Below are 72,089 nucleotides of genomic sequence, written 5' to 3' on the forward strand. Positions count from 1 at the left end.
ATGATTCTATCACATATTGAATACTGTTTTACATGTTGGTCCTTGGCAGGTGAAAATACGAGCAAAACCATAGAATCACTTTATAAAAAATCCCTTAAGGTCTTATATAGAAAACCAATGTCATTCCATGTCTGTAATATCTTGAAAAAGTACATGTTCTTAAGCTTTGAGAATTTTAAAAATTTTTAATTTGCTTGTTTGATGTACAAGGTGTTACATGGACTTGCTCCGCCTCCCATGTCTGACTTTTTTAAAAAAAGGGCTCACAGCGCTCTCAGGACTAGGGCCTCATCTCGGGGGGACTGTGAAGTTCCATACAGAAAAACAGCCTTTGGACAAAACGCTCTCCCTGTAAAGGCCAGTAAACTCTGGAACAGTCTTCCACTGTACGTCAGGGAGGGTCAAACATTACAGACCTTCAAAACACAGCTCAAGCAGTGGCTGAAAGCAAACCAGTCCTGTAGCCACTGACTTTTAACTCTCATTATGTACCACCTTCTTGTGTTCTTATTGTATCTGTGATTCTGTCTTTTGTTTTGTCCTGTTTTATGTTTCCTCCCTAGGGACTATGGATGCAAATTAGCATCATTGCTATAATCCAGCATGTTTACGCCTATCATTGTTTGGTAGATGTTCATTAATGTGCACTGTCCCTATTAAATAAAGCTTAAATAAAATAAATAAATCAGAAAACAGCAGATATAGAAGACTAAATAAACAGAAATGTATAACTGGTTTATTTACTTATTGATTTTTTTTATTTACGTATTTTATTTTATTTGTATGAGTGTTATATAAGTAAATTTAGTACAGAAAACAGTTAATAATAGAGCATAGTGTAGTATATGTTCCCCGCGCTCTTACGTCTCAGGAACCAATCACAATTGGCTAGATAGAGGGACCTACAAATGAACCAATAAACATAATCATAGAGGGAAATAAGCTAAACTAGATTGCCCCTTTTTTCTTCTTCTTGTCCCTATACTATTTAACAAAATGATATAAACCCAAACCCTATTATTTACTCGAAATAATGGTTCTATGAATACCAGAAAAATAATCTTCTACTTTATTTATTTATTTATTTTATTTTTTTAAATTACCACCGGGCGACACATAAAAAAGAGTTTTGAGCAGACATTAAAAGAGGCTAGTATTTTTAACCCTCGTGCTATCTTAGATGACCCCACCCTTACATTGACGTGTTCTCCCTACCATGAGAAAGGTGCATAAAGGTGGAACGATTTCATGTAATCCATGGACACCAGTGAGGTTCACAAATAATTTAAGAAAAAGGTTCAGCGCACTGTCTAGTGGGTCTAGATGACCCAAATCCCAATGTTAAATTGCCTAGGATAGCACAAGGGTTAAAAAGTATAACCTGCACTGCCCCTTCCTGGATATGGAGTCCATGTTTGCCGACAGTTCAAATAGTTATTTGTCCTAGGTATTTGTAGTTGTCAACTACCTCCACCTCTACTGCATCAATGATGATGGGTTGCAAAATGTGTAATTACACTGTTTCCATTAAATTATTCATCCAAATCAACACAAACCAACTCACGTGATGAGTCATTCAAAAAACATGGATGGGAACAATATGTGGCAAGTGGAGTGCCACTTTGTAAATTGATTCCTCCTGTACGCACTAGCGCACTTGCAGAGGGTTGATAAAGGTGGCTTTCCTCTGTCAAAGTCAGAGTTCAGAGTCAGCCTGCTGCTCCCAGGTTGAGCCTCAGGCTTCCTGTAACCTGAGTTCAACCGCAAATGCTACTCAGCACAGGTTTTTATTGCTGAGGGTAGCGTCAAATGCTACTCAGCAATGGTGAGGAGTGCCCTGATTGCAGCATCAGACGCTGGAGGGCTGTGTTTTGGCCCTAATCGTAGGCTGGACCACAGGCCCTTATGCTGCTTATGCGACTCCCGCCGGTCGTCCCTGTAAGTTGCAGGAGCAGAAATATGTCTACTTTGTTAATATAATTTGTGTGCTACATTTATTTGCCGCTGTTTTTTCATTATTTCTTGCTTGACGCTGTTGTTTTGGCACAACTAATTTGCATGCTGCCTGCAGTGTGGTGTAAGGGCCCATTTGGACTTTGGAGCCACCTCATCGTGTCTCCTCCATCACCGTGTCTCCTCCATTGTCTCCCTGACTCGCCTGATGCCACAGGAGTCTAGAGTTTCTCACAAATTTTTTGTCTGTGTATATCTCATTGAAATTCATGGAAGACACAGAGGATGTTTAGATATTGAATTTATTTATTGTAACCCTTGTGCTATCCTAGGCATTTTAACGTTGGGAGTTGAGTCATCTAGACCCACTAGACAGTGCGCTGAACCCTTTTTCTTCAATGATTTGTGATCTTCACTGGTGTCCATGGATGACATGAAATCTTTCCACCTTTATTCACCTTTTTCATGGTAGGGAGAAAGCATCGGTATTCAGGTCTCCATGTCTGGGTTCATGAGATAATTCAGTCTCTCCCAGTATAGTGAGCCTCACTCTTGCTGCAATTAAGCCGCGTTCCGTCACTACTTCCTTGTCTCTGTGACCCACTTTAGTTTGAGAGGGGGAAATAAAATCAAGAGTCAAACCAGGGGATGTCTGTATTATTGTCTTGATGAAATGAAGAAAAATATAAGATTTAGGAGACCAGGGCTGGCTGCCTCCCCATCCCGCAGCAATGCTCTTTCTGCTGGCCAGCCCGCTGCCCGGGTGCTGGCATAGTAAGCAAACAAGCCCATGATGGCGAACAGCGGCTCTCTGTCCAGGCAGCTGCCCAGGGGCCACCCAGCATAGCAAGTGCGATCACTCCAGCCCCATGGGCCCTGCAACAGGCTGGCGGCCTGTCCAGGGTTTGCCCATCCTTTGCCAAACAGTAGCCGGGACAGTCTCTGGCAACCCTGATGCCCCAGCGGGTTAAGATAATTGATGCAAACTGGCTACCTGTGCTGAGTTGTTGGTCATGTGACTCATTAAATTAGAAAAAAAATTTCCATTGCAGTTTTGCAAAATATGTCAATTTTGATACGCTGCAAATTTTATTTATATTGCTTTAATCTTTGTGTCTTATTTACAGCAAATATGTTGTAGCGCCTTAATGCTAAGAAAATAGACAACCCAGAAACAACTCAGAACAAGGTAGTTACTGAAGATTTGTGAAAGGACTTGGATGGAAGGCGTAGAATCCTTTTCTTCCTGAAGGGGGCAGTGGCAGCCATGCAAGTAGGGAGCATCTGTAATCCCTGCAGGAAGTTGGGTAAACTTGTAGTTAAACGGAAAATTTTGTAGTCTTAACAGGACACACAGCAGAGATGCACAGGATATCACAGAACGGGAAGAGACTTGGACAGCGTAGGAACTCTTGAACACATTGACAGGATGAATATTTAGGGCCATAACAGGAGCTTGGTTAAGGTTGGAAAAAACAGGGACACTCACAGGAACTTATTCAAAACAAAAGTTACAGAGGACTAGGGAGAGACATGGTCGGGTGCATAGCTGGGTCAATACTAGTAACCCTTGTGCTATCCTAGGCACTTTAACATTGGGAGTTGGGTCATCTAGACCCACTAGAGAGTGCGCTGAACCCTTTTTCTTCAATGATTTGTGATCTTCAATGGTGTCCATGAATAACATGAAATCTTTCCACCTTTATCCACCTTTGTCATGGTAGGGAGAACACATCAATGTAAGGGTGGGGTCATCTAAGATAGCACAGGGCTAAATTGGCAAAACCTGAAGAGTGCTGTAATGAGTAAACAGACTACTATGAACTGGCAACGAGAGACAGTGAGAGAATCATATATGCAGCAGAACACGGGTGAGTTGAATGAACTTGATTAGGATGAGGCACGGCAGTGGACAGTTTCTCTGTGCGACTTATGACGCTCCAGACATGATAGGTTTACTTTACTAAAACATAAAAATGGCCAAGTGTCAAACCAGGCAACATGCATGTAATGGTTACAAAAAATTTAAGCCATCATTATAATCCAATGTGTTTAAACACCTTGAATTTTGCAAAGTCATAAGACCAAACAGAATGGTATAATGTTCCAATTTTCCGTTAGGATTATTTTGATATGGAAAAAAAACGGTGGGATGAATATGAAACTGAAATGTGAATGGATTTGTCATCAATTCTTGTTTACTTGTTTGTTAAAATAATAATGGATTAGATTTATCTGCGTCTTCCAGACGCTTAAAGCGCTTACAATGTGTCCATTATTCATTCACTCTTCATGTATACTTGGTGATGGTAGAGGCGTGGCTGCCAGTTCACGCCCATGGTCCCCTCTGACCATCACCGGGACATTCACACACCAGTGGAGCCACACTGGTGGAGCCACACTGGTGTGTGAATCGTTCACATATTTAATTTACACTTACTTATCTTGCAAGAAATAAAAGGAATCTGGAAAACGTCACCTTCCCCTGTGCATTGTTTGCATACTTTTTTAACACATAATCTACAAAGTCATCAAAACAATACATTCATTGTTACCCCCCTACATCCTGATACACCCTCTCTATATCCAGGTGACGTGCTGGAGAAGGGACAAGCACATCCCACTTAACTGCTTCATTTTGACCACTGGAATGCTTGTCTCCTTGGTCATGTGCTATAAGTTCCACCTACTTTCTGATAAGGTACAAGACGATGTCAAAAGTCCCGTCCACCCACCCCACCCCGTTAATCCATTTCCAGTTAATGTGCACGCAACATGCATGCGTGTGCACGTCACATTCACATGGAAAGCTGCCCCTTCTATAATTCTCATGCATATGCACAGAGAAAAGCGCACACTCCGTAAAGCACACACAACTACGAACACAGAAACAAGCACACCATGAAAAATACACACATGCATAGGCATACAGAAACACACAATTGCATTTAGAAACACTCAGATGGGTACACAGAAAAATGCACACTCCATAAAACACATGCATACATGCACAGAAACAGACAAAAAAACAAGCATAGTTCATTAGACACACGCGTATGCACACCCAAACTCCATAAAACACTCATACGCAAACACACGCAAACTTGCTAATGAAAGCACAAGTGAATACACAACAAATAACATTAATGTATTTATGCACTATGCCCAAAAGCAATGCCATTTTTTTGTATATCTGTGAATGTCAAAGGGTTTTCAAAGGGATTCATTCATTGAGTCTTTAAAGCTCCTGATCTTGTTTTTGAAGTTTCCAGAGCCTTTGATCTGATGACTTGATCACCTGTGCATCTCCAATCCTGCTTCTTGAGTGCAGTCCAAGTCCCCATGCCGACACAAAGCCCTGAAAAGGGGTCTGGTCCCCTGACTCCCCAGGGCTCTTTGTTCAAAGTTGGACTTCGATGCTTCTGCTGTTTGAGAAGGACTTTTCAGCTAGGCCGTAAGGTGATCCTGGGCCTTTCCTGCCCTGGGTGTGCCCTGGTGTCTCTGATTTACCTGCGGGACCTGCACGGGTGGGGCTGTCCTCACTGGGAGTAGTGGGGAAGAAAAAAAGCAGCTGGTCAGTGGAAGTGGAAGAGAGACAGAAAGCCAAGTTGCAGGGATTGATGTAAGGTGAGAACTCTGAGAAAGGACAAATAAACAAAGGTGGTGATGAGGGTCTGATGTGAATTAATTGTATCAAGCTCTCTTTTAAGTTCCAGTCTCTAGAGACAGCAGCACAGGGAACAGAAGACAACAGAAACACCCCTGGAGAGCCGACTGCTTTCTAACAGTCAGTACCTCTCAAATCTTTGCAGCACAAGGGGAAATGCATCATTTTTCACTTTCAGCATTGGTGATCTCTGATTTAACCAATTTACTGTTACTTCAACAATGCCATGAGCAAGAAACAGTCGTGGTAGCATTTTATCATTTTTCATCTGTTCTCAAACAGAACGTGAGAATTTATGTTTCTTGAATCATTTACGTGTCAATATTTATTAGTTGATTGAACTGTTTCAGAAACGTAATAATATTCAAGTTATTTTTTCACTGTTAAAAGCTCCACTGCAAAGTAAAGATCTCAAACGTTGGACATTGACTCTGGCAAAATTTGAGATGTCAGATACTCTTTGCTTCAGTTTTTTTTTTCTAAATATGAGTGTTAAATCTTCTAAACAAATGGATACAATTAAAACATAAACAAAAAAAGAAAATAGAAGTGTAGTTTCCTTTAAAGTTTTAGTTTAAAAAAAATTCAAAGTAAAAACAAAAAAAACACTTTTTCAAATGTCTTACAGTAATAAACATTGCTTTGCCATGATACATTAACGAATTAAAAATGTATCCTTAAACTATGTGGCTTAAGTCTTTCTTCCTAACTTTTTAAAACACTTCATAAAACACAGACACACACGTAGAGTATATTACCTTTGTCATGGTTTGGCAAGCAGGAGGAAACCCAGATCCAGGAAGCACCACAAGCACATTAGTAGCAAAGTCCAGGTATTTTAATTTACAAAATACATATTCAAGGAATAATCAGGCCTCAGCAAACTAGTCAGGAGCCAGAATAAGCCAACACTAAAGGCTCCAGCAGAGTTCCTTTAATACACTGAGACTAATTACAAAAATGCAGACAGCTGTGACTGATTAACAGGTTCCACAGGAGAATGGACACATGAGTCACAGCCAGAAGGAAGCCAAAGAAAACGACTGAAAAACAAAACAAGCAGAACATGACATAACCCCTCCCCTATTTCCAGCTCCCAGACCGATGAGGTTGGTCAGAATGGTTCCAATGAAAGCGGGTGATCAGGTCCTTGATGAGGATGTGGCGCTCTAGCGCCCACTGGTAATCTGCTGGCCCGTAACCCTCCAATTCGACCAGATACTGGATAACTTAAACAACCATCTTGGAGGCAGGAATGGTGAAGACTGGACCACTATCCATGAGACAAGGTACAGGAGGGGATTTTGAAGGAGGTTGGAGAGGAGAGTCTCTTCCAGGTTTTAACTTACTGATGTAGAAAACTGGATGGATCCTGACGATGGAAGGGATATCCAGCTCAACTGCCACAGAGTTGATGATCTTTGTGATGGAGAAGGGACCAATGTGGCAAGGATGTTGTTTTTTGGAACCCTCTCTTAGTGTTACAGTGGAAGAAAGCCACACTGTCTCCCACCTTATACTCTGGAGCAGCAACCTGTCTGCGATTAGCCATGGTGGTTAGCCTTTCCTGGTTCCTCAGTATTCTTTCTCGAAACACCCTCCAAGTGCGCTGGCAGTGGCTAACAAAAGCTGTTGGACCTGATGATGAGGCCAGATGTTCTTGGTGGGGGAAGAGGGGTGGCTGGTACCCCAGGGTGTTTGGAAGGGGGTGAAGCCTGATGAGTTGACAAGAGCATTTTAGGAGTACTCTGCCCACGTCAGTTGAGAGGACCACCTGTTGGGGTTCTTTGTGTACATGGCTCGCAGAGTAGTCCCCAGATCCTGGTTGTAGCCCTTTAACTGGCAATTAGTCTGTTGATGGAACCCAGAGCTCAAACTGACCTTGATCCCAAGGAGTCTGCAGAACTCCTTCCAAAAAGTTGCCACAAACTGAAGACTTCTGTCGGAGGTGATCTTTACGGGAAGTTTTGTAGACGAAACACATGCTGGGAGTTTATTACTGCTAACTCTTTGGCAGATGGAAGCTTTGGCAATGGAATGATATGAACCAACTTAGAAAATATGTTTGAAATTGTCAGAATAACAGTTTTACCTTTGGATCTAGGAAGTCCCGTTATAAGGTCCATAGCAAAATAGGACCAAGGTCTGGAGGGCACAGGTAGAGGCTACAGGAGTCCAGCAGGGGGGGTTCCAAGGAACCTTAACACTCGCACATACACACCCACACAAACACAACAAGATGACACAAAAGCGCTTACCAGTATGTCAGAAGACATAGTTGGCCACCAAAAGCGTTGCACCACTAGAAAGGCAGTCCGAGTAAATTCAGGGTGACAAGCCAAACGAGAAGAGTGTCCCCACTTTAGCACATGAGGAGCAGGAATAGTAGACGGATCAGGGATGGAAGATTTAACCTTACACTCAAGAGTCCACCGAGTTATTCACAGCACAATGTTGTGAGGCAAGATTGTGGCCTCACCCTCAAAATCCTCGATTTCCACTTCCCTCTGGTGCTCAAGATAAAGGGCACTCTCCATGTTCTTGCTTCCAGGTCGGCAGGAGAGTGAAGTGAAACCTGTCGAAGAACAAAGCCCAGCGTGCTTGACAGCACAGATGTATTCCAGATTTTTGTGGTCGGCCCACACCATGAACGGCTGTTTCACACCATCCAACCAATGCCACCACTCCTGGAGAGCTTGCTTGACTGCCAGGAGCTCCCAGTTCTCTAAGTCGTAATTTCTTTCCGAAGGACTGAGGTTGTGGGAGAAACATGTGAAGGGATGGATTTTGTTATCAGACACCCTGAAAATACAGGCCCTACTCCAGTGTCAGACGCATCCACCTCAACAATGAAGGGTTTTGGTGTTTGCCTGGACTAGAATAGGAGCTAAAGAGAAACTCCTTGAGTTAAAAAAAAACTTTGCTGGCCCCCTCATCCCAGACAAAGTGAACCTTAGCTGAAGTTCATTTATGCAGAAGTGCAGCCCCACCACTAAAGCCCCTATCAAACCGCTGAAGACGCTTAAAAATGCAGTAGTTGTTTTTTAAACAGCTTCACATTGTGTAACTGAAACTGAGTGCTAAAGAGGAAGGAAGAGGGTGCAGAGTTTGCTGTTTTGTGTGAGCAAGGGCAGGCATGTGAATTCACTTCTTTAAATCAAGAAAAGGTTTCAGACATGCACAACATTTTCAAAGACCCATTTCGATGAACATCGTGTTTGGTGTTCCTGGGGCATTTTTTTGATGATGGATGAAAAATATAAAGAAAATTAAGCTCAAAGTTGCATTCCTCAGTATTTCTTTATTCAAATTATTGTTGGTCAGGATCAGATGAAAAAAATAATTTGAAAATGATTGTATCTCTAATGTAGAAATTACACTGGGCAGGCCACAAGCTCCCTGCTCCACTCCATTCTGATGCTTTCACTGGTAGATGACTAGATCCATGTAGGTCTTTCTTTGCCTTGTCTGAGCTAGCATCTGGCTCAAAACTTTATGGCTGGATAGCTCCAATGTTGCTTGTCATTTTTGTAGCATCGAATTTTGTGAGGTTGGTATAAGGTAGTGAAAGAGCATGAAACAGATTGGTGACAGGAAGAACAGTTGGGGCTGCTCTGTGCTAATAGTCAGAGGAATAATTTCTAATGAACTACTGTTGCTCTGCAGAAACTATGCAAACGACCCAGTTTTTAAAAAAAATGGCATAATCATAATTTAAAGGCCACTGGGAATGCTTTTACGATACATCTAAAGATGATTGGATTCGAACTTTGGATCTTGTTGCTAACTTGACAAGAGTTAAGTTGCTTCTCAAGCATTTTTGAAAATGTATTTCCATTTTTAAACATGACATTTTGCAAAATGTTGTAAAACTTAAGATCTTCAACCGGAAGCATCGAGTTTATTTTGAAAGTTCAACAGGAAATAAGTGAGCGTTTTTTTCTTCTTACAGAACGTGCTGGTTTCTTACTTGCTGATATTGACAGGCACTTCGAGCAGAGCGCTGAAGTTAGCTGAGTTTGAGGTAGTGGCTTTAAAATTGAGTAAAAAAGAGAAAGTGAATGCTGTGTTAATTCATTCACATTCAATCTTTTTTTAAGTTGCTATTTGTGATATTTTATGTCATGAAGAAATTTCTGTAAAACACAACGGTTAATTGTAGTCCTGACAGAAGAAGCAGAAAGGATGCACCGCTACTAAAAGAGACGGAACTAAGCAAAATCATGCCGATGATTTCCAGTGAGGAAGCCTCCGGTGTCATTTTAAAGCCTTCGGGGATTTAATTAGTCAACTTTTGCTTTATGATGAACAAAAGATGGTTTCGTCGGAGGCTGCTTGTCTTGCTTTTCACTTGTTTCATCATTGTTTTTGCGGACTTTCAATTACGGACGAGCAGCTTTGTCAAAGTCAGCCTGCTGCAGCATCCGTCCTCCGGCGCGCGCCCCAGCTCCGCGCGGGAGGACGCGCGAAGTGCGGCGCTTAACAGCAGCGGGGGCATATCCCAGCACCAGGATCAGAGTGCGGGAAACCCGCACATCGAAGGCACTCTAGAGAAGCTGCAGCTGCGGGACATCTTCATTGCAGTGAAAACCACCGGCAGGTTCCATAAGACGCGTCTTGCGCTTCTTTTGGAGACTTGGATCTCCAGAACCAAGGCGCATGTAAGTGTCATTTAATTTCCCTCAAATCAGAACTAAACGTTATTTCCAGCCACATATCAATATCAAATAAAGATTGTGACATATATAAAAACAATTCAAAGTAAAGTTTACTGAATCTTTTTTTGTTATAGATATTCTTTTTAGTTTTGTATATTTATTTAGTATACCACATAGGTATGCTTGTAGTTCACATCAAAGAATTCAGTTTAAAATAACGCCTACAATCTCAAGTTTGTATCTTATTTCTATCTTTTAGTATCTTGTAATCGGCAACAACATTTATTGACATTATTTTTGTAGCAAGTTTTTTGAAAGTGATTGAGTTTCTTTTATTGGTTGTTTACAATTGCTCCATGTCTTGACGCCTTAACTTGAAACATTTTTGCTTTGTTTTTGTTCTGAATTTTGGCAATGAGATAATCTCACATTCTTTTAAACTATAAGTACCTTGCCCTTTTTTAAATCTTCTGGTGTGGCAGACAATTCTGACGTGATTCATGCATTAATTTTAAAATACTTTAATCGACTAAATCTTTAAATGTTAATACTTTTAATTTACTGAATAATGAATTGGATGGATAATTACTGCCAGAGATAATACTCTTTGCCTTTTTTTGTTGAAACAAATTGAACTTAAACATGTTTTACATGTGTTTCCCCAAATTTCAACACAGTAATTTAGATATGGAACAATCTAGGAGTCATAGGAGTCATTTCCTAATCATTAAGTTGGTTCTCACTGAATTATGTTGGAAAACATGATCAAATAACATATACAGTTTGAGCTGTTTGACTTTAGTAGGGACCTAATAACTTATTTAAAGTCATGTAGAAATGAGCCAGTGATCCATAAAAACTTATGTAGACCAACCAAACTTTTAAAGATGAAATACAAATTCAAAAGCCCTTTAAAAATTAGACTCTACTAGCATGAAGTTAAACGTCTACGTTTTGTGAAAGTGTGCGCATTTTGAAAGGTGCAAAATCCAGTTCTCTAGGAAATTTGATAAACAGAAATCCTTTACTCCAGAAATTCTTAATTTACTGACAGATGCAGAATAACATGAATGGCGTATACTTATACTTCACTCCCATAAATTGGACCCTTTTTTCCTTTTTTATATCATTGTTGCTTTATATTTGTCAAGGGCTCATCTGTTGCTATATTCTTACTGTGTTTACATCACCTGACCACCAGCTACAGTGACCGTTTTGGTTCAGTTGTTCTGCTGCAAGGACAGATTGTATTCAGATTGAGAAATCAGAGCGAATCGAAGCTCTTTCCGATTAAAAACTAACTGAGACCACATTGAAAGATGGGTCAGAGAGCAGTTCCTGGTCCCAGAAGAGGTTTGGCTCGGGTGTATTCAGACTGAAATTTTCTTTCCTATCATCGGTGAAAACAAACTCTGGTTCAATTTAAGTGGACAAAATGTGTCCAGTCTGAATACACCCTAAAATGTGCATCAATGCTATGTGGCTCAAAAGAAGGAGGTTGCTCCATGAGGAACCTTTAATTCTAAAATAGCATTAATTATTTTTTACAATTAATATAATTAATTTATTAATTATTTTATTATTTTAATAGTAATTAAAATAGAAACAAATTAAACAAAAAAAATCAAATAAAAGAATAAAAGCATTTCACTTTGTGAAAAATCCTACAAAATATTTGTCATTATTAGAGCAATTTTTGTTCTGGAAACTATCATTTTTTATTGTTGTTATGTTATACAAAACAAAACCATGACCCAAAAGTTGAGGTTCAAACGGAATCAAGAAGAAAGTGTATCGTTGCATTCCCAGTCTTTACTTATGACCAGAAAGTGTTTTTTTGAGGGATTGAATGTTGTTGTTCACCTTTCGGCTATACCTATAGAGATCGCCACAGCGAAGCAGCTTTCACTGATTCGCACAAGTGGTTTGCAGAGAGTTTTTAAGCCGGATGCCCTTTCTGACACAACCCTGCATTATCAAGGTACAGGGAGACCCAGATAGGCAGCAGCACGAAGGGTCTTGCTTAAGGACCCCCATTGGATTTTAGCTCATTGCACGCCCTGGGAATCGAAACGGATTGAAAGAACTGCAAACAGCAGCGGTCACAGAATAAAACACTGTAGAGTTAATGCTTTGACAATAACTTCAGCAAAGTAGAGTTCTTGCTTCTATCAGCTCGGTTCTGATGCAGTTCTGGTTTTCAGCTTCTCAGATTCTATTCGATCACATCCACACAAGGTTAACTTTGCTTCAGTTGCCTGCTGGAGCGTGTGAGTACTGGCCGTCCACACTCAAACTGCACCAGGAAAATGCGAGATACGTTTTTGCGGGCAGTATTGGGTTTTGCTAAACACTCTATTTTATTGTTGCTGTTGTTCAAGTGAGTCAATTAACCCCATGTAGCCCACTTCATCAAGAAATTGAAAGAAATGTCAAAAATTTGGGAATCAAGATGTTTTTTTAAATACTTTAATGAAATTAACAAAACATCTATTTTTTTTACAGGAGATATAGATAGTATTAGTTTAATATATACGACTTTGTAAGTTTTTGCTCACAACAATGTTAGTTTAAGATGCAAAGATACTGACATGAGTGTTCAGGGAAAAAAGCACATTAATTACCCACTGTCTTAAATTTGACCCACAGGTTTTAAACAGGTTGTATTCTTTTTTTAACTTGTCCTGTCCAACAGCTGAGCAAGCAGATCAGAGCTGAAGGCCTCTTGTGTTGGACAGATTTTACTGTTACAACAGTGGTTCATAAAACTTCAGACAAACAGTGTATATTTGTATAAACCCCTTTTGTATTTGAGGGTACTGTAACTGTATCATAAAGAACTGATTAGCAACAAATTTTGAATTATTTCAATCCAGCAAGCAATGGAATCAGCCATTTTGAAATGAGAAGGAAAAGTCCTTCTAGTGCCTGAAGTGGAATGATGATGAAATACAGGACAGAAAACATGGACCAAGTTATGTACAATGCGCTTTTAAAGAAGGTTTGGATCATGCTAATGAGTTAAGTGTCTCAGAAATCATCATCATCATCATCATCATCAGCAGCCTGTCACGCCACTGCTGGCGGGTGGCCTCCACATCTTACTCCACTCATCACGGTTTTGGGCACTCTGGGTCCACGTGCTGCCTGCCTTCTGCTCGATGTCATCTCTCCATCTTTTCTTCGGTCTTCCCCTTCCTCTCTTCCTGTCCCACGGAGTCCAGTCTGTTGTTTTCTTAGCCCATTCGTGGTTCTTCATTCGGGCTACGTGTCCTGCCCACTTGCATTTGGCTTCAATCACTTTCTCGATGACATCCTTCACCCCTGTTCTTGATCTTAAGTCTTCGTTCCTGACTTTAGCTCTCCTCGTAACACCCAGCATTGATCGTTCCATGCTCCTCTGGGTGATTGCCAGTTTCTCTCTTTGGCGGTTGGTAAGTGACCATGTCTCAGCTCCATACGTCATTGATGGCAGTATGACAGTGTTCATGATCTTCCTCTTGAGACACATGGGCATTTTTTGATCTCTCAGAAATGTGCTGTACTGTCCGAATCTTTTCCAAGCGGATGTTACACTCTCGTCTGTTTCTTTCGTCATCTCATTTCCTGGTGTTAGCAGTCTTCCCAAATACTTATACTCATCCACCTCCTCCGTCTCAGAAATGTGTGTTTTAAATATGAATGATTATATAGGGTTAAAGAAAACTGATGATGACCTGGCAAAGATACAGCACAAAAACAAGCCATAAAATGTTAATATACAACTATCTTAACATTAAAACAGTTAGAACAGTAACATATAGGATATGCAAATATAAATAGTTAAAAAATGTGTACAAGGCTTGCCCCAAAAACCCCTAAAAACAAAAACTTTTTTGAAGAAACTCAGGTTTAATGTCCTTTGCTCAACACTTACAGTCAAAAACAGCAAGTTACGAGGAAACGTTGGATTCAAACGGCTTAATGATAAAACTGAAACAAAGTGTGCTACTGCGTATGTAAATATTCATCAACGTGTGCAGATAAGGTAATATTTTTCCAATCAGGGTTTATGAAACTTGCTTAAGAAATCCGTGGGGGCGGTTGAACTGTAACTTCAAGGTTTTAGTAAAATGTGTGTCTTTTGTTTAGTGTTTTTGAGAAGCTATGGAAACAGCAGACCTCACAGTCACAATACCACGACACCAGCAAACTCCAGCAGATTGACAGGAAGCTGCGCAGGCTGGTCGTCTTGACTGAGGGGAAGCAGCCGCTATGCTGTGACTCTTTTGCAACAATGCTGAAACGGATGCTGGTGGCTGAACAGGAAGCAGGGGCGCCAATTGCAGAACTGAGTGCGCCTTAATCGTTCTTGCTAACACATATGCTGTATGGAAAGCTGCTGTTTGTTTACTGCCAGTGAACAGTGTGATGGCAGAGAGCATTGTGGAGCAGTAAATATACTTTTAATCACAGTGATCTAGGCCTTGATCTAGCTCCTTCTACAAGCCCCTCTGAATCATTTTTAGTTGCTCATTTAGAAAAATGTCATGTAGCTCTGCAATTCACTGTTATAAGTTACATATTCATGAAAATCTTCTACCATATTTTCTGGAGTGCCTTATATATGAATTAATTCTATTCTGCAGCAGTCCTGGACTCTAAGGACCATATTGTTTTTTTCAATTCTTTTTTTTACTCTGCCTTTAAGCAAAAATTCGACCCTCACTAGAATGTGGACTCACCTGAATTTTGGGCATAGTGAATGACCCACACACCAAAAAATGATGATATCCCAGCAGGCAAATTGCCAAAATAATGAATAGGGAGAACGTCTTTCATTGGCTCAAAAAAACAATTCAATTTTCAATTTTGAACAGGGTGCGCGTGGCAACCTCGCAAAAGTGGCGTTCTCCTAATATGAACATATTATGAATGTGGATATTCTTATATATAATATGCATATTAGTTAGGAAATAACTGTTATTTGCTAACTAACTCAATTGCTAAGGAATTCCAAAAGTTTGCTTTTGCTGATTCTTCTGAAACTTACATAGATCATTTTAAGATCTCCAGGTGGCCAAAAAATAAAAATGTTGCTATAGTGATAAAAACCCATCAGAGAAGCTACAATTTTGCGCTTTAGCAGCAGCCCAGCCAGTGAGCACAGCGATTTTGAGAGGTACACGGCGCTCTGTCAAAATGTTTTGCTGAGTGGTATTGTGAGTATGCTAACACAGCTAACATGAAGCGGTGTTGGACTGTTTTATTTATTTTTATTTTTACCAAAAAATTTTGGGAGTTAGCATTGTAATGTTTGTTTTTGCTTTATTTTGCAAACAAAGTTAAGACGTAAAAGGTTCTAACGTTCTAAGGCTTCTGACAAAAACAAATTCTGGAGTTACTGGCAGATCTTATCTCTCACTCTTTTCTCACTTAATGTGCCTTAAAGTTTGACATGGCTGCAACTTCCAGCCAACTGAGCCATCCAGACACTTAATCGGATGCACCCTATATTGCGGAAAAAAGTTTTAGCTGCCCTGAGGCCCCTCAGTATTCCCCAGAGACCTGAACAGTCTCATGATGGATTTGTAAGCCTGATTCTCCACTCAGCTAAAGGGTTGGATATCGATCCGACCAATTGTATTCATTTGCCATTGCAAGGCAGTACAAATGTCTCTCTATAGTCATTTAAGGAGCATCTTAGAGGATCTATGCATTACCCGCTTGACTGCAATGCAAACTCTGTTTACAATTGGGTGATATTTCCTAGATATTCCTAAGGCTGAATCAGGTCGCTACAGTTGTTTTAGATTGACTTTTGAGCACGGGAGATGAAACTTGTCATAGCAGCCTTTTTTTTCAGAGGGATTTATTTGGCTGTGTAGGTGGTGGTGGTTGTCTTGGCGATGGTGGACGGGAGGATTGATCCACATATCTCATTACTTTTTTCTTACACCGGTGGAGGAATCAGAGAGAGGGATGGAGAAGGGGAATAAAAAAGCCCTCTGGGACATTAAGTGAAAGAGAGAAGAGCACCAGCTTTATTAAAACTACCATATTGAAGATTGAAAGTTAGACTAATGTCACTGAGAGCAAGAGAGAGAGCTGAGATGTAAACTAGATTAACTTGAGTCATGCAGCATAATGTTTTACTAAAATGCAGATGCAGCTTCTGTGTTTCTTGTTGGGAATGCATGTGTTGTGATTAACAGTGTCATGCAGGTTTATTAGTTCAAAGAAACAGTTTTTGCCATTTTTCATACTTTTATTTTTGAGAATAAGGCTGTAATTTGCCACATAAACTTTAGTTTTAACTCTCTAAATTATAGATATTGGTTCACTTTAGGATTACATCCACTATTACATCCAAACTTCGCTCCTTTCTGGTGCTTTTGTTTAACAGCAGCTGCACTATTGCTGCCTTCTTGTCATTCATTCCTTTTCTTCTGTTTGGAGGATTTATCATGTTAAATCACCTCCATGTCTTAAATACCCACTCCGATGAAACTTGTGTTTTTGGTGTTTTTTTTACATGTTCTTATGACATTTTTCTTTTGACGGAGAACATGTATAAACAAAATTAAGATTAAAGTTACATTTCTGAGTATTTCTTATTCAAATCATTGTGAATCATGAGCAGATAAAAAAATGCAGTTTAAAAAAGATTGAATTAGTGGTCTAGAAAATAAGATGGGCAGGCCACAGTCTCCCTGCTCCGCTCCATTCAGATGCATCCACTTGCAGACAAAAAGATCTATGTACGTTTTTGTTTTCCTTGTCTAAGGTGGAAATTTGCTCAAAAATGTACGACTAGAAAGCTCCAATATTGCTCGCCATTTTTGTTGCACTGGCAATGTTAGCTTTGTGCTGTAAGCTAGCAGGAGAGTGTTTAAACCAAGAGTTTTCAGCAATGGGGAGGGGAAGGGGGTCGAGGTTCGCCAACTGTCCTACCCATAATTTAGAGGTGAATTTCTAATGAACAACTATCGCTCTGCAGAAATAATACACTGCCTGTTTTTGTCTTTCGAAAAACATCAAATGATGTAAAAACAGCCTTTATATTAAAAATGCAAGTCCACAATGTCTGTAGTAAATCAGTTTATTTATATATATTTACATTTTTTATTAATTTCTTTTGTTGTTTTGTAGAAGGATAACCTTAATAGATGTTTACGGTTGTTTCAACAATTTAAAAAACCTCTAGATCAGTCACATAAAATCAGAGTATGGTGTACTTGCAACACTGGTCATTGCATAACAATTTATAATCTGGTGCTTCCATTTACCCTAATTAAAATGTCACACAGGGTATGTGTGACACTTTATACATTATGAAAGGGACTGGTTAAAAAAATACATTCAGCTCTAACATTAATTAACATTAATTAATACCATATTAACATTAATACCACAAGCTCTTGTGGGAGAGTGGAGAAAGCCTCAAAAAGGAAAGATCTATTTACAAAAAAACAGCCTAAATGTAAAGAATGGAGTCAGGAATTCACATCTAAGAAAGAGTTCAACATTGTCTCCCTCTTCTGGCCCCTATATGAACAACTTTGAATATCTGTGTTTTTGAACCCAAAGTTTCTGTCATTACAAAGAATCAAAATGTTTGTTTAGCAAAACATCAGTCCCCATGATGTTACTATACATTATTATTCCCAATTTAAAATGGAAAAAAGTCATGGATTATCATAGATTACTTTTAGAGTATCCAGATTTCAATCTTAATTTAACCTTTTTTTCCAAATGTTTTTGAATCTTACTTTTTAGTGTAGGTGCAGTTATATCTGTTGGTACAAATGTACTATTTTGAAAATAAATTATTCAACAATAATCCTAACATTCTGAAAAAGAAAATTCTACAGGTTTGTAGTAGGTCTTGGTTTGAAGGTTCACGTCTTGAGAATAGATTTGATTTGATTTATTGGTTTATTTCAAGCATAATAAATAATAAAAAAAAAAAATTCTAAACACAGATCTACCAAACTGTTATTATTCATAATCGTAAATGAATAGACGTGCAGTAATGTAGGCTGTACTACACACATGTCACTTTAGATTATTGGCTTGAAAGGGATTAAGAAAAAGTAAATTTATATAATCCCAGAAAACATGGATAGAACTCATGCAGTCCTGAACCACCAGATGTCAGTAATTCATTACACATCTGCTCGTTTCTCAGGCTGACTGAATACTGTGATGGAAGAGACAAAACATACAGAGTAAATGTGTGTGATCAGGATTTATTTTCTGCTAAAATGTTAGCTACCTAGCTATGTTTGATAAGGGGATCAGGGGGGTATTCCAGGAAGCATGTTTAAACTAGCCTGACTTTAAGCCTGAACTCTGGCTGATATCCGCCTGAACTTGCTTACTCTGGGTATGTCGGTTCCAAAAGACCGGATATGAGTTGGCGTAATCTCGCTCGACTTGGTAACCCTGGGTTAATGCACGTGCACGGCATGTACATAAAGACATTCTCAATGGATCGCCGATTTCCGGAGTCACCATGGAAACGCGTGGTGAAAAAAAGAGAGCGCTATACTTCAGTGAGACAGAGTCTGAGATTAATGACGGCGTATGAAGATTATACGTCCAGCAAAAAAGTAATACGGCCGCATCCGCAAAAGAAAGAGTTTCTGCTTGTAGTAGAAGAACAGACAAAGTAAACGCACGAGTTTCTGATCTTATTTCCTTTTTCCTTGTGAGGCATATATATATATATATATATATATATATATATATATATATATATATATATATATATATATATATATATATATATATATATATATAAAACTTATCCAATTTTTTCATCCTTAAATAAATTATTTCTATTGGTAACAAGTAATTGAGTTAAATTTATTCAACCTAATTTATTACGTCTATAAAACTCAATAATTTTTTATACAACTCAAATTTACATATTTATTTAACTAAATGTCGTATTACTCCAATTCAATTAATATTTTTCCATCTTAATAAATTATAATTTTTGAACTCTCATATGTCTAAGTTTGAGCCGGCAGATATGCTCATTTTTATAACAATAAAAAGAACGAAATAATGTGCACATTGCATATAGATTCTTTTAGGTATTTTCCAACATTGTTATTACAGTAGTTGCCTGTAGGGGGGCTATATAAACTCATCATCCTCTCCCTCCCTCTCCCTCATGGTGCATAGACTAAAGCAAAGTAGGACAAAATAACTCTGCAAAACACAGTAAAACAAAGTAAAACAGCTAAACAACTAAACACATTTGGTCAAAAACCCACACTTAAACCCAAATCCGTCCAGACAGGCAAAGGGAATGGTATCCCACAATCCCTTGCGGTGCCGATCTAACAGCAGCACCAAAGTTACACCTACTGAATTGAATCAATTTGAATGAAAGTAAAATAACTGTCTGAAAACTAAGTGTTATTTTCAAACTGACTAAACAAAAAAATTATTTATCTTAATTGAAGCAAATAATTAAGTTAGTTCAACAATGTAAAAAGTTTATCTTTCAAACATCCCTATGTGGTCTTATCACCCTCTCATGGTGGAAAAAGTATTATTTGAGCTTCTTCATCCACTAAATCATCTTCAAATGGACACGCCATGCTGTTTCACCTCTCTCAAAACAAACTAATCTTCAACTAAACCTGCTTCAGACCAGGTTATGTTCAGAGCATGAGTTGCTATAGCAACTTGACATACCCTGAAACATACCTCTATTTCTGGAACCGAAAGCTGAGGCTATCAACTTCCTTAGCCTCAAACTTACCGTGGGAGCTAGCATAACCTGCTTTCTGGAATACCCCCCTGGTGTCATGGTAGAAACACAAACAACTTAAACAAACAAGTTACTACAGACCAAAAAAAAAAAAACTGAACAGGAGTAAAAAAACCTAGCTCCTGTCTACCCTATTGATGGGTTGAGTCTATCATTTGCTTCTGTCTGCTCACCAATGAGAATCTGTAATTGCTGAAGAGGAAAAATCAAAGCTGTGTAAATAACTATTCTTTTGTGTGTGCAGACGTTTATTTTCACGGACACGGAGGATGATGATTTGAGATCTAAAGGTAAGCAAAAAAATAATTCTGTTCAGTTCTTAATAGATCCACTTTTTAGAATGGTTGGGTACAGGTCAGCTCCCTGTGCAGGTGCATGTGACTTAGTCATTTAGTGGTGTTCAAAATTAAGGTCTGATTTGTCTAAAGCAAGCCTTTGTTTTCACACACTTTCAATGTTTAATATAAAATAAACAGAGATTCATAAAAACTCATGTATTTAGAAACACAACAAAGGCTTTAGAACTCTAAAAAGGATTATTCATATTCTTTTTTTGGACCATTTACATTAGAGTCAACAGGACTAGCTTTCTATAGTGGTTAATTGGTGAACTGCACCCATAGTAAATCACAGCCAAAGAGTCACTTCTTGGTTTCATCATAACAAAGGCTGCCTCACAGGAGGTCCCATCCATCTAGGAAAACACAGTCTGGTAAACGAACACACTTCCTAACACAGATAACGCTCTCAAAAAACAACCATACTTATTTATTAGTGCTTCCAATAATACAGCGGCACATTTTCCATTGTAATGCTTGAGATAAGCTTCTCACTTCCTGTCTGTTTCATGAGCTGATGTGACAGCTAAGTTTAAAAACAAACTGCAAGCCAGACCTTATTACCATGCATCAGTGACTGACTCTGTGCATATGTGAGCAGTGCAGTCAGGCTCTGTGAGCTCGTGGAGAGTTTAGGAGAGGAGTGCGAAAGATTGATGCTTGCAGTTTTGGAATTCAGCCGCCACGTTTGAGTTATGTCTGAGCCTCCACATACATATTCTCCGCCCTGCTCTCTACGCCCGATTTCTTTCCCAAACAGCAATCTCTAGTAGCATTAATCTTCCCCTCCACTTTTCTATTTCGATTGTTCACTTTCTCCCTTTTCCATTCAGTCTCTCTCAAACTATCAGTCCTTCATCTTTCTATTCCTTTGTGGAGCTCTTTTGGAACCAATCAACAAGAAAATGTTATTGATTAGCATACTGTACAAAAGTTCATCATTATGTGCAGCTGCAGTCCTGTGCAATACATTTGAATTGAAAAGCACTCAACAGACATTGCTCTTCATTTTCCCTTTCTTCATCTAGGTTATAACATGGTGGTAACTGGCTGCCACTCAGATCACAGTCAGCAAGCGCTGTCATGCAAGATGTCTGCAGAATACGACGGTTTTATGGCCTCAGACAAAAGGTGAAACTCAGTATGATCTATCACTTTTTCTGCAGGCGATTTTGTTTAAGGAAATCTGCATGCTACAGAAAATTAAGTACCAGAAACTCAAGGTGTAAATAGACTGAAAAGCCGTCTGGTCCAGACGGAGTCCGCTTAACTTGTACCGGATTGAGTCCTGAACTTTGTGTTTGGTTTGTATTCAGACTGCTGTCAAGCTGACTTTCCTGTTCTGGACCAATGCTTGTAGACAAAACCATGTGACAAAAAATGTCTTCACTCATTGGTCAGGAATTATGAGGGTGTGGCAAAGTGACTAGAGACAGAAATTATGGAAGTCCTAAACTTTGCAGTCCTTGTCGGAATAGTTCACTCAAACTTTATATTTTGCCCAACAATTTGAACACCTGTATCAATGTTAGGCTCAACACATTTTACTTGCTACTTTGGTCCAGCTGAGGCTTGCTGCAGGGCGGTTACTGCCAAGAAGACAGATAAGACAGAACACTGATAAGAATTTATGATAAATAGATTGTCGGGAAAAAAGTGAGAAGCAATGTGTATCACGTTAAAAGTTGTTTTAATGTTTTGTTTAAAAAAAAAAAAAAAAAAAGTTGTTTTAATGAGCTTGCATTCATCTGACCAAATTTAACTGAGTTTCTGTGTCTTATCGTTGTAGTGTTATGGAATTAATTTTAAGAGAATTTTATTAAAGAAAAAACAATGTAGATTACAGGATTGTGTCACAGTAGTGCCAGGTGGAATATGCTTAACAACACACTGAAAAGCATGTAATAAGCATTTTTAGCTGTGTTAAAGGGCATATGCAATGCAGAATCACTTTTTTGAGCTTTTAAGTGTATTATAATGTTTATTCCTCACAAAAAGGAACCCCAAAGCAGTATTTTGATCTGTTCACGCATTTCTGAGTATTCCTCAAAAAACCTGCTCTCTGAGCACTAGCCCCTCTCAATCCACAAAAACGAGCGGCTTCTCACATCGTGACATAGACCAGTGAAAACAGCCCTTTCGAGGAAGAGTCTGTGCTGCCAGCCCCGCCCCTAGGCTAGCACAAACACCCACTTTCCCCATTGAGCTAGCAGTGTTTGGCAAAAATGCTTTTCTTATATATATTCATATCCATCTTTGCAAAAGTTCAGATGTAGTTTGTTTTCGTGGGCGAGATGAAGACACGCTGCAAACTATAGCAGTTGATGTCTTAGTAGTTATTTATTTTGACAGCAGAGGGCGCTCTGCCGCAGTGCTACCTAAAACGTTTTTAATTATTTTTCTTTAATTTGTAGATTTAAATATTTGTATTTTCTACATTTTATATCACACCTATGAAGCTTTAGGAGCAGTAAGATTTAATTTTGAAGAGTTTTTAATGTTTAGTTTACCTGAGTTCAGTTACAGGTTGTAATAGGCACTTCCTGTTTCCTATAAGAGCAGCACATGCAAAGTCAGCACGACAGACGGCAATAAGAGAACAATTAAGAAGAATTTTTGTGTTTTAGTTCACCGGTTGGTTCATTAGCAGGCCAAAGTGGTATGTATGTGTATTATTTTTTGCATTATTGGTATGAAGATGTGCAATTCATATGTTATAGTTAATTATTACTTTTGTTTGCTAGTTCTACGGATGTTGATGCGGTGTAAAGTTTAAAGAAAGGAACACCACATTAAACAGCAGTACAAGGAACTCGAACGCCTCTCGTCTGTGTGAAAAAATGACCAAGCCGGCACAGTAGAACACTTTACTGCCCCGGAGAAGGCAAAGCACTGTCGGGACTGAAGCAAGCTGCAAGCAAGAAGCTGCAAATACAAGGGAAGGATCACATGCTCAAACGAAGCACTGCAAAATCTAAGGTAAAGTGATCAAGTGAGAGTTAGACAAACAAGAACCAAAGTGCATTTTTTGGAGCAGCACAAAACTAGACAGCTGCATGTGAAAGCTAAAGATAGAGAGCTGAGGCATCAAAAAGTGAATGCATATCAAGCTTAAGACAACTACAAGCTACAATTTACACTCAAAATGGCAGATGAGGAGAAGGATACAGAAGGGCGCACTAAGGAAGACGGTGCAGAATGTAAAACACAAGATGATGATAATGAGCAGTCAGATGGAGAAGAAACTCTGCAAACATCAGTATCAGCTGAAAGTAAACAAACAGCAGTTCGCAAAAGTCAGCGCAAACGCACACTAACTGAAAAGGGAAAATCTCTGCAAGAAGCTCACCTGACTGATTTAACAAAAGAATTTGAGTGTCTATACAAAAAGTGGAAGTATCACATAAACTGTTTCAGGAGATTTATGAGAGGTAAAGACATAGAAATAATCGCTGAAGCTGTGGACACAATAGACACGTTTCAGAAAGACATCTGCAATATCTATGATTCAATAAGACAAATTAGAAGTCCAGACATTGAAATAAGAAGAAAATGTGACATGTGCCATACGATCAGTCACACAGCCAAAGCTAAAGCACAGTGTTTACTCGAACAAGATGGCAATCCAGAAGATATTCCTTGGCCAGATTCTGAATCAGTGTTTCACAGTAGTTCAAGTAGTACTTCTTCAAGCATGTCTTACAAATCAAAGGTCATGTCTGATATGTCCAAGCGGTCATCTTCTGACACAGTACAAAGACAACTAGCAGCAGCTGAAGTAGCCGCCTCAGAAGAAGTCATCAAAATAATGAAAACCCAACATCAACGTGAAGAAGAAATCAGAGAACTAGAAGTTGAAGATGCAAAAAAACGAGCACAGTTTCTAACAGAAAGTGCAACAATAAAAAACAGGTTGGAGGAGAAAAGAAAAGAAGTGGAACTATTAAAAGAGATGCAAAAGCATAACGCAGCACAAGCAAGGTTAAGAGTTTACGCTGAAAGTATTAAAGATGAGGATGAAGAAAAGCCTCTTATGCACACACAAGTAAAAGAGGACAGTTCTCTCCTACTACCAAGTTTCCTTAATGTGCATTCACGACCTTTCATCCCATCTAAACCCATGATTCCTTCAAGCTGCCATGCTCCTCCTCAAGCATCTGTAACACAAATTGCAGCTTCTTCTTCTGAACAAGTGGCTTCCATCGAACTTGTAAAGACACTCGCTGAAGCTATCACGGCTAACAGAATTCCAATTCCTGAACCAGCAGTGTTTACAGGCGATCCGCTGCAGTATAATGATTGGAAGCTGTCCTTTCAAACATTAGTGGACCGTAAAAACCTGCCCATACATGAAAAGCTCTTTTTCTTAAGAAAGTATGTTGGAGGTTCAGCAAAAAAGGCTATTGAAGGTCACTTTTTAGTTGGAACAGACACAGCATATCTTGCAGCCTGGGACACACTTGAAGATCGATTTGGAAATCCCTTTGTAATAGGCAAGGCATATCGAGACAAGATTCAAATGTGGCCAAAAATAACTAAAGACAGCAAAGATCTACGTGAGTTTGCAGACTTTTTGAGCAGTGTCGAGTCCGCAATTCCGTACGTACAAGGCTTACAAGTGCTGAATGACTGTGTTGAAAACATGAGAATCGCAGCAAAATTACCAGATTGGCTGAGTGCACGTTGGAATAGAACAGTGACAAAATTCCTGGACGAACATAAAGTGTTCCCTGATTTCAGTTATTTTGTCAAGTTTCTGAACAAAGAAGCAAGAATCGCATGCAATCCTATAACCTCACTGCAAGCACTAAAGCCATCTGACATAGAACAACACCACTTCCTTAGAGACAAGCCAAAAAGAAGTCACGCTTTGAATACTAAAACTCTGAGTACAAGTACCAGTGAAAAGCCAAATAAGACGTGTCTTTTCTGTAAGAAACCAGGTCATTCACTCCACAAATGTCGGAAATTAATGGAAAACCCAGTCGAAGAGAGAATCAAGTTTGTGCAGTCTGAGAAGTTGTGTTTTGGCTGTCTCAAGTCAGGCCATAACTCCAAAAGCTGTTATTCCAGAAGCGTGTGTGATAAATGCCAAAAGCCACACCCAACATGTTTACACCAAGAAAGAGAGAAAAGAGACAAAGAACAAAATCCAAAGACAAATCAAGAAGCTCTAAAGACTAATCAAGTGAAAGAAAATGTGCCTAATCCACGGGAACAAGAAACCAAGCAAGAGTCTAAGGAAGTCACATCGAACAGAGTGGTGCAACAACAGTTACAAGGTTGCACTTCCTCAGTCATTCCAGTTTATATCTCTACCAAAGACAACCCACAAGAGGAGAAGTTGGTGTATGCATTGCTTGACACTCAAAGCGATACAACCTTCATTCTAAAGGACACAGCAGAGTCACTCAATACCACATCAGAGCCAGTCAAGCTCAAGATCTCCACAATAACATCTAAAACTAAGGTTGTGTCCAGTCACAAGCTGAATGACCTACAAGTACGAGGCATGAACTCAGAATTGAGAGTCAAGTTACCAACAACCTACACCAGAGACTATATTCCTGCCAACAGATCTCATATTCCCACAAACAAGACAGCAGAGAATTGGCCCCATCTAAAGCATTTGTCAAAGGACATGGCTCCCAAGCTTGATTGTGAAGTTGGCTTGCTCATAGGATATAATTGTCCTCAAGCGTTACTTCCCATAGAAGTAATCAGCGGGGAGAGAGACCAGCCTTTCGCACAAAAGTCTCTGCTTGGTTGGAGCATTATTGGTTACAGCTGTTCTGCAAGCGACTATGAAGATGAGATTGGAGTCAGTCATCGTGTTATTGTAAAACAAGTCTTACCAGTAATTGAGTCGTCTCCAGAAATTAAAACTCAAGTCCACTTTGTAAAGAGAAACAAAGTAAGGGAAATGATTGTTCCAGCTGAGATAATCAAAGCGTTGGAAAAGGACTTTGTTGAAAACATGGCTGAAGAAGAATCAATGTCACAAGAAGACATGATGTTTTTGTCTAAAGTAAAGGAAGGCATAAGGCAAAAGGCAGACGGTCATTTTGAAATGCCGTTACCCTTTAAAGAAGAAAGACCTGACCTACCCAACAACAAGGCTTGTGCAGAACACAGACTGAAGTGCTTAGAAAGACGTTTGAGAAAGGATCAACATTATTACAACGACTATGTGGCGTTTATGCAAGACATAATAGTCAGAGGAGATGCTGAGAAAGTTCCGGAAGATGAAATAAACAACCTACCAGCTTGGTATATCCCTCACCATGGCATCTATCATCCCCAGAAGCCGAATAAGATCAGAGTTGTTTTTGACGCATCAGCCAAGTACCAAAACACATCACTGAACGAGCAGCTCTTGACAGGACCAGATCTAACTAACACTTTAGTGGGAGTTTTGTGTCGTTTTAGGAAAGGACGGGTGGCCATCATGTGTGACGTCGAACGCATGTTCCACCAATTTCATGTTGCTCCACAAGACCAAGATTACTTTCGTTTCCTATGGTGGGAAAACGGCAACATGGAACATCCAGCATCTGTGTTTCGCATGAAAGTCCACTTGTTTGGTGCAGCCTCCTCACCTGGATGTGCAAACTTCGGGCTCAAGCATCTAGCCACACAGGGAGCAAGCAAGTTTAGTCAAGCTGTTGTGAAGTTCATACAACGTAACTTCTATGTAGATGATGGTTTGGCTGCTGTAGACTCAGAGCAAGAAGCGATTCACCTTGTGAAAGAAGCCAGAGAACTTTGTGACACAGGAAAGTTGCACCTGCACAAGTTCATCAGTAACAGCAAAGAAGTGATCGCCACAATCCCCAAAGAAGAACGTGCAGCAGGAGATACTGATCTGGACCTGGCTTTGGGAGAACCAAAGATGGAACGGGCCTTAGGAGTCCAGTGGTGCGTAACGTCTGACACATTTAGCTTCAAAGTTGATGTAAAGAACAATCCCTTCACTAGAAGAGGAGTGCTCTCCACAGTGGCATCTATATTTGATCCACTTGGATTTGTCGCCCCATTCATTCTGGTCGGCAAAAGAATTTTACAAAGGATGTGTCAAGAAAAGCTGGGTTGGGATGAGCCGCTCCCTCTAGACCTCAAACCACAATGGGAAGCCTGGCTCAAAGACCTCAAGAACTTGCCAACCATAAACATACCTCGATGCTACATCACCTCAACATTCAAACACGTTCAGCAGTGTGAGCTACACAGTTTTTCTGATGCCAGTGTATCCGGTTACGGCGTGTGCTCATACCTCAGGACTGTAACTAAGACAGGAGAAGTACAATGCAACTTCATAATGGGAAAGGCCAGAGTAGCTCCCACAAAGGTGACAACCATCCCAAGATTGGAGCTCACAGCTGCAGTAGTAGCTGTCAGAACTGCGAGTTTCCTAAAAAAGGAGTTGGACATTCAAGGTTTAAAAGAATACTACTGGACCGATTCCAAGGTTGTCCTTGGTTACATTAACAATGACGCCAGACGGTTCCATGTATTTGTTGCCAACAGAATACAGAGAATCAGGTCAACTACAGAACCAAGTCAATGGCGATATGTTGCCTCTGAACAAAACCCTGCTGATAGGGCATCTCGAGGAGAAATGACAAAACAATTAGCGGAGTCTAATTGGTTCACAGGACCAAGTTTTTTATGGCAAAAAGAACTGCCTCAAGAAGAAGTTGAAATGAAAGAGATCAACTCAGAAGATCCGGAATTCAAGGTAGCGCAAGTCTTCACAGTTGAAGCAAGAGAAGAAAAGTCAGTTGTTGACAGACTACAAAGAATTTCTGACTGGAAAAGAGTTGTGAAAGCAATAGCAAGATTGAAGCGACGAGCCAAATATGCAACAAACCACAAGGCAATGTCCAATGAAAGTAGCACGCTGGAAGAAAGGAAAGAAGCGGAGGAGTTCATAATACGCTCTGTGCAGAAGGAAGCATTTGATGAGGAAATCAAGTCTTTAAAGCAAAATAAAGAAGCGGAGGGTTCTCACTTCAAGCTTCATCAATTAAGCCCATTCCTCGACGAGCACAATGTCTTGAGGGTGGGAGGAAGACTCTCGCAAGCATCACTCCATCCACACGTCAAACACCCAGCCATACTTCCAAAGGGACATCATGTGTCACGTCTACTTATAAAGCACTTCCATGAAAAGATTCATCATCAGGGAAGGGGTATGACGGTCAATGAAATACGTGCTAATGGCATTTGGATCATTAGCTGCAGTAGTGAAGTTGCATCATTTATACGCAAGTGTGTCAAGTGCAGAAAATATCGACAAAACAGTCAGGAGCAGAAGATGTCCGACCTGCCATCAGAAAGAACGGAAGCTATGTCTCCATTCACATACAGCGGAATGGATTGCTTTGGACCATTCTATGTGAAGGAAGGAAGGAAGGAGATGAAGAGGTATGGACTTTTGTTTACATGCATGTGCTCCAGAGCTATTCATATTGAAGTTCTGGACGATCTCAGCACAGATTGTTTCCTCAATGCACTACGTTGTTTCATTTCGATAAGGGGCAATGTCAGTCAACTCCATTGTGATCAAGGAGCTAACTTCGTTGGTGCCAAGAATGAGTTCCTGAGCTTAACACAAGCTTCTAAAGAGAAGGCGAAAGAGTTGGGTATAAGTTTCATCTTTAACCCACCTGCTTCCAGCCACATGGGAGGTGTCTGGGAGAGGCAAATTCGGACAATAAGAAATGTTTTGAGTTCTATTCTTGATGAGTCTGCCTCAAGATTAGATACTTCATCACTGAGAACATTCTTGTATGAGACTATGTCTGTGGTGAATAGTCGACCACTAACTGTGGAGTTCCTCAACGATCCTGTTGGACCTGAGGCGCTGACCCCGAATCACATCTTGACGATGAAATCAACAGTAATCTCACCACCACCTGGAGAATTCGTTAAAGAGGATCTCTACTTGCAGAGAAGATGGAAAAGAGTGCAGTATTTGACAAATGTGTTCTGGACTAGATGGAGAAAGGAATATTTGTTAAATCTGCAACAGAGAAGTAAGTGGAACAAGACCAGGAGAAATGCAAAGGTGGACGACATCGTTTTGCTACAAGATGAGTGGCGAGCTTCCACTGGTTTCTTGGAACACAGAGTCATAGAAGTCATTCCAGGAGCCGACGGCAAGGTCAGAAAGGTTAAACTTCTTCTTGGTGACTCTACTGAAGATAAAGGAGGAACACGTACCAACAAGACTGTTCTGGAAAGACCAGTCCACAAGACTGTTCTCTTACTTGAAGCAGAGTAGTATTTGTTAATGCTTATTTATAGTATTAGCTTCTATTCAGAATCACATACTGTTAGTATTGTGATGGTGGGAGTATAGCAGTTGATGTCTTAGTAGTTATTTATTTTGACAGCAGAGGGCGCTCTGCCGCAGTGCTACCTAAAACGTTTTTAATTATTTTTCTTTAATTTGTAGATTTAAATATTTGTATTTTCTACATTTTATATCACACCTATGAAGCTTTAGGAGCAGTAAGATTTAATTTTGAAGAGTTTTTAATGTTTAGTTTACCTGAGTTCAGTTACAGGTTGTAATAGGCACTTCCTGTTTCCTATAAGAGCAGCACATGCAAAGTCAGCACGACAGACGGCAATAAGAGAACAATTAAGAAGAATTTTTGTGTTTTAGTTCACCGGTTGGTTCATTAGCAGGCCAAAGTGGTATGTATGTGTATTATTTTTTGCATTATTGGTATGAAGATGTGCAATTCATATGTTATAGTTAATTATTACTTTTGTTTGCTAGTTCTACGGATGTTGATGCGGTGTAAAGTTTAAAGAAAGGAACACCACATTAAACAGCAGTACAAGGAACTCGAACGCCTCTCGTCTGTGTGAAAAAATGACCAAGCCGGCACACAAACAGCTCTAGGTTGACATGAACTGAACGGCACCCACCTGGAGCGAAAACTGGTGCCACAGAGATTGAGTTATTTTACTTCTGGGTTGGAAAAGAACTCAATAAAACAAATAATATTTAATTAATAATTTACTCTTTCTTCTCTTTCTACTAATAGCATATATAAGGATATTGTTTCCTGTAAAAGGCTTTAGAATAGCATGGTATAGGCCCTTTAAAATAAACGTTCACTTAAGGAATTGGACCCTTTTTTCCTCTTTGATAACACGACAATCGTTGCTGTACATTTGTCCTGTTACATTTCTGCTATGTTTACATCACGTGACCAGAGGCTACGGTGGCCGTTTGGTCCAGTTGTTCCGCTTAAAAAACGTATCGTATTCAGACTTAGGAACCTCAGAATGGACCAAAACTCAGTCAAATTGGAAACGAACTGAGATCACCTCGAAAGATGGGTCACAGAGCGGTTCCTGGTCCCGGACCAGGGTCTGTATGTGTGTATTAAGACTAAAATTAAGATGGATTGTTCCGGATTATCGGGGGAGACTAACTCTTGAAGCGAACTAAATGGGTCTAGTCTGAATACACCCTCAGTTTGGGAATAAATACATTTTAAAGTTTCTAAAACAAAAAAAAGCTAAAATAGTAATAATTTTAGGTCTTTAAAAGTCCAAAAAGGAGACTTTCACCTGGATGAGAAAGAAAACCTTTCCTCCTGTAACATATTTTCAAAACTAAGAAATACTTAAGTGTTGTCTTTATAAAGTCCCACTCCAGTCATTTTTTTTAATCTATTGTTAAAGTGTGCCCAGTGATCTTTTAATTATGATTATGATTATTTTAGACAAAATCAAAAAGCCTGCTTTGTTTTCTTGGACATAGTTTCTGCAGAGCAGCAGTAGTTCATCAGACATTTGGCTCTGAGTTGTGAGCAGGACTGTTGATGGGGAGCAAGCCTCCGCTATTATCCTATCGTGACTTTGTTTACGCTCTCTTCCGCAAGTCTACAGCCCCTCAAAACCCCAACCTAACATTACCAGTGCAACAAAAATGGCGGGCAATATTTCAGCTATCAGCCATACAGTTTTGAGCCAGACGCCATCTTGAAAGAGGAAACAAAAGGCATGGTTGTCTGCAAGTGGATGCATCAGAGAGGAGCGGACCAGGGAGCGTGTGCTCCACCAGTTGTAGATTGTTCATAGCAACTAAAAGCTTTTTTTAGACTGCATTTTTTATCTGCTCCTAATTCACAACAATTTGAAAAAAAAATACTCAGAAATGCAATTTTAAGCTTAAGTTTCTTTATACATGTTCTCCATCATCAGAAAAATGCCACAAGAACACGTTAAAAACCCCAAGACAAAATTTGTCATTGGAGTGGGTGTTTAAATATTAAGGTGGAAAAAGGCTTTTTATTTGTCTAGGATCAAAAGTCATATAATATCATAAAAAATTTAACTTTTTTAACAGCATAGTAAAAGCAGAAAGACATTAAAACGATACATTTAAGTATCGCTGTATAGATCACAATGTAAGAGATAGCAATGTGACATATCACATGCTTCCTAATGCTTATCTTTGCCTGAAGGTAGAGTCTAGCTCAGAGACCCCTAAGATGGACCATTAATAATGTAAAGTATGCTTTACGGTTGAAGAAATTGGTATTTGTAGTGTAAAGGACATTCTTACTGAAGATAAAAGGGGTTGTTCCAAAAGAAGAAAAAACTTGACTGTCTGTCCAGCAGTCTCCTGTGGAATTTTCCAATTTTATTTTAACATTGATTTTTTTGCATGAACTTTTTGTTTTCTTCATTTGCAGCTAAAATAAAAGTTTTTTTAAAAGCAACAACCTTTCAGTTGGCAGTGACATGACCTCTCTGATTTTATTATTAGTAGCATGTCTATTGGTAAAATCACATGGGAAATGATACTTAGTGTGTCAGTCAGTTCTTTCTGAGAAAGTCCATTCTAAAGAGTCTGACTCACACTCCATTTAGCATCTAAGTTTAGAAAAAAGAATGGATCATTTATGTTTTTTGCTTTGCTTCACAGTCAAGTCAAACAGCAGAAATAGAAATAAGAAAAAGCAAAGTCTATCTCCCCTCAGCTATGGATTTTGCTGAGAAAATTGTGTTTGCAGTTGGTGTTTTTCTTTTTTGTCTTTGAAACATTTTTAAGTTTGTGGATGTGACAGTCCACAATTACTGTCTCATGGAAGATGCTGCATATATTGATGATAAAGATGATAAAGAAAACCTTAAAATTGTGTTGGTTCTGAAACTTCAAACATCATCTTTAAACTGGAGGCATTAATGTATACAAATACTTTCATTTCCTTGCTAATATGTTTTTTTCATGCTTAAACAAGTTTTGAAGGTTTTTGGAGCCAATGTTTAAATTGAACCAACAGCTTTGATATGAAAAATTCAATTTGTTTGGATTTTATTGCTTAACACAGAAGAGGCGAGGTGGTTTGAAGATCCAGGACTAACTGCAGCTGCATTTTTTTGAATCTCTCCCTTTCAGGTGGTTTTGTCATGTGGATGACGACAACTATGTGAACCCTGTGGCCCTCCTCTCTCTGCTCTCTGCCTTTCCTCAGGAGGGGGACATCTACGTGGGGAAGCCGAGCCTAGACAAGCCCATCACAGCTCAAGAGCTGCTGGAGAGAAACCAAACGGTACACAACACAGGGATAGCTAAAGTGATGAGATTTTTGGGGAAGAACTAGGGAAGAACTTCAGAATTTTCACAGCGTTTCAGTGTCAAATTATATTTAATACTAAAGATCATTTTGACACAAGAATAACAAACTTACTTTACTCACAATAAGTTAGCAATATAGTAAAAACTAAGTGGACATCTTATTCACAGTGTTTGTTTAACTTTTGAGATTTTCAGGATGGAAGTCAATTGTATTGGGATGATAGAACACAGCTGATTTTGTGTTTTGCACCTCTCTGTGTACACTGTGTCTTACTTGTACTGGGCCAAAACAAAAAAAACAAAAGAAATAAACAGAAAAACCTTTACAATGGGGCATCATTTTCAATATTTTGTGGGAATAAAAAGCTGATTTTGCCAGTTAGTCATTCCAAGATCATCATTCAAACAGCCATGAAAACTTGATGTCAACTGCAGGGCTGGGGCCGTGCGTGCGTGTGTGTGTGTGTGTAAGAGAGAGCACGTGCAGCGAGGTAGAGAATGAGGGGGGCAGTGTGGGGGCGCATTCATGTTGTGTGTTGTGGAGGAAGGAGAACAGTAATAAAAGAAGGCTTCCCCCAGAATAAATGCTATTGACTCTTTATTAATTCGCTCCGGAGAATCTGAGGGTCCGAACGGGGAAGTGAACCCCGGAGGAGGATCCGCCTTGTTTCCCCCGCGCTTCTGACCACGGTTGGAAAGGGAGAAAAAAAAAAGTCATCACGGGAAAGGTTCAACACCACGCTTGACCATGTAAGGATTCAGTGGTTCTTGGTCATGTTTTTGGTTTTCTATTTGTCAGTTACTCTACTTTAAGGTTCATGATCCACAGCTGTCTTCAGTTCAGTTAATTGCCCTCAGCCTATTTAAGTGTGTTAGTTTCTGTTCATCCTTGTCAGGTCATCTGCTCTGGGTCACCAGTTTGTTTCTCCCAGTTTTGTCATGTTTCAGTTTGTTAATTAAATGTTTTATTTTCTGTCACCAATCCTGGTCTCCTGCATTTTGGGTCCTCCACCACCAGTTCATGACAGACCATTTCAGTGGAAATTTTTTCAAAAACCGCCCGGTTACGATAAAAGCCCTAAGGTTTGACCTGAAAAGAGCTGTCACCCCAAATATTAATCCAATCGGTGACCTCGCTTCCCTTCCACTGACTGGTCTCAGCAGCATCGTCCGCCATGGTTGATGTTTATGTTCTCGTTCCCGCCCACTTCAACGCAGAATGATGATGTTTGTAGTGTATCAATGACGTATGGGTCGGATACATGTGGCCTGGCCGTTCAGACGTAGGTCGCATTTTAAAAGATCGGATACGCATCGGATTCAGGACCACATAACCAAGTGGCCTGGGTCGCATTTGAAAAGATCGGGTCTGTGTCGTTCAGACTGTCATGAAAAGATCAGATACAGGTCGCACAGGGGCAAAAAAATCTGAATTGGGTCATTTCAACCTGCAGTGTGAACGTAGCCTCAGACATGGTTTTACAAATGCTACACAGCTGCAGACCCATTTATCAGATTTAACGGGTACTATGGTTTCCAGACAAACCATTCACAACTGACTCCAGCACTTTGACTTGAATGCAAGACAGCTGTTGCAGGTGACTCCACTGACACCAAGACACAGCTGTGAACGTTTGTAGTAGCACAAAGCCATGTCACCTGTACAGTGCAGTAATGGTCTCAATGATGGTTGTCAGAGTTGCTGGTGAGGGCGAGGTGAGCATTACGCTGAGGTCAACATGGTCCACAGGGTTCGCTTTGGTGGAGGAGGTGCAACAGTCTGGACAGACATCACCAGTCAGCGCAACACCAATTTGGCTAGTGTACATGGTCCAGTCACTGCATGTTTTTATCTCAGAGACATCATAAAAGCATCAACATTCCCCACTTCCACCAGCACACCCTCAACTTTTTGTTCTTGAATGATAACACTCCATCCAATCGTGCCAAAATAGTCACAACTCAACTTCAGAAAGTGGAAGTGCCTCATATGGTTTGACCAGCAATGTCCCCTAACCTGAACCTAACAGGGCACGTCTGGGACCGGATGAATGAAGCACTTGTGAAAGAGTGGAACACATTCCTTCAGAACAACAACATGAGGCTAGTGAGGAGCATGAGTCATCGCTGTCAAGATGTTACTGTGACAAATAATGGAAATACCCGCTACTGACATGGTCAATTTTTATTATTTGGGCCTTCCTTTATTAATGTCTTAATTTTTGGGATAATGAATATCAAACTAATGAACATTATGCTTCTTCTCATTCATTATTAGTGATATAATAGAGAACTTTTATGTAATCCGTTAAAACAAAAAGAACTCATGTAAATAACAATATGTTATTGTGAGTAGTGAAAGTGAAACCTTTACCTTACATTTGTTTGACCAGATGAAGAATGAATATTTGCCTAATTCTTTTTGCTTTTGTCTCTTACTACAAACGTTTGTAAAAAAAATAAACACATTCTGTGTGTTTAACTTATGATGACCAGTAACAAAGATGATCCAAACTATTTTTAAAATTCTCTCCTTTTTCCTTTGACTTTACTTTGAAAAAAATGTCTCTCAAGGATGCCCAGAAAAGAGCTGATTTCTTTATGTCAGAATATAACATATAAAAATTTTTTATGTCAGAATATAACTGAGCTAGAGCTAGAAGTCCCATAATTTACTTGAATTTCATTTCAGTGTAAATTTATTATTGATTCAATTAAGCCCACATGTATGAATGAAGTAAATTGAGGAGCATCATTTAGGATAGCATTGTTAAAGTACTTACACGTGGTGGTTTAATTGCAGCAGTGTGAGTGTGATACACACAGAGCTGTTCACATGTGTAACCGATGTGTGTTGCTGTGTTTTCAGAATTAATGCTTTTGAGTCAAAGTGCAGCATGATTCCTGTAAGCTTTTTGCACTTTTCAATCTCAGTCGTTCATTTCTCAAAATGACTCCCTCAATCTGCCCTGCGTCACATTCTGTGCTCTGATTGCATCCATTTATCCTTCAAAATAGATCTTTATTAGTCTTTTCTTCATGTTTCCCTTTTGCTCTCTTTTCCCATTCCCTCTTTCCTTCTTTTCCAATTTCCAGGAGAAGAAAAAACATGAATGTCAAGCTTCTCTCCGTCTCCTCTTTTCTCTTTTTTGTTCACATACTGCTGCCCATCTTTTTCGATTTCCTGTCACTGTTGTGAGGCAGCGAAGAGAAAGAGGGGAGGAAAAGCAACAAGAACGGAAAGGCTTAGAAAGAAAAGGGGGGGGATTGCATAAAGAAATCCTCCCAATGAAGAAAAAAGAATTGTGCAAAGAAAAAGACTAAAAAGTGAATAATAGAGTAAGTAAAACAGAAAAATAGATCTAACAACGGCAACATTTGTCATAAGTCAGTGTAGTCAGACATGAGGCAAAGCGATCCAGAGCCTCACCCGGAGTTTCCACTCCATAAGTGATCGCCCAACACTCAAATTCGTCGATTTTAACCCCAGAAACTGTGGAAAACTTGTCACATCAACTGAAAATGTATCTTTAACATGGGTCAGTGTAAAATAATATTTACTTAATGTGCGTTTTTCTATTTTATCACAATGACAGTTGAGGCCGAGCCTCACTTGCCTCATCTGCACTGGTGGAAAGCCAAGGAGAGCATAGACACCGAACATGTTGGCATTGAAGGCTGGAGGAGAGTTAGCAAGAAAAAAGACAAAAAGAAAATAAAAGCCCTTCAAAGAGGCATAACAGGATATGTCTCTTTTAATTCACAGAAGTGCAAACCATTTGAAAAGGGATCACAGAGGAGAAATTTGTGGCAGAAAAGCAGCTTTGCATCGTTATCCAACACTCTTATGTTAGTAATATGTTGCATAACGGAGGAAAAAAACATATTACTAAGAAACATTTCTAGCTCTTACAGATCTGTAACATCTTCATTTAGAGGCTTTTCTGTCCTCTGCTTGTTACCAGTATTAATCACACCCAGGCAAGCAGCTTGGTGTGGACAAATCAACTGTGGAACCAATTATTAGGAAATGGAAGACATACAAGGCCACTGATAATAACATTGTTTGGCACCACTCAAAATCTCACCCCATGGGGTCAAAATGATTACAAGAATGGTGAGAAAATTTTTTGGAGTCGCACTGGGGTCCAAGTGAATGATCTGCGGACCAAAGTAATAAAGGCTACCATCAGTAACACACTACAACACCAGGAACTCAAATCCTGCAATGCCATATGTGTTCCCCTGCTTAAGCCAGTATATGTGCAGGCCTATCCGAAATTTGCTAGAGACCATTTCCAGAGGAGGATTGCAAGGATTTCAGATGAAATCAAAATAAGACATTCTGGTAAAAATTCAGCTTGTCGTGTTTGAAAAAGAAAGAATGCTGAGATGCATCCAAAGAACATTGTAACTGCTTTAAAGCATGGGGGTGGAAACATCATGCCTTAGGGCTATTTTTCTGTAAAGGGACTAGGACGTCTGATCTGTGTAAATAAAAGAATAAATGGGCCAGTGGATTGTGAGATTTAAAAAAAAAAACTCCATCAGCAAGGGAACTGAAGATGAAATATGATCCCAAACACATCACCAGTGAAATGAAGGAATGCCTTCATAAGAAGCCCAGTGACAGCCCTAAAACATTACTGCTCCAGAGGAAATCTGTATGGAGGAATGGCCCAAAGACCAATTACAGTGTGTTCAAATCTTGTGAAGACTCACAGAAAACGTTTGACCTCTGTCATTGATGAAAATTACAGGCCCTTTTCATCATGTTAGTTAGGAGAACTATCTCAATTTGTGGCAGGCTGAATATTTTTGTGCCCCATTGTATTTTACCCTTTTACGCTGCATCTCAGGAGCTCTTGTCACTATTTTTATGTGTGTATCTGCTTGGATTTTGATCATCTTTTGATCTATTCTTAAAGCATTTCCGGTGGTCTTTTAATTATGATTATGCCCTTTTTATTTTTTAGCCAAAATCAGAAAACCTGTGATGTTTTCTAAGGCATGGTTTCTGCAGAGTGGTAATAGTTCATTAGAAACTATCTATCGGTTTACACTCGTCATCTATCTGTTTACACTAACTTCCACTAGTTTACAACCCCTCACAACTGCGACTAAACATTAGTTGTGCAACAAAAATGGTGAGCAGTCTTGGAGCTATTTAACGGTAAACTTTTGAGCCAGCTCAGACGAGGAAAACAAAGACATACATGGATATGGTTGTCTGCAAGTGGATGCTTCAGAATGGAACAGAACAGGGAGCTTGTGGCCAGCCGATTGTGGCACCTACATCACAGCTTCAAGCTATTTCTTAAATTTCTCTTTTTTTTCTTTTAAAACATATTTAATCCTTTCTAAAGGGGCACCTGAAAATATTTGTTGGAACTATTAGGGTAGGGGTAGGGAACCTTTTTGACCAAGAGAGCCATAAACGCCACATATTTTGAAATGTAATTTCGAAAGAGCCATACAATAATGTAGTGTCCCTTTCCCACACTTAACCTCTTTCAGGGTTCTTTATTCTGGTTACTGTAGACCGCAACAAACGCCGGACAATTAATACAGCAACTCCTGAATCTCTCCCGCCGAGACGAGACGAGAGCGCGTCTCCCAAGTTTATATTCCCTGCTCCCGCTGCAGCCCTCCCATTTCCCTTATTTGGCCCATAGCTAAACCCCATTGGTCCAAATTACCTAACAACAGGCTGAGCGACAGAACTGAGGGCCAATCAGATCTCTGCTTGATGCGTTCCATGAACTCCAGAATTTATAACGCGACCCAACAGCCACCCAGTCCAAGTCAGTAAGCAACGATATGTTTAAAACTAAATATACAAATGAATGTGTGCATTTGATGTAATTTCAACATTTTTAAAGTACAATAAGTCTGTGGATTCTTTTTAATAACATTGTTATGTTGTTGCTGATAAATGATGAGTATTTCTCGTGATAGTTTTGCTGATGGTCTAGTCTGGTTGATACGTGGTGAGTTTCTGCTTCATGCTAACGTTGAGACTTTAAACGTGATCTTAGGTTGGTCTGAATGTTCTGTAGATGTGAGAAAGACTGCTCACATGCAGACCTGGAGCCAAACACACACACACGCTGCAGTGACTGAGTGATGGGCAGCGGGTTTTACGTTTTTTTATAATCCCTGCGCGATTCACCTGCTGCCTGTCCCCACAACCCCTCATCCCCACCCTTTGCTTTCTTCCTCACACATCCCGTCTCCGCAACTGTGCGCTTTTTCTCAGAGACGGGAGTTTGGAGTGATATTTTTGCCACCATGATGTTGCACACAAAACTTTCTAAGTTGAACACAAAACTTTCTAAGCTTTTTGCTCAAAAATTTTTTTTTGCTCAATTTTTTTTTTTGCTTTGAAAATCGTTTTTTTGCGTTTGCAAAACACATTTTTTTTACGTGCGTTGTGTAAAATCTCGCTTTTGTCTTATCTTTGATTTTGCTGACTACTTTGAGCGCGACTTAGCGTGATATGACTGCCACTGGCATCGCCAAAAAGAAATTTGCATGCGTTGTGTGTCATCTCACTTTTTTCCTATCTTTGCTAAGTTAAGTTTCGGTTTGACGTGACCAAGCTGCCATCAAACAGCTGCTGATTGGTCCAGATTCTAACCAATCAAGTGTCTCTGTCTCATATTGACGGTGCTCCGAGGCAGACATTGACTTTGGACTTTGTGTCGGCTCTGTTCGTACGGGTTTCTGCCGTTTTCAACCACTCTGGCCCGTTTGTCTCAGAGTAAAACCCAGAAGGAGCAGCAAAGCAGCTAAAATAAAACAGAGTTTTCTATTTATTCATGTCTGTGTAGAGACCAACGTGTTTAAAACGTCTGCAGCAAAAAAAAAAAAAAAAAAGAAAAGAAAAAAACGTCCGAGCTCCGACTCCATCCAGCCGGAAGAAGTTAAACCTTTTAAGATTTGTATCTGAACTTTTGTTTTATTTTAATAAATAATTGTTGAAATATTAAGCGAAAATAGCATTTTTGATGACTAATATTTTGAAACTTTGGACAAACGCTCACAAGTTGTAAAACACAAGACACTGGTGAAAATTTACATGAAAGTTAAAAATGCTTCTTCTGATAAATGCATTGAGTCTCCTGTGGTGAACCATCATTCTTTTGCTTATTACTGTTGTTCATCTGATCCCTTATGGAAGCGATTATGTAGCATAAATAAAAAGCTAAGTCAAAACCAGAAATGCTTTTTCATTTTCAAAATGAAAAAGCATTTTTTGACTCAAAAATATAATGAAAAAGCAATCCACCAAAATGCTTTTTCATTTCCTTCCTTAACACAGCTTATTCTGTCACTTAATTAAAATTAAAATGAAAATGGTATTTGACATTTCATTTTCAAGACGTTCTCTGGTAAATGTGTAGCATAATTCATTTAGAAATGTCTAATTTGACATTCAAAATGGATTAATTGAAATGCTTTTTAATTTTCATAATGAAGCTGCATTTTTTGACTCAAAATTAAAAAGAAAAAGCAATACTTCAAAATGCTTTTTCATTTCCTTCCTCAACCCAGCTTTTTCTGTTACTTAATTAAAATGATAAATAAAATGGTATTTGACATTTCATTTTCAAAAATGTCCACGGTAAATGTGTAGCATAATTCATTTAGAAATGTCTAATTTGACAATTAAAATGGATTAACAGAAATACTTTTTAATTTTCAAAATGTAGCTGCATTTTTTGACTCAAAATTATAAAGAAAAAGCAATATTTCAAAATGCTTTTTCATTTTATACCTAAAACCGCTTATTCTGTGTCATAATTAAAACGAAAATGCAAAGAGGGGATTGCATTTGCATTTTAACATCCACCCCGCGCACCTTGCCACAATATTCATTTCGAAAAAGCATTAGCAGAGGGGAGGCGGGGCGATGACGTCACTGTTTCTGTTTCTCTGAGTTGCTGTGTGTTCTGTTCATTAAAAACAGTGTCTGTGTGTGTCTGTCAGAGAGAAGTTCAGTTCTGGTTTGCGACAGGAGGAGCAGGTTTCTGTCTCAGCCGGAGGCTTGCAGAGAAGATGATTCCATGGGCCAGGTATTTAATGAGTTGCATGTCTGTATATTTCTGTTCTTTGTTTGCCCTCAGGCATGAGTGATGGCCTCATCCTGATCCTGCGAAGAACTACTTCTGAACTCTAAAGCAGTGCACAATAATGCATTAATGATTCTGATTATCTTTAGACATTCTTGCATTACTTTTCCTTTTTCTTATAATAATCTGCAGTAAAGTATTACAGTATATTAAAGTAGCACATCAGATGGATTATACGTTTTGCACCTTTTTACTGCTTTCAAGGCATAGATCCCAAAGTTCTCTTACTTAACAAAGTGCAAAGTTTGTAATTGAAGTTGTTGGCCCCCAAGCAACCCCTTTTTTTTATCCCAGCCTTGGAAATTGACATGAAGTTTGCTTGAAATATAGTAGGTAATTTATCACACTGACCATTTTGTAATTTATTTTTTCTAAGGCTCACACAAAGGGTGCTTTGTGATACAAAAGGAGGGATAATTTGAGGTTGAAATGCGTATTTTCTTTCCTTAATGAGAGAACAAAACTTGCAGATCTCCAAAAAAGAGACAAAGAGCGTTTTAATACAAAATAATGAAAACAAAAAAATATAATGTTTAGAAAGCAATAGGATGGGAAAGGTACAAGAAGAGTTGAAAAGCTTGAAAAGCTAGATTACTCAAAACATAAAACTGACTCCGCAAATGAAGTTGATGACACATCCATCTTTCTGAAAAGCTGCATTTTCCCTGCACTGCTCACTGAGAGCTAATAGCTGCCCAGGGGCAGATTAGGAAGAATCAATCTTGAAGTTTATGTTGTTCTTTAGAAAAGGTCAACATTAATGTGCATCTCATTAACACTTAATGGGAAATAGTTTTTCAAGTTCTACAAAAAATTCCCCTTTGGAAGATAGAAGTATAAAGATGAGATTATTATGATGCAGAAATGCCACAATCAGTGAACTTGATTCTCTAGAACTGAGATATCTGCTCTGAAACTGGACTGGGAGACATTCAAGGAAGAGTTAGAAACGTGTCTGTGTTTCAGTGGCTCCAGGTTTGAGCAGACATCATCCAAGATCCGGCTCCCTGATGACTGCACCGTAGGCTTCATCATAGAGAAGAGACTGGGCATCTCCATGGTTCACTGTCCTTTGTTCCATTCCCACCTGGAAAACCTGCTTCTCGTACGCCAAAGAAGCATACCACAGCAGGTCGGAACACACACTCAAGAGGAAGCCATCCATCTGCACCACTTCTTGTTATCACATGTTTGTGTGTCTGCTCCTTACAGGTGACTCTAAGCTATGGGATCTTTGAGAACAAGATGAACAGCATAGAGATAAAAGGAAGATTTTCTAAAGAGGAGGACCCTTCTAGGTTGGTTTTTTAATATACTTTGTTTTAAAGTCATGAACTGTGAGAAAGTATTTATTTCTTGTTAGCTTTTTTTTAAAAGTATTAAATAATACCAAAGGTTTGTAATGTTTCACTCCGATGAAATTTGTATTTTGGGTGCTTATAATATGTTTTTGTGGGATTTTTTGATGATGTAGAGAACAGTTCATATTTCAAGGGGTTCTGGGGGAAACCTTTTATTACTGTTCTCCTTCACTCCCTGCGCGTGCCTCTCACACCCTCTTGCGCTGTGCACGCGCTTCCTTTTCTTACACACACGCATGCGCTTTCAGCAGCACATGCACATCCTCATTCTACAACAGAGGTTTCTGTCTTACGAGGAAATTCGACAAATTTACTGCGTTCTAATTATTCATTTCCATTACAAGCTGCGTGCGTCCTTGAGTGTACGAAGCAGCCGCCCGCCGGAGGATATTGTGTTGGGGGTCGCAAGAGTCCTGACACCGCGACTCTTGCTGCTTCTTCACAGTGGTGATCAAAAATAAAGAATCAATCACTGTTATTCTGGGGGAAACCTTTTATCACTGTTCTCCTTCACTCCGTAACACCAAACATGAACGCACACTGTTAGATTTAGTTTGGGAACTATTTTTTGAAGCGCAAAGGTACGTGTCTTTATAAACCAAGGCGGATGCTCCTGCCCCGCGTTCTTCATGGGTGTCAGCCTTCATGGCTATCGGAAAGGTGACAAAGTGTCTACAGTCTCGTTTATAACTGGGCAATATATAATATTCTGAGAAGATGTCTGTACCAGATAGCACAGGTGAAGCCTCGCGTGCAGCTCGAGAGCGGTCCGCTGCAGAAAAATCAACACACACCCCCAACACACTGGTGTGCGTTCCTTCCTCCTACTCACGCAGCAGGCTCACACACATACGCATAGTTATTCTACAACACCTACATAGTAAGTTCATTAGTTAGATAGTTAGTTGTTACTGTTATTTCTTAATAAAGAATACTGCATTGTAATTGTATTAATTTGCGACGTGGCCGCCGGGGGACTTTGTGTTAGGCGGGGGTGGGGGAAGGGGGGATGCGGTTAACCGTGACACCGCGCCCCCTGCTGGTTCATCACCGTGGTGATCAAAAATCCCACACCGTCACAGCTCTACACTAAGGGTAATTAACTAAATAAAGACAGCTGTGGATGAACAACCCGAACCCAGTGTAACAGAAAGGCAACTCGGAGCATGACCAAAACAACCTAAAAACCAAACTAAACAATAGAATCCTTACAACCTGACTTGTAAGTTTGTTCTTTATGCTATGGTTATCACAGGCTGTGTAATTCCTTCATTACTCACCACATAAAACTCTATAGTGCGTTCACCATTTTGTAGTGCTATTCAAATTTATAATTCTAAAATTGAGTGCCTTTCCTAGAAGTAGTGAGTGTTGATGCTGACTAGATTGGCAAATAGCATTGCCACATGTAAGTAGTGGTTTATCCTCATGAAATGGGTGGGTGCGGCTTGTAATCAGGTGTGCTCTATAGCCTGGCAATTACGGTATGTTTAGACATTTTAATTGATTGTTTATATTCTTATGTTACTCTTTGTTGAATGCCATAAATAAACGGAGCTTGGAAGCTACTCCCTGACTCTACGTTTTTCAGCGTTTTTCAGGCTTAGGTATACAGTGATCCCATGTTTATTGCAGGAGTTGCGTTCCAAAAATAACACGCGAAAAAGTGAAATCCGTGATTTAAAAAAAAAAATTATTTTACAATGCAACACCGAACTATAGAATGAAACAAAAATCAAAAACTGTTTTAAAGCCCAAAATTTGTTTAAAACAATAATTTTAATATAGTAATACAAGGTTGGAAACATTGTCACTGGCGTCCTTCACAGTCCCAGCTGTGCCTCCTTCGTCCTGACTCCGCTCCGCTGTAGCGTCTGTTTCTACTGAAGGCGATGGAGTTTTTCTCCGAGAGAACAACATTGTTATTGGTAGTTATTGGAGCTCTTTCTTTTTCTGAGCAAGAAGATTTTTATAAACGGATATGCCGCCTTCGATTATGTTTGAGAACTGCGATGAACGACTCATCATAGGGTCCAATGCATTGTAAAAATATTCGCACTGTAAAAAAAAAATCTGTGAAGCAGCGAAGCCGTGAAAGATGAAACGCGATGTAGCGAAGGATCACTGTACTGCTGAATCATATTAGAAAAATATGAGGAGAGCAGGAAAGTACTTTTATTTTGGTAACTTAATATATATTTGTTACAGTCAATTTTGTCTGATTTCCACAATATAATATCTTTCAGTACAAGAAAAAAAAAATAGAATAAATGCACCTTAACCAACAAGGTTCAAAAAGTGTGATTGAGGAATTAAAGTGCTATTTATTTTCAACATTGCTTAATGTAGCTTCTCCAGTACTTTTAAATGGTTCAGGGCCCTGAACAGTGCTTCAAAACTAAAGGACAAAAAACAAACATTAATTCTTTCTAGAAACAATAAAGTTTAAGAGGGAGCATGACAGGGTGAAGCTTTAATGTGGTCAACACGCTTTATTTACATTACAGTCTGCACTGCAGCTTTTTCAAACGCGGAAATAAACACGGATTTCACCGCTCGTCGCCACGACATTGGCCTCTTTGATGCGTTGTAAACATCACTCTGATCCATCAGGCTGCTAATTGCTGTGAAGTTCCGGAGAACTTTGGCCCGCTTTGCCAATTGTATTTTGCCTGATGCTCCGTGCATGACCCACTGCAAAGCTGCACCGCTTCACTCGTTCTCATCTACAAAGCACTAAAATCCGCATTTTTATATGATACTGGCAGAAATATGGCACAGAAATATACTGTCTTTGTGTGTTAATTCACAAGCTTAAACAGGTCTTCAGAGGCTCTGTTATCCACTGACAGCCTAACAAACATGAACAAAAACTTCTGGCTGAATTTTTAAAACCAATGAAGCATCTTCATGTTTGAATCTATGACATATTTATGGGATGCTCTTTGTACAGGAGTTTGGGCTGCTTTGCTGTCATTTGAATGTGAGAGAAAGCAACGTAATGCTGAGAGGACAGAATGTAGATGCAGATTAGGGTTGTGCCGATGGACGATACCATCGTCCATCGTGATGGGTGACTGACATCCCGATGGAGAGACACCATCGTGATGCCACGCCCCCGCCACGTTGCGAGTCGACACCATAATCCGCGGTTACATGCGCAAAATATCTTGATGGGATCAATGGTCGGATTAGAATATAACCGTGTACATGGGCCCAGAAAAACGTTTTCAGAATATAACAAACGTTCACTAGGGTCACACTTTCAGTCGGAATAAATCATTCGCACATGCGCAGTAGGGTTTGACAAACCGGAAGAGGATATAACTTCCGCCGAGTGGCTTTTTTTTTTTCAAACTTTATTGAATGTAACAATTCAATACAAAGCAATGTTAAACAGCGCCGAGCGGCTATGTACATTGACATGTCAGCTCGGTAATATACGAGACAATCTTCTAAACGTGCTTTTAATAATGTTACGGTTATTATGAAACACCTGCTCGCTCATCGTTTGAATTTTAATCCGTGTGGTCAGTGCTTTTTCTGAACGGAGCCAGAAAGAAGCCAGGATCATTAGCAGTATGCTAACACGGGCTAACAACATTAGCTTTGGGTGGCGCTGCATCCTGGCTGCACGCAAACATTTGGGAATAACATCAGCCTTTATTTCGTCGGCACACGACTGGAAACACAAATCCATGTGATTTTTTGAATGGTTTCTAAGGACTGAGCGACATTTCTGCCTCACACCGCCGCTGTGTGTGCTGACGATCCGAGCTATGCTCCGAGACACACAGTTTTAGACCCGGTTCTGAGTTCGGTAGCTAGTTCCCCCAGAGCTGCGGGACGGATCGCAGTCCTAAATCTCCCACACATAGCGCTCATGTAACAAAGCACCCCCCCCTTCCCCTCAAACACAAAGCTGTAAATCCGCGCTCCGCCGGTCCACTTCACTAGTGAAGTGTGGGAGCGGACTACTTCTTTTCTATTTTGTTTGTTACTTTTTTTGTTAAAGTCACTTCCCTCAGTTTATACTGGATCATCGCGGATGAGTCATTAGTTGGGAAATAAAATAAATAAAGTAATAAAGTAAAATAACGAATAGCAATTATCTAAGACAGAAAAATTAAAAATAGCCCCCCCCCCCCACGACGATATCATCGTCCATCCCGATGGTTGACAGCAAACATCGTCAACGGCCAATTTAGGGGACATCGCCCAACCCTAATGCAGATAACATAATGTCTACATTAACACTCTGCAGTTAAACAGGCTCGGCTGCTCTGTACTGTACCTGCATGTAAGTGCAACCCAAAGTGCTCTTTAAAATGACCTGATGAAGAGGTTTAGAAGAGAAAAAGAGTCTAAATATGGAACCCTAAAACAAAATTCTGCTGTACATTCTGAGAGTGTAATAACTTAATAAAATGCAAGGTTTATGCATCTCTTTATTGTTCTGTTTTAAATATTAAAAAGGGAAATTTGAAAACAAGCATGATGTTAATTAAAACAGTGGTTCCCAACCTATTTCAGGCCACGCACCAGTTTGCCAAACAATATTTTCACTGACCAGCTTGAAGACAAGACGTCAAGACATATAATGGAAGCAGAACAATATTTTCAAATTTTCACGAAAACGTCATAGATCTGTCTGCAAGTGAATGCATCAGAATGGTGGGGTGGCCCACCCATTGTATTTTCTAAGTAACAAACCTGATCTTTTTCAAACAGCATTTGAATTTGAATGAAAAAATACTGCAGTTTTAAGCTTCATTTTTATGCATACTGTAAGCATGTTAAAACCACCAAAAAGATGATTTTTATTCAAGTTGGTCTTTAAACTGCAAAAACAAATACATTTAAATTCTGTTTGTTTGATTTTTTTCAGATCTTGTCACAGATTTAGGACCTGACTCATTTCCTTCTCTTTCAGGTTTAAAACAGTTCACTGCATGCTGTATCCTCTCACCAGCTGGTGCCCATGAAAAACTAACTGAGAAGTCTGATATCCAAGCACTTGAGAAGAACCTGGATCTGGCTAAATGAAGTACTTCTACCGGATGAAGGATTGATTTACAGTATTTACATGAAAAGCTTGAGAAACAACAGAAAATGTGGAAGAAGCACAACATGATTTTTATGAATAAAGATCAATCACTTAATTTCTTTGCTATAAACTAAAGTGAACTGTTTTGCAAGAAATAAAATAGTGCCCCTTTTTGTGGTCACTGTTTTTTGATCTGTCTGTGCAGAAAAAACAATTTTTGCCTCTTTTGCTACTGAAAATGAGAAGATTTAATCATTTTCAGGATAAAACTTTTTACAGAGATTTTGTTTTATTGACATTATCAAATACAATTTTACATTTCTGCAGTCATGTGGACCATGTATGATAAAAATGAAACTTACTTTACTGAAAATGACTGTTGGACCAGCTGTGTCTTCAGCGTGTGAGCTGGCTGATGCTGAAGAAATAAGTTGAGCAAAAATCTGGCAAGGTTCTTCTATGAAGGAGGTTTTGTTCTTGCATCTACAGTAGGAAGCCTGACTTGTAGAGGTGGTTTAACTCTTTGGCCAAACTTCTCCCCCCTATCCTCTCTTTTGTTAGTGTTTTTGTCAGCGGTTGTCTCTCTCGCTGCTCGGGAACCTTCTCCCGATACCACACCCGTTAAAGACATCGCTGTTACACACAACCGAGTTTGCTTCTCAACTCTTAAATGATGGACACAGGAGACCTGTCACTCTGAACTGAAGTGCAGCTCCCCCACTCACTTCGTCTTCATTTCGAGGAGGGGTTGCATCTTCCTTTTTATTTTCAACTGCGCATAAAAACATTGGCATATGCTTACGTAATAACGTAATCAAACAAAGATCGTATAGTGACAGACATCACACTCATACACCCCCACTCGATGATGTCACTCAAATCAATAGTAACATTATGTACCAAACAAATGTGCCGAACCTTTCCGTTTTGAAATTTTGTATTAGACTTTGTGAACACGTCTGCCACAATATTTTCAGTTGGATAGCAAACTAGTTTAACTTTTCCTTCTAGCACAGTTGACCTTATGAAGTGGTATTCAGTGTCCACGTATTTGCTTCTCTGGCGGTTAACAGGATTCTTTGCCAGGCGAATAGTCCCTTGATTGTCCTCGAAGATTTGAGTTAATGCTTCCTGAAAACTACAGTCCATATCTTTCAATAGTCACAACAGAACTTTGTTTGTCTTTGTCAACTGACATGTTATATTGTCATTGAAATTAAGAAGTGGATACAAAAGATGTCAGAATTCTGAACAGCATTATAATAGTTATCAGAACACAAAAAATAAAAGACCATAAGCATGGCAAAAATACAGTTAGCTAAGAAATATTAAGTCAATATTAAATAAATAATATAAAATAAATATTTTAAAAACATTCATGAATTGGAAATTTAAATTGTCATGTTCTATATCGATCTCTACTTCAGAGAAGAAAAATTAGCTCATGTTTTCCGTCTTCAATCCTTTGATTGGAAAATTTTTAGTTATGACCTGTTGAATTATGTTTTGTCCCCATAGATTTGCAGTAGATGGTAAATATTCATTTTTAAAACTACCTACAGATTTATGGAAATTCTATTGGCTAAAAATATAATCCCACATTTGTAAAACAAATAAAAAATAAACTTCATATGCAGGCTCCAAAATTAACCCCTAAATCCCCAGTTAAATGTCAAAAAAACATTGTGAAAACGTTTAGGCTGCCACAAACAATTATTAAATTAATGACCAATCTCAAATTATTTGCCCCATTAGCATCTTATGGCAGCAGCAGCATGCTGTGTAACCATCAGAGCTTTTTTAACATTATGAACTAGTATACAACAGCAAAACACAACAAAACCTTTGTGTTACAGCAGAGCAGACAGACACATGAATCATAATGTTACAAGTTAAGGCAGAGCAAATTTTTAAGAATAAAATCTAAAAAAAAAAAAAAAAATGACGCTATTTGCAACATTTGGGCCTACTTCAGTGTTTGTCATCGACCAAAATAAAGTTTTCATCGGCAACGTTGTTGTAGGGCAGGTAGCATTAGAATTTAGAAAAGACATGCATCAAGCTGTGAGGACTTACCCTTTTCTTTATCTCTTTTCTCCTCTTATTCTTTTCTTTTCTTTCTAAATTGGGCACCAGATGGCTTTGACCTTTTTTTCTCCATATTTTAGATGTTTTTGGCGTTTGTTTGGCATAAATGTCCTCACGTCACGAAGAAGACATCAAGTCCGTCGACTGAACCAACTGTCACCTTAGTGACAGCATTGTTTTGTGTTGCCATTTTTTCATTTGGGCATTTCACACAAAATTAACCCAAAAAAAGCAGAATATATTTTCTATACCTTTATTAAAGTGCAGGTTATAGAATGTCACCTTATGACTGACTTATAAAAAGGTTTTATGAAGTAGATTCAAACCCCCGCCCTTGTCCCCACCTAGCCACTTAATTTGGAAGCGTCCCACAATTGAACTGATTCCCCGCAGCCCCCCCCCCCCCCTTTCTTCACACATTTCCAGCAGGAGCGCGTGCAGCTACAGCCAGGGGCGCTCATTCGCTACATGACGGCGCAGTCGCAGTTTTTACTTTTATTTTTTTCATCAAGCCCGCGACCGTCGCCTCCCCTGAAAGATGAGCCCGCCAGGTTTTGCGCATGCGCAAACGCGGTGGCGCTCCGTGCTCCCCCCGCGCCCCCTCCCTTCTTCTTCACACACATTTGTGTCTACTTCTCAAAGACAGGAGAGCGCACAGCTGCGGGGCGAGGGCGGCGGCGCGGCCAGGTTCAGGCTGTTACAAAGTCACAAACTGTGACATAAGTAAACCAATAGTGGTGCATATAATATTTTACAAGGGCTGAGCCGCCGGTGCCGCCCCCCTTCAGTTTTCCGCCCCAGGCCACCGCCCGGACGGCCCGTGCCTAGAACCGCTACTGGGTGTAGCTCTGGCTTTACAATCATGCATCCCGAATCTTTCCAGGATTTTCTCAATGTACGTGAATTGCTTCATTTAGTATCTGCTGTTTGGGTAAAATCAATACCAATAAAATGAGAGAGTTGTCCTCAATCTTTCATTTTGAAGTTATTTTTCAGTTTTTCCTTGACTTCTTCCATACCCTTTTCTACGCTATGTTTCATTCCCTTTTTCATTAGGGATGGGTATCGTTAAGGTTTTAACGATACTACTACTCTTATCGATACTGCTTATCGATCCGGTACTCTTATCGGTACTCTTATCGATACTTTTTGAGGACGAAAAATAATAAATAAATAACAAATTAAGAATATAAAGTGTTTTATTTCCTCACTATGCAACAACATTGTTTTTTTTAACAAAACATTTTACTTTATACATGAGAATGTTCCAGACAGGATATTCATTTAATTATTTAATCTAATTGTTTTTATTATTTATGAGTGTGATGTTTCATTTGATCTTTTGTCCATTTTCCACAACCTTGAATAGACTTTTCTGTCTGTCAAACACCCAGAGTTAAGTTAAATGATGGAAACAAATTCACTTTGATGCAGACTCCTTTCTATTTTGCCAACTCCATTTATTTTTCTTTAAATCCAGTAAACCCAATACATGATATTAATTTTACGGATGACAATTATCATTAGTTATTAATTATTTTTAAGTATTAGGAAGCAGCTGATAGTTTGTCGCGGGTCTGGAATCATAAGCGGTGAGTCTAAGCCCCGCCTCTCTACCTGTTTGTTGTATGCTCCGCGTGCAACGCCCCCACCCCCCTCCCGCTGCCCAGCCTGTTCTGCACAAACAGCGCAACATACGGTCATCGTAGTAGCAAGGTGACAGCATGGTAGGCAAACTTAATAATTTTTACGCAGAAACGTTAGTTATTAGTCTAGGGCGCTCACTGTGTGTGTGTGTAATGTGTGACTGTGTGCGCGCTGCCTTGTCTTGTGTGTGTGCGCGCGCGGCGCGTGCTGTCTGAACAACAGCCCTGCCCCCCGTGCACACAAAGGCTACGTTCACACTGCAGGGCTTAATGCTCAATTCGGATTTTTTGAAAATATCCGAATTGTTTGCTAGACCGTTCACATTTCCAAGTAAATCCGAACTTTTGTGATCTCCAGTGTGACCGTGACACGACCCAAACGAGACCCGCATGCGCAGAAGCCAGAACAATACTCAACGGTGAACGACGTCACTTGTTGTTTGCGGAGCCAACGTTAACAATGGATGTCAACAACAGTGTTGTCAAAAGCGGAGCTCTTTTTGTAATATTAAATTTATTTTCACGAAGGAGCAGCACAATTACAATCTTCTCATTTTAAGAAGGCATTGGAGTCGGGATCGTCTGTACCCACTGTAGTGGAAGAGGAATGTGTATGTGTTGGGGCCGCGCCCCCGCGTGTGTGTGTGTATGTGCAAGCGCGTGCCGCGATAGAGAATAGGGGGGGGGGCAGTGTAGGCGCGCATTCATGTTGTGTGTTACGGAGGACGGTAATAAAAGAAGGTTTCCCCCAAAATAAATGCTATGGACTCTTTATTAACCCGTTCTGGAGAATCTAAGGATCAGAACAGGGAGAAGGAGGAGGATCGCCTCGGGTCCCCCGCGCTTGAGCACGGTCACAGGGGAGAAAGAAAAAAAAGTTATCGCGGGAAAGGTTTAACACCACGCTCTGCTATTTAGCTGGAATTTTTTTCAAAAACCGCCCAGTTGCGATAAGAGCCCTGGAGTTTGGCTTGAAAAGAGCGATCAGCCCAAATATTAATCCAATCAGTGACCTCCCTTCCCTTCCACTGACTGGTCTCAGCAGCATCGTCCACCATGGTTGATGTTTACGTTCTCGTTCCCGCCTACTTCAACGCAAACATGATGACGTTTGTTGCGTGTCGATGACGTACAGTTTGGAATCAAGTCGCCTGGCCGGTCAGACGGCGGTCGCAATTGAAAAGAACGGCTACAATTCAGAATCAGGACGGCAAATCCACGGGGCCTGGGTCGCAATTGAAAAGATCGGATCTGTTTCATTCAGACTGTCATGAAAAGATCGGAATTGGGCCGCTTAGGGGCAAAAAATTCGGAATTGGGTCGTTTCAGCCTGCAGTGTGAACTTAGCCAAATAGACAGACAGAGCTCTCCGCTTCAACGAGAATACCGAAATTAATATCATCATTAATTAACGGAAAATTTACTGACTTGGTGAGTTAAATATGGCAGATAACGCTTATATTTTGTGGGACACAAAAAAGAAAAAGTAACTTCTCCAGTACCGATAGCAGAACCGTTCAGGTCAGATCTTAACGATACTGCGGTCTTGAAGAATGCGGCCCCGGGGCTGTTTCAATACCGGGGCACGGTACCCATCCCTATTTTTCATCCTCTTTTATAGAAACCCACCTTCCCCCCACTGTCTGTCTACCCTCCAGTAGTGGTTTTAGAGCGAAGGTGTATTTTTCTATGAATGAAACCATCTCATCCATCATTGCTTTTCTCCACCTCTCTACTTTTCTGATGCTACAGCCTCTGCAAAGCTCAGTGGGAGCCCAACCATCATTCTGTAACAGCAGTCAACAGTTAGTTCACTGTTCTGTACTGCACACTCATAGTCTTCCAAGTATCTGGGTTTCTTTCTCACTCTGTCTGATATACGTGTAGTTTGAGCATCAGTACTTTTGTCTGTCTCTTGGTTGTCAATCATTATCTGTTCTGTATCTCACTGAAAGTCTTTGGTTGATCCTGGTACGTGCTCTGTGAAGTAGTCCCCCGTTTGTTCTCTGTCAGTCTGCGTCTGACTCTCTGTCTTTTCTTTTGTGATGAAGTGTTTTTGTACACGCTTGGTTTCTGGAAAAAAAACATTAGCTGGAGAAAGTCAATTAAAACCAACAAAAATCCCCCTTTTGCCTCTAGAGTCTAACTTTTTCTTGTTTTGTTCGTACACAATACACTCTGAGCTAAACTTTGTCATTCTGGATAGATCTAGTCTCTTACCAGGGATTAGGAAATATAGTGTCTCCCCTGTTCTTTTACAGTGACACCAGTTTCTTATCACTGCAGCCATCCTGGCCACATAAGGCTATAACTCTTTGGGTAAGCCTGATTCAATAAGCATACACCGCACCATTTCAGACAATATTCGTCAGTTCCTCTCCGGTGTCCCATTTTGATGGGGGGAGTATGGAGCTGACCACTCATGTTTTATTGTGTTGTCTCTCAGTAGTGTCTGATACTCAGTCCGAAACTCAGTAAACTCAGTCCCATTGTCTAATCTGAGACGTTTTACTTTACCATAATGTGCTATGTCTGCTAGAAACTGTTTTGTAGCTTCAACTGCTTTGTTTTTGTTTCTTAGAAAATACACATAAATGGCACCTGAAAAGTCATCAGTGAAAGTGATGGCATATTTGTACCCCTGAAATGAGTCTGTTGCAATAGGGCCTCCCAGGTCAGTATGTACAAGTTCTAATAGAGCTTTAGCTCTGGCATCTCCTTTTCTGTTTCTGGTTTGAGTAAATTTTCCTTTTAGACAAATCTCACACCATCCTGGTTTTGTAGCTTTCTTTCTGATTTTCATGCCATTCAAAACAGACTCAAGTTTAAGCACATCACCAAAATTAGCCCATAAAAGCCCAGCCCACAACAACAACTGCAGCATCAAGTTTGCCGACGACACCACGGTGGTCGGACTCATCCCCCAGGGGGGATGAGTCTGCCTACAGAGAGGAGGTCCTGAAGCTGACAACCTGGTCCTCAGAGAACAACCTCACTCTGAACACCAGCGAAACCAGGGAGATCATCGTCAACTTCAGGAAACATGGCGTGGACCCAACCCCCCTCCTTATTAATGGGGAGCACGTGGAGAGAGTCCACACCTTCAGGTTCCTCGGCATCACCATCTCTGCCGACTTCTCCTGGACAGCCAACACCACTGCCATCATCAATAAGGCTCAGCAGGGTCTGCACTTCCTCAGGGTCCTCAGGCAGAACAACACCAGCACCAACCTGCTGCTGACCTTCTACCAGTCATCCATCCAGAGCCTGCTTACATATTGCATAACAGTTTGGTTCGGCAGCTGCACAGCTGCGGATAAGAAGAGACTGCAGAGAGTTGTAGAGACGGCTCAGAAAATCATTGGGGGCCCTCTCCCCACCTTGACGGACATCTACTCTTTGTGCTGCATCACTAGGGCTCAACACATTATCAAGGACTGTTCACACCCCAGCTCAGACCTGTTCGACCTACTGCCCTCTGGGAGGCGCTACAGAGGCATCAGAAGCAAAAAGAAACAGTCTTTCCAAAGGCAATAACCATCCTCAATTCCAAAATGCACAGATAAATTCCATATTCCTGTCCACTTACTCTGTCCACAGTGTCAACACTCATTGCTACCTCTTGCACTTCTGAAATTTTTACACACAATTTTCGTACGCAATTTTGCACACTAATTTCGGCACTCTTCATTACAGTTTATATTAGCACACTTGTATATACTCTTTGTTTGTTGATATTGTATTACGATGTTCCTTCCTTGCTATTCTTGGACTGATGGCAATGCTTCAATGTCATTGTACAACGGTCAATGACAATAAAGCAAATCTAATCTAATCTATTTAATGCCAGGTTTTTAGGTCAAAACGTATTACATTCATCATTATAGTCATCTAGTACCTTCATGCTGCATGTAGTTCCATCAGGAAGAATCATTTTGCAGTTGCTCTTCTCGAAGTGGAATTTTGCTCCCTTAGAAGTTGCAGCCTCCACAGACAAGATATCCGGGGGGTATTCAGGAATCAACAGAGCGCCTGAAAGAGTGACGTTCACCACCTTTCCTTTATCGTTGACCAACTCGATCTGGGCGTCGCCTTTCTTATTCTTCTTCTGTTTTCCTTGTGCCATCTACCAACTCCATCATGTGATTCTTAGGATGAAAGGTCTTGTTTAACCTTATGAAAGCCTTTTCATCTTTCACAATGTGTGTAGAAGCACCACTATCCACCAGAAGACCTTTCTGTGGTGTTGATTGAGATACATATACATGCACCTGTAGAACTAATGAATTCTGCTCCTCCTCCACTTGTCCTTCATTTTCTCTCATAGGTGTGCCATCCCCTGGAGCCTCTAAGATGGTTGCTACCTTGTTCATGCCACATGTAGACTTGTTCTCCTTTATGTATTTACCATGAATTTTCTTGTCTTTGTTTCTGCAGTGTTGTTTCTATGTCCCACTTCTTCACAAATAAAGCCTAATGCTTTGGTCTAGAGACTATATTTTGATGTCAGGATTTTATCACTTCAGGTTTTATTCCAGTATCTCAGCGTGCATTCCAAACTTCTCAGCTAAGTTTTAAACTCCATGAATGTAAAGTCTCTCTTGTTTGAGTCACATGCACTGAAAATGGGGTTATAATCGTCTGTCAGGCCTTTTAAAACCATTGCCATCAAAAGTGCATCACTGAGCGTTTCCTTTGCTCTGTCTAATGCCGCCACTTTTTTCTTTTAATGTGAGTTAAATAGTGCGCCAAATCTTCACCGTCTGCCATTAGCACATTGGTTAGCTCCGTGTAAAAGCTAACGATTCTCGGTTTTTCCACCGACTCAAAATGGTGCTTCAATATCTCCAAACTTTTCCTCCCGTCATCAGGAGCTTCATAGAGGATCAGCATTAATGTTTTATCGTCCAAGCAGCCACACATTTCTACATTAGCAATTACAATTCTCCTACCGATCTCCGCAGCTTCAGTATCCACTGGGTCCCCTCCCAGAATGGTATCTTTGAACCCGATCGTTTTTAGGTAGGCCAGGAATCTTGCTTCCAAGATATAATATCTGGCTTCATCCCCGTCGAATGGGGGTGGTCCCCGTTCTTATACATGTGTATTTGGAGAATGCCTGGGCCCATAATCTGTTGGCTCTCAAGCAGCAGTTGTCTCTCTCGACGCTCGAGAACTCTCTCCCGATGCCCTGTTACACACAACCAAGTTTGCTTCTAAACTCTTAACCCTTGTGCTATCTTAGATGACCTCACCCTTACATTGACGTGTTATTCCTACCATGTTAAAGGTGGGAAGATTTCATGTAATCCATGGACACCAGTGAGGATCACAAATCATTGAACAAAAAAGGTTCAACGCACTGTCTAGTGGGTCTAGATGACCCAACTCCCCACATAAAGTGCCTAGGATAGCACGAGGGTTAAATGATGGACACAGAACACGTTACTCTGAACTTGAAGTGCAGCTCCCCCACTCACTTTGTCTTCACTACGAGGAGGGGTCGCGCCTTCCTTTTTATTTCAACTGCACATAAAAACATTGGCGTATGCTTACATAATAACGTAATCAAACACAGATTGTCTATAGTGACAGACATCGCACTCCAACAGTCAGATCTTCCCCTTTCCTTCAGTTCTCCAGCTTTTTTTTCTATGTCTCTTTCTCCTCCTCATCTCTTTTCACTTAGGTTTCACCAAACTTGTGCTCCTCGAAGGCACATTCCTCTTTGTCTCAGGAGAATCTGTTCATTCATTCCTCCCTTCTCCTCCTCTATTCAAATACCAACAACAAACCTCTCAGAGAATGAAGAAGATCACAACTGGCATGCCTGAAACCTGCCCCCCAAAGGAGAAAAGCAGCCAACGTTTGTTGGGAAGCCTCATCAAGCTGGAAAGATGAGGTTGAGAATACAAATGTCACAGTTGTTCTCATACAATCTAATGCTAGTCGTAGAAAGAGACGGGGTTCATGTGCAAACTACCTGCAGAGAGATAACGCATCACTGCTGGCTGTCCGTTTGTTTGGTGTGAATGGAGATGTGATGAATACAAATACGCTTTTGAAAGCGTTCAAGTCTGACCTTCCCTGCGGAAGATGGAAAGTTGTCGGGAATGGATAGGAATGTCTGCAGCATCACATGTAAAACAGTGAGATCTGTGTGTCTGGACTGAATAATGAGTGCACCAGAGGTTAAGTGCAAAAGGCAATTTAAAATTTGTAATGTTTTGAATTTTTTCTTTTTGCTGAAAAAACCCCCCCACATATAACATCATCTTACAAGTTTGCAACACTGATTTGCAACAAAATTTTAGACGAAAAAAAATAAATGAAGCTACTCTTCATTTATTTCTTTTTATCTGGAAGTTGAAGCTAAGCTTCATCAGTATTTCTTGCAGCTATCTCTGTTTGCATTTTTTTTGCTTTTGTGCTTGGATCACGCTTCAAAGATAAAGATCAGAATCAGAAATGAGATGCAGCTCTGATGCGACTTTCACACCGGGCTCGTGAACACGCGTTCAAGCAACCACTTTCAATGAAAAGTGAATGTAAAAAGACGTAAAAAGGCGTCAAAAGTTAAACCAGTTAAGCTTTGACTAATCATTGACTCGGACTTGAAAGTGACGCACGCATAGCATTCATTCATCTTCTATTCCGTTTTGTCCCTTTCGGGGTCACAGGGCTGCCGGAGCCTATCCCGGCCACTTGTGGGCGAAGGCAGGGGACGCCCTGGACAGGTCGCCACTCTGTTCCAGGGGCAAAAAGCACACACCCATGCACACTCACATTCGCACCTATGGACAATTTAGAATTGCCAATTAACCTGTGAAGCATGTTTTTGGACGGTGGGAGGAAGCCAGATAGCGTCCTTTTTAATTTTTGGTCGTGCCAACTGTGTAAAAAGTGATCACGAAGAAGAAATTGATAATTGCGGCCAAATGTACTAAATTGGGGAGTCCGTAATGTTACGCTGTTAAAATCATGAATTGTTCCGGGCCGGGACAGGAAGAGTGTGAAACGATGAAACTGATCAAACACCTGGATCCTGATGAGAACCACCTGATTAAGATGTATGAATGCTTCATATTTCAAAATATGACTTGTATAGTGTATGAGCTCTTGGATGTAAGCTTGTTTGATAGCTACAAGCTGGATTCGTCCGGATTATAAACCGCTACTTCTGTCACACGCTATCCACCCTGCGGATTATTTAATGATGCGGCTAATTTATGCATTTTTCGAACGGCCGCTAGGGGTGCTCAAGCAGAAAGGGTAAGAGTGAGACAGGGGGAATACGGTATATGTGTCGAGGAAGAAGCAAGTTTAATGTAACCCTCATTATGAAAAATGCAGGAAGAAATGCATACGACGCAGCTTTTACGTTAGAAGCAATCGTTAAAAGCAGTGTGAAAAAATCCACCATCACCAACAGGTTTAGAAAAGCTGGTCTGCTGCATGACGGAGAGGACAGTGCAAGCTCAGGAGTGAATTTGCCTCAGGATGAGTAACAAACTGACAGCGACAACGAAGGAGAGACAGAGAGAGTGTGGCGAAGAATATCTGACGCTATTCCAATCCGACACTGAGGAGGAAAACTTTCCTGTGTTACTTTCCAGCCTCAGGCTTCAGACCGTAGTCGAAAACCGCTGTTATTTCTGGTCCAGTCCCGGTCGGGACGCAAATGGTAACTAATCAGACGGGACACCATTGCACTTGAACAGGGCTAGTACCGTAATTTCCAGGCTATAAGCAGCTACTTTTGTCATACACTGTCGACGCTGCGGCTCATTCAATAATGCGGCTAATTTGTCAATTTGTTTGACGGCCCTGGCAGCGCTCGTACAATTTTGGAGGGGAGATTGAATGCATGATCCAACTACCAGCAATAAGCTACCTCACTTCAGCTATAAGACACTTCAGTCATGGTGCAACAAAAAGAAACACCCATGCCCAGCTGCATCCCAGAATCCTTTGGTGCCATTAGACCCAACGTGCGCGTGACCGCCACTACAATATGACGCAGCTTTCAAGTTAAAAGCAATCGTCAAAAGCAGCGTGAAAAAATCCACCATCACCAACGGGTTTGGAAAAGCCGGTCGCTGCGTGACAAAGAGAACAGCGCATGCTCAGGAGTGAATTTACCTCTGAGTCAGAGTGACACTAGCCCATCTATTTAGCAGCTCCGTAATATACGAGAGGATCTTTTAAACGTGCTTTTATTATTGTTATGGTTATTATGAAGCACCTGTTCGCTCATCATTTTATTTTTAATCTGTGTGGTCAGTGCTTTTTTGTGGCAGAACGAAGCCGGAAGAACAGTTAGGTGAAGGTTGACATGTGCTAACAACTACATTTAGCCTGGATGAACATAAATCGATGAGGGAAATGCCCCAATCTGCAGCTTGGCTGCACGTAAAAATCTGGGAATAATATCAGCCTTTATTTTGTCTGGGACACTACTGGAAACACAAATCCACGTGATTGTTTGAACAGTTTCTAAGGGCTGATCGGCATTTTGCTTTGAAAAGCTCACACCGCCCCAAAGCTGCTGTGTGAGATGGAGAAATGGTTCTCCTGAATTTGGCTGCTCGTTCACATAGAGCTGCAGGACAGATGGCAGGGGGCACGAAGCGCTCCTCCCTGGCGCCCCTCTCGCGAGGGGTGTCGGAGAAGATCGGAAGGGAGAGACAAGGAGCCTGCGGGGGTTAGCCCCTCCTTAAGCCACTAAGACTCATGGGAAGTCGGGAATCGCGGGTGTAAATTTCCTCAACATAACTGAGGGACCTGTGAGCAGAAGTGAGGTGCATGCTGTTTGGCAGATGTGGGTGTATTCAAATAAATAGGTCGGCGCACTGTTAACTCCTCCCTCAGTGAGACTAAAGCCAGTTGCATAGTCTTTGGGTCAGGATAATCAGTGATGTGCCGATAGTGTTGGTAACATCATGCGGCTTATATTTAGGTGCAGCTTGTGCGTGTAAATTTTGACGTAACCTCCTTAAATTGTTTAGGTGCGGCTTGTAATTGGGTGCGCTCTACAACCCGGAAATTACGGTAGCTGTTTATTTCTTTGCTCGGACCAAACTGTTGATACAGTCAAATGTTTGAAACTAAGAGAGCGCACATACAGCAGAACAGCCTTTTTTTCCTCTCCCGCGCATCTCCTCACTAGAGGCTGCCTCATCACCGAGTTCACAACGCAACCCCTTCTTTAGTGGCTGCGTTGCTTCGATGACAACCGCAGTCACACAAAATAAAACAACAAACAAAACAAAAAAGGGTGGAACAAGCAAAGCTGCTAACACATAGTTTCAGTGCACAGAAGGAAGATGAAGAAAGCTCTCATTGACTTTTAAGTTCATGTTTTTTAAACCAGCCCTCTTAGTGCTGTGTTACGGTGTGTCACTCTTGTGGAAGAAAACTTCCGGCACATGTGCTGCGCCTCTGCGCGGCACGTCCCTCTGAGCATAGGCGTGTCTATAAGTTACTGCTTCTCTCAGTGACTTTTACCGGTGTGTTTTTACATATCTGTTTTTACCCTGTTACTACCATATTGCTGCTGTGTTACTGCCGCGTCACTATGTCCTTTACTGTTCATAATTAAATATATATTTAATTAAATAAATAGATATGACCTCATGCAAATAAACAATCAACCATTAAATCACTCATAAATATATAAAAAGATCATGAAATTGTGAAAAACCTGCACACAGATTTTAAATTAGCCATTGTATTATTCAATATATTTAATTTTGCTTTAAAAACCTGTTCCTTATTTTAAAACAGCATTTTAAAGTATTCATTTTAATCATGTAGAATATTATTATAATTCTAGGTCTTTTTTCAGAACCTTGGATTTCAAAATCAATATTTTCCAAAGTAGCTTTGTTTTCATTTCATGTTGCTGTTTTTCAGAATGACTTATTTATTTCATGAAAAGATTTTTCAGCAGACTGAGTCTGTCTGTCAATCAAACAGACAGAGACACTATTGTGATTAGCTACTCCTTTACTCAGACAGAAGCAGCAGCACCCTGACTACATCGATCGAAGATGCTTCAGCAAACATGACGGCGCAATGCACACCCCTCAACACTAGGGGGAGTGTGCCCCTCAACACATCCACAGTGTTGTCAGAAATTGGGCAGTTTTGGTTCTAAATTTGCGGATAAAAATGGCTTTGGGCGAGTGTGCATAATAATTCGGGTGATTTTGTGGTTGGTTCTGCGGTTTTTATTTTCTCGTGAAAATATAGTACTGCCCTAAGTTAGGCTGGGGGGGCTTTTAGAGTTCTAAAGAGTTTTAAAGCTTCTATGAACTGGAGTTCCATGAACGCACCATGCGGCGTGTGGGAGGAGCTACCAGCTAATGTTTTTAGCCTGATAGCCACATTTATTTTGAATAGTTCCACATGATAACAATGTTTCCATGTTTGAGTACAAGAGATCATCCCAGAGAGTCTCTGCTTCAGCTCCTGCAGTGAAACTATGTCTTAAATTACGTGTTAATCAGAGCGCCCAGCGCAAGAGTGTGTGTATGTGTGTAAGCGCAAGTTAAGGGTCTGTTGCTCAGTTCGCCGGAAAAGTTATAGTAAAAAAGGTTTCCTCCAAAGTATAGAGACTTGTTCTTTTATTAACCCGCTGAAGTGAACACCTGAAGTGAAGTGAACCCCAAATCAAACCCTGGATCTCCGCTGCATTTTCCGACCACGGTCAGAAACGTCATCGCAGGAAAGGTTCAACATTTTCCCCGAGGGGGAAAAATAAAACCAGAGGACCTGATTTATAATCATTGTCTCAATGAAATAGAAAAATATCATAAGGTTCAGGAGGCCTGAGCAGGCTTGTTCCACTTTCCGCAGCTGCCTGGTCTGACTGTTGGTCCGCCAGCTCGGCTCCTGCGAGCCGACACAGTGTAAGGCACGATGTGACGCCAGACTGGATCTGTGAGCAGTCTGGCCCCTCTAGTTGGCAACACAGAGCATCATGTCAGGAATTCACAAGATTTTGCAAACAAAGTCAAACCTCCTCAGCTGGATTCTGATGAGACGATGGTGTCTTATGATGTAACTTCTCTCTTCACCTGCATTCCCACCACCGAGGCAGTGATTTCAGTGAGGAATGGATTACTGCGGGACTCTAAGTTACAAGACAGAACAAATCTGACACCAGACCACATCTGCGAACTGCTGGAAGTGTGCCTCAACTCCACATATTTCCAATTCAGGGGAAACTTCTACAGGCAGAGGCACGGCTGTGCTATGGTCTCTCCAATCTCGCCCATTGTGGCCAATTTGTACATGAAAGAAGTCGAGAGAAGAGCCCTGGACTCTTTCTCCAAGCCACTGGTTCAGATATGCGGACGACACTTGGGTCAAGATTAAAATCCAGGAGGTGGAGGCGTTCACAGATCATATCAACGCAGTCGACAAGAACATCAAGTTCTTCAGGGAAGACACAAAGGACAGCACCCTGGCTTTTCTAGACTGTGCAGTGATCATTGGAGATGACAGACAGCTCCAGGTTGAAGTGTACAGGAAGCCTACTCACACAGATCAGTACCTGTTATTTGACTCAAACCACCCTTTACAGCACAAACTAGGCGTTATCAGGACATTACAACACAGAGCCCAGGAGGTGCCCACAAGGTCTGACGGAAAAAAAAAAGAAGAGCAACATATCCGTCAAACCCTCCGAACCTGTGGATATCCCAAGTGGGCATTCACCAGATCCCAACATACAGGAAAACAAGACATTCCATCGATACACTTTGGGTTAGGAGGAGGGATAAAGCAGACAGGGAGCAGTGTGGCAGTGTTCTCGTGCACGTGGTGGTGGACATACATGCATGCTGCTGAAGTGAACCGTGAGTTCATAAGGGGAACTACTAGCCTGACCGGCCGGACCGGGAGAGGGGGGGGGGGGAGACCCCCAAGCCAGGAGCACTCCCGGCGACGGGACCCACACAGCCTGGGAGGGGGGGACGCCCACCCACCCAGGCACAGAGGGGGCCCACTACAAGGGCACCGGGAGGCATAGGCGAACCTGGCGTCTGGGCCCCCAGGCCACAGGACAGGCGTGCTTCGCCGTACCAGGCGGCAGCCATGGGGGCCACCGGGCACCGTACACCGAGACACGGGCCAAGGACGAAGCCAGGGCCCAGAGGACCCATGAGCCGCCCACCACCCAGCCGGAGCCCCGTCTCCGCAAGCCAGCCCCGGCACCCGACTCGAGCAACCCAGAGATCACTGCGCAACCAGAGCTCTATCCCCCCCACTACTCTACCCTCTACAACCTTCCTCACCTAAACTATGCGATGGGGAGGGAGAGCCCCAGAGGATCCCGGTAACCCAGCCCCCGAGTTTGTCCCACCCATGCACTCTCGCAAACACACTCACAATCTTCTGGTTGCCCCCCACTCCCCGTCGCCACGCAGTAACCCCCTTCCGGTTGATCGACCCCGCCAGCACTGCACACCCGACAACCACTGCAGCCGACAGGATACCCACAAGCCTGTCCGCCCTGAAAGGACCAGGCGGATGAAGACCGACCGCCCCTCCCCGACCCCACCGATGTACGGTGGTGTGGATGCACTGTGTATAGGTAAAATAGGAGGTCTCCAGTGTGGCAGGCCCCACCGCTGCCAATCTGTGGCAGGCCCCACCGCTGCCAATCAATACAGCCCCCCCACTCCAGGGTCCCTCTGTGTGTTGTGTGTATTTGCTGTGTGTGTGCTGCTAACATGCAGTGTGTGTGTCTAAAGTGGAAGTTAAAATTGTGGGGCGGACCAGTGAAAGATGAGCACGGATGATTCGCAATTCCTCCCTCCACCAGACCACCCCCACAAGGCCACAAACAAATCAAGGTGTGTGTAATATGATGTGTGTAAGGTGATCCAGCCCCACCATTCGTGTCCTGACTTATCTAAGGACTAGCCCCCCCCCCCCCCTCCCCCCAGGGCGCCCCCCCCTCCTAAAAGGTAAATAAATAAATGAAAAAAAAATGAAAATAATAGTATTAATAATAATCATACAATAAATAATTACAATTAAAAGAAAATAATAATAATAAAAATAAAAAATTAAAAAATTAAATAAGGGAACCTCTTAACCCCTGTGGTGGATGCATCGCCGACCCCCGGGGGGGGGTCAGGCAGAGCGCCAAACAACCGGCCACGGCCAACCCCAGAACCCCAAGACCCCCCGCCCCCGCCACGGCGACCAGCCACCCAGCACGGCACCCGGCTGCCATTTCCAGTCGGCCGCACTGCCTACCCTGCGACCAGGAGGCACCAACCCAGGCCTCTCATGACTGCTTTCCCGGCTTCCCATAAAAGGCACGAGGAAATTCCCGAGTGGTTATTATTTTGTAAATATGAGGACCATTCTTTATCAAAAAAGTCGATAAAGTTAGGGTCTCTTAGCAACGTTGTATTGAACCTCCAGCTCCTTAATGAAAACGGGGATGTTTTGTTTTTTAGAGTCAGGGAAACCGGTGCGTGGTCACTGATAGTAATGGGGTGGATCTGTGCTTCCGTACTATGCTCAACAAACAGCTGTTGACATAGAAATAATCTAGCCTGGAGTATTATTGATGAACTGTGGAAAAAAAAAGGTATAAGTTTCTTTGTGGGGTGGAATGATCCCCAAATATCACAAAGACCAAAATCCTCCATGTACTGTTTAACAGTGTTTGTGGACTGCCAGGGTCTAAGATTTCCTGTGTTACTTAGCCTATCCATTTCCGGATCTAAACACATGTTGAGGTCACCTGCAATAATTAGCGATTTGTCTGTATGCTCAGATAGCGCAAAGAATAAGGAATGAAAGAATGGATGATAATCTACATTGGGGGCGTAAACATTAGCTAAACATAGCTGCATTTTTTGAGTGGAAAAAGTGACTATTATAAATCTTCCTTCTGGATATATGAACTTTGTTGGTTTCGGTGAATTTAACTTCATTATTTATCAGAATTGCTACTCCTCTCTGTCTAGAATTATAACAAGCTGAATATACGTTCAGAAAGTCTGTTGTGGCGAGGACATTCACTGATGAACTAGACATATGAGTTTCTTGAAGAAACGGAAAATCAGTTTTGAGATCTTTTAATTTTGTCATTTTTAGTCTCTTCTCTCTGGTTCCAGCTCCGTGCACATTCCATATAACTAACCCAAGGGTGGACATGCTGCTGTTAAGGTGAATGTTAGATACTATATGTTATTGATTAAGGCAAAAATGAGTATATATGTACACATAATGGTGCGTTTAATGTTGCTATGAGGCTATATGTGATGTACAGTGTATGTGATGTAATGCTGGACATGTTGAGTATCTGAGTGTGTTGTGCAGATCAGTACTATTGTAGTGTGGCTGAGTAATGTGGCAGCTTAGGTGAGGGGAAGAGAAAATTGTGTGAAAAAGGGGGAAATAAATTAAGAAAACAGGGAGGGTAAAAACAGAACAAACATATTAGAAACAGGTTTGCAACTGCTGAAGAGACTGGTGGTGATATTACCTAAAGTGGAAAACCTTTATGCCCTGTGAGTTATGCCTAGTGAGTCAAATATAAGCATAAACTAACACCTGTGAAGAGAGTGTAAAGAGTGTGGATACATGTCTGATTTAGTAGAGCCAGGGGGTGACGTTTGGGTCGCGGTGCAGCTGTCCATTCACGTAGAGCCGGTTCACAGAGATGACAGCGCGGGCCCCCATCACTCAGAAATTTCTTTCTGATGGGGAACAGGATCCTTCAGCGCTCCAAGATTTTTTCGGGGAACTGATCATCCATCCTGAAGTCGGTCCCCGAGAGCTCTCTGCCACTGCACCTCACCTCTTCCTTCTCTTTGTGGAGCACAAACTTGGCCCTGATGGGTCTTGGCCTGCGATTCCCAGGTCTTGCATCTCCCATGCGATGCACACAGTGAAAGATCATGGATTTAACTTTTTCCTCTGGAAGTTTGGAAGTGACAGAGTAAGCAGTGTTGAAGTACAAAATGAAAAAGATTTTTTTTCATTTTAATATTGAGTCAAAAAATGCAGCTTCAATTTGAAAATGAAGAAGTGTTTCTGGTTTTGACTTTTATTTTTAATTCTCCTACACAAATGCTTTTGTAGCTTTTAATTCAAGCACACATTTAGCCTAAATTGACTCAAACAACTTTGTCTGACTTTACACTCACAGAAGCCTTAACAAAGAAATTCACACAAGATCCTGTTGTGGAAAGTTGCTCTTGAGCTCGGCCCTTTGAAGTCCAAAAAAAACCAACCAATACACAAAAAAAAAAAAACGTTCTCTAAACTAATATTGTTTTTTGATGGACAGTTTATGTCCAATTTTCCAAACACGTTTTAAAGGGTTTTCATGAAACAAAATGATCACTTTGTTGATCCAGCTAAATGAATCAAGTCACTTTTGGTTGTTGCTCTGGCCAGCTTTCTTCTCATTTGCATTTTTTCTTTAAACAGAGTTTTACCATCTTAAACACAGGTATCAAAATCAATTTCTTGAGGGCCAGTGTTCTACATGTTTTCCAATTAACCTGCCATTAAAGGTCCTTATTGGCTAAACACACCTGATCCACGTAATCAGCAGAAGTTCTTAAAAAATGTCAGAATGCCGGCTGTATAGGCCTGGAGCTGTCCTGAGGCGCACAAAAGACACATTGATTATTTTCGTTTTTACTACATATTTGTTCTGCTTCTATGTTTGAGGAAACCCTGACTTATGCCTCAGTGAAAACTACCCCTAGGGTGTTTGCGAGCAAATAATGGGCACACAGGTGGTTCACACAAAATGTGGGCACGCTGCAGGCAACAGGTTGTAGTGGACATTTAAGCAACACGCAAGGATAAGTAAGGGTGAAGTCAGTCCTCAATACCATCATGCTACAATCGCCAGGAATTCAAGACCGTATTAACTGTAGTAAGATCCCTTTCTGTGAATTGAACAACATGGGACTGCTTACCAAAAACATAAAAGTATTTCAAACATTTTTCTTGGCTTATTCTTTTAGTTGACAACCGAACTGATGTTCTTGCTTTGCTGTTTGAATAATCAATGCATTATCTTGCAAAACACTGGGACCTGGATTTTCGTCTATGCCCACTGTGATTCCAGAAAAGAGAAGACAAGACAATTTAAGAACAAGAAGTTTATTATTAAACCTGAAGAAGAGCCGAAGAAAGTCTCCAGGCTGCCAAGAATACAAGATTTACCTGAACGTTCTTCTTTCTGGCACAACGCCCTGGAAGTAGGAGAATAAAACATCCGATCAGGACAATATTCTGTCATTTTATTCTCTTCTTAACATTAAAATCCCAGATTTGGCTGTGTTGGGCTTTGTGGTAGGGGAACTTCTCACTTGAATCCTGTTGACAGCTGGCTCTTCTCCAGGACCTGCTTGAGATTCAATAAACACTTGGACTTTCCTCCTGGTTGCTTAGTCTTTTAACCCTTGTGCTATCTTAGATGACCCCACCCTTACATTGACTTGTTATCCCTACCATGACAAAGGTGGATAAAGGTGGAAAGATTTCATGTAATCCATGGACACCAATGAAGATCACAAATCATTGAAGAAAAAAGGTTAAGGGCACTGTCTAGTGCAGGGGTGTCAAACTCATTTTGGTTCGGGGGCTACATTTTAACCCGTCTGATCTCAAGTGGGCCGGACCAGTAACATAAAAGCAAAATAACAGCTTTGTTTTAGTTTTTTACTCAGTTGGAAAAAATACCTCAATTAACATAGTAGCCTAATCACTTGGGGCCAATGGATCTCAAATAAAATTAATTTCAATTAAAAAAAGTTGGTCTATTCAAATGAATACAGACTGAATATTTTACATCTGACACTGAAGCGATCCAGAAACTTTTCTTTATGGTAAGTCTCTTAGTGGTGCTGAATGTCATATTCTTTGAGCACTGCAATGTTGATGACATACAAAGCATTTGGGTTTTGCATTCAGCTTCGTGAAAGAAAGAAAAAACTCTGTCCATTTTTCCTGGAAGGCTCTTCACTCCACTTCACGTTTGACAACATTTTGGTCATTAGGGTGTCGCTAATGATCATCCTTATAGTAAGATAACAGTGGTAAGGCTCATAGGGAACCAAGGTGCATCCTACCCAGACGCAGAGCTGTTATGTTTCGCTTTGTGCACGGGCAGAGATAAGCTGTTTCAACTGTTTTTCCTTTCCTTTGCTCCCCCTAGTGGCGGAATTGCACATTTCAGTTATTTCTTTAAAAAATGATAACTCGCCACAGGAATGGACTAGAAACTTGCTTTCTTTTTTAATCATTCTTATGATTTTTACTCTTCATGTGTGGGCCAGACTAAACCACCTGCCGGGCCGGATAAGGCCCGCGGGTCGTATGTTTGACACCCCTGGTCAAGTGGGTTCTAGATGACCCAACTCCCAACGTTAAAGTGCCTAGGATAGCACAAGGGTTAAAAAGCAGACTCTTACAAAAAGTTATCCTTTCATAAAGACCAAACTGAGGATTCAGGCTCTTTTGAAGGTGGCAAATTATCTAATTTTCTTGATCTTTAAGTCCAAATCAGTGCTTGTAGATCGGACCAGCGTAATGCCTAAAACATAAAATGAAAACAATTCCCCAGCTGGAGTGTTGTCACAAGTATCACATTACTGTCACCGTTTTTAAGTTTTTAGAAAAATATAAAAGAAACAGGAAAACACAAAAAAAGTTAAAGTGCATATCATGCTTTACGTCTTTCATTATGTATGTTTTAAATCTCTATTATCTTTCATACATTCTGTTGGAGTGGGAGGTTTTTTGTCTTTCTTTTCTTCTGCCATCTTTGTTTGCAGATAAATCCCTACTTATTTTCCAGAGCATGATTTGGCGGGGAACTCCATTATTTAAATACTGAGCATCTTCTGTTGGACCCCCCCCCCCCCCCCCCCCCCCCCAGCTCGGACCAAAAGAGCTTAATTTTCTTCTTTGCTCATGCAGGCTTCGGTCCTTGTAATTTCGTTTTGTCTAATAAGTTGCCTTTTTCCTGTAAATAAATCCCAGATGACATGAAACATTTTTTTATAGTGTTTGAGTCGTCCTACGGGGCTGTTAATTTGTTTTTCCTTGATTTATGGGGTATAACAACAATCATGAAATCCTGCTTGCTCCTCCTCCAAGAATTCACCTATTAAATTTAATGCAAACCACAGTGTCACAAGTTGCAGTTCCAAATATGGCCACCGGAGGGAGCTTTAAAAGGAAAGCAAATTTTCCTTTTTTATTTTAGGAAAATTCTAAAATGTATAGATTTTCTGATTTTTAAATCAGTTGTTTTGAGTCTATTTGATCGTAGATTTTTTAGGGGTGTGTGTTTTTTATTTATTTTTTGAATGGCAGGCAAAGGGTCCTATGGGTGGACTCAACAAAACTCATTTTACTTTGCTCAATCACCCATTGAGTTGGGTGGAGTAAACTCTGGTCAATATGACACAGGCGTGATTTTCCTAAAAGCTTTACATGGCAGGCACAGTCCAACAAACAGACATTTTAAAGATGACTGATAAAATAAATAAAAAAGAACCAACTAAAATGTAGCTTTTTATGCACCCTGCAACATGTAGTGAGGCCCACAACATTTTATGTTACACGGGTTGTAATAGCAGTAAGCAAAAAGGTGTGCTAGGTTCCAAACAGCCAAGTAATCCAAATGTGTTTAACGTTCCAGAAGTCTTCTCTCAGCCTTTGAATGATGCCCCGCTGATCAGCATCACCATGTCACCTGGCTCCAATCATCTGACTCTCCTTGCTGACAATTTGGAGGAAAATTGCAGAGGCAACCTGCAGACAGCAAACAAAAAGAACACACATAAAACCCCAGAGTTGTAACAGAAGATTCACTTGACCAGCAACTATTATTTCCTAATTGTATTTAAAAAAAAGGATCATGAATACATAGAATTCAATAGGAAAATACTAAACTGAACTAACAAACTGACTAAGCCAAACTGGACATCCCTGCCCTTAGACCCCCCTTCGCGGTAAGGAAAAACTCCTAAAAAAAACAGATTCCGGAAAAAACGAAGCAACCTCAGCCCACATGAAGGAGGGATCCTCCCCTAGGACGGACAGGCGATTTACCAGAACTCACAGAGAAGAATTAACTTATCTAACCCTACAACTACACATTTAAAGTCCAGCAGACGAGCTTCATCCAGCCGAAGTTGGGGGGACGGCCGGGGGCGCGGAGTCGACCCGTAGACAGGATCCACAGCTAGGTGTAGGAGCAGAAGCAGAGACGAGGTACACGGCCAGGTACAGAGCAGAGACGAGCCAGAGACAGGATCCACAGCCAGGTGTAGGAGCAGGAGCAAAGACGAGGTAAACGGTCAGGAACAGGAGCACGGATGAGCCAACTGGAATCTGGAAGCACTCCCACTCACCAGGAGGGGAGAGGGAAAGAGGGACAGTACATGAATCGCACTGCACAAAACAGAGGCATGGAGAACTAAATGATGAATAATGATCAAGAATAGAGAATAGAAGGGGGGTAGACGTAGATGAGAAAAGAGGACAGAACCCCAGTGCACCATGGTTACCCCAGCTTCAACTTCTGGCAGCCTTTTAAAACAAATAGTTATTGTTATTAAGTTTAATTTAAACATATTAACATTAAATTAAATAATCTCTGATCACTAACTAGTCTGACAATAAGCCCGTCTAAAGAGGAATGTTTTCAGTCTAACTTTGAATGTAGAAACTGAGTCGGCCTCTCTTACATGGGCTGGGAGCTTATTCCATAAAACAGGGGCTTTGTGGCTAAATGCTCAACCTCCAACCGTACTTTTACTAATTCTAGGAACCACAAGCAGTCCTGCATTTTGCGAGCGAAGTGTCCTGTTTGGGTGGTAAGGGACTATGAGGTCCTTAATATGGGACGGGGCCAGTCCATGTAAGGCCTTATAGGTTAACAGGAGGATCTTTACTGAAACAAGCAAAGGCATTTGTATTTGGAAACAACTTTCATACAAACAGTACTCTTGATCAAATAGGTGTGCATAAAATGAAAATCTCAGAATATAAATTCTTGCACAATTAGTCGTTTTCTTGTATTTACATAAAAACAATTTCATAAGCCTAAAATTTTTGTACATCCTCATTTTGTGTTAATCCTTTTTTTTTCATTTTTTCAAACAGTATGGGAAAGGAAGAATGGGGGGAGCATGGAAGAGGAAGATGTGGGTTTTTGGCATGCTAGGAGTCCAGGGCCAGAGGAGTGGAAAGCCAGTTTTACGACTTGTGAAGAAACATACTCGAAGGGTGCTCACACACAACATATGGAAAAGGCATGGCGGACCTATAAAGAGCAAGTATGGAGGCTTAGGGGGAATCAAACCGAAGACATGCTACGTGAGCACCTCTGTTTGGTTGAACGGAATGAATGACTTGCTAAGAAACATCACAGTGGTCAGCTAGGATGGTTACTACATGACATAAAGAAAAGTACAATTGATGCACTAAATGTTTTTTTATGTACACAAAATATTCAGCATGAGTGGACAGTTACTGCCCCTTGGAAAGGGCAGATTCTGAGTTTAAACATTTTAAAGTGTCTTGTAAGTTGTTAAGCTCTAAATTTTATATAAGGCACAATCTGTAATGTGGTTGTGATGTGTTGAAGCGTTGTGTTGAAGCGTTGTTATATGTTTGTGGCTATGGTTAATGTTATAAAGGTAATTTTTCATATATCTACTTTGTGGTTCTATGTGGCAGAACATAGCCCACACTTTAGGAGGCTGCAAAACACTCAAACTGTCAATGAAGGTTCTCGTTCATCCAGGTGGA

At 40.7% G+C, this 72,089-nt stretch overlaps 1 protein-coding gene and 2 long non-coding RNA genes across 4 annotated transcripts; 2 read left to right on the top strand and 1 right to left on the bottom strand.

Moving 5' to 3' along the window:
- Window positions 1-3,023: 3,023 nt before the first annotated feature.
- Window positions 3,024-7,867, bottom strand: LOC105357446 (uncharacterized). The gene is made up of 2 exons (XR_911370.4): window positions 6,379-7,867; window positions 3,024-5,495 (listed from the first exon to the last, which is right to left on the bottom strand). It is a non-coding gene; the product is annotated as an uncharacterized LOC105357446 (long non-coding RNA).
- A 1,701-nt stretch (window positions 7,868-9,568) lies between these two features.
- On the top strand, window positions 9,569-50,596 carry mfng (MFNG O-fucosylpeptide 3-beta-N-acetylglucosaminyltransferase). 2 transcript variants are annotated; one of them, XM_023959192.2, is made up of 8 exons: window positions 9,569-10,281; window positions 20,292-20,337; window positions 21,414-21,516; window positions 32,816-32,969; window positions 40,988-41,073; window positions 42,097-42,262; window positions 42,343-42,428; window positions 47,425-50,596. In XM_023959192.2, the coding sequence occupies exons 1-8, from the start codon at window positions 9,922-9,924 to the stop codon at window positions 47,474-47,476; spliced, it is 1,053 nt and encodes a 350-aa protein (XP_023814960.1). In that variant the 5' UTR covers window positions 9,569-9,921; the 3' UTR covers window positions 47,477-50,596. The 2 variants fall into 2 exon arrangements, with proteins under 2 accessions (XP_023814960.1, XP_023814965.2); XM_023959197.2 differs by lacking the exon at window positions 9,569-10,281 and adding an exon at window positions 12,865-13,712.
- LOC111948011 (uncharacterized) lies at window positions 23,371-30,249 on the top strand. The gene is made up of 2 exons (XR_013657359.1): window positions 23,371-30,090; window positions 30,176-30,249. It is a non-coding gene; the product is annotated as an uncharacterized LOC111948011 (long non-coding RNA).
- Window positions 50,597-72,089: the final 21,493 nt, after the last annotated feature.

This window comes from Oryzias latipes, chromosome 1 (assembly GCF_053564925.1).
Source record: "Oryzias latipes strain Hd-rR chromosome 1, Olatipes_Hd-rR_3.1".
Taxonomy (NCBI): Eukaryota; Metazoa; Chordata; class Actinopteri; order Beloniformes; family Adrianichthyidae; genus Oryzias; species Oryzias latipes.

What these genes read in the sequence shown, in the direction of transcription:
- mfng (XM_023959192.2), top strand. Translation starts at nt 9,922, where the DNA reads ATGATGAACAAAAGATGGTTTCGTCGGAGGCTGCTTGTCTTGCTTTTC. An exon ending in TGATGATTTGAGATCTAAAG is followed by an intron (nt 20,338 to 21,413) that starts GTAAGCAAAAAA and finishes TTCTTCATCTAG; the next exon opens with GTTATAACATGGTGGTAACT. An exon ending in TTTATGGCCTCAGACAAAAG is followed by an intron (nt 21,517 to 32,815) that starts GTGAAACTCAGT and finishes TCTCCCTTTCAG; the next exon opens with GTGGTTTTGTCATGTGGATG.